Below are 72089 nucleotides of genomic sequence, written 5' to 3' on the forward strand. Positions count from 1 at the left end.
AACATTTTTATTAAAAGAGATACTCTGATTTTTTATAAAGCATAAACAAAATCGGTCTTTTCTGGCCGTGAAAATGGGGATGTCACAGGTAACCAAAGGATTTATGTGGGTAGCCGATGAAAATACACCTCTCACTTCGAGGTTCGAGCTTATCATCAGTCTCGCGTCTTACAAAAGCCTCGCAACCCCAGATCTTGATGTGGTCTAGACTGGGAACTTTTCCAGTCCACATCTCATGAGGTGTTTTGGTAACCTTTTTGGTAGGGACTAGATTAAGAATATGGGCGGCAATCTCTAAGGCATACCCCTAAAATGAGATTGGTAGTGAAGCTCGACTCATCATGGAACGAACCATATATCCAACAAGGTTCGATTGCGCCTCTCAGCCACACCATTAAGTTGTGGTGTCCTGGGAGGTGTCAATTGTGAGATAATCCCACATTCCTTAAGATAGTCAAGGAGCTATGTACTAAGATACTCACCACCTCGATCAGATCGAATCATCTTAGTGTTCCTGCCCAACTGATTCTCCACTTCTTGTTTAAACTCCTTGAATTTTTCAAAGGTTTCTGACTTATGCTTGTCATCAGTAAAAGTCACATAAAAACGGTTAGCATCTCCTGTGGAGGTTATGAAGGGTCCACACACATCAGTATGTATAAGGTCCAATAAACCCTCACCCCTAGCACAAGTACCAGTGAAGGGTGACTTTGTCATTTTCCCAAGCAAGCAAGTTTCACAACTATCATCTGAATTTAGGTCAAATGACTCCAAGACTCCATCCTTTTGGAGTTGGCCTATGCGTTTCTTGCTTACATGTTGAAGATGAAAATGCCATAGTGATGCTTTATCCAAGCTAGTGGAAGAATCGATACACAATACATTATTTCCTAGGTTATCGGTAATGCTTTAAAATAAAGAACATTATTAAAGAAAGCATTAATACCACCACATTCATTATCAAATGAAAAGGTAAAACCTTGTTTGTACAAACCATGAAAGGAAGTAATATTTCTTGCCATTTCAGACGAGTAACAACACTTATTCAAATCTAACACTAACCCACTACTTAGCAACAAAGAATAAACTCCAATCTTGGTGACAGGTGAAGCTTTCCTATTCCCCATGATCAAGTTTATCTTCCCATGCTCCACATTCTTACTTCTTCTTAGTTCCTGCAAATCAGAACATATGTGAATACCACATCCTGTATCAAGGACCCAAGCATTAGAAATGGGTGAGTTATTAGACAATATAGTGTAAATACCTACATGGTTGGGTTTTACTTTCCCATCCTTAACATCTTGCAGTTACTTTGGGCAGTTTCGCGTCCAGTGCGACTTTTCATGGCAATAAAAGAATTCAACCTCTTTAGGGTTGGCAGAAGGAGTGACGAAACCTTTATTGGTTCCACTTGAAGAGGAGCCATCAAGGGACTTTCCCTTGGTACCCTTCTAAGGGATCTTCCTCTTCTTTCCTTTGCCTTTCCCGATTGCCAAGACAGGGGCCGCGGTAGGAGTAGGAGTGGTAACAACCGATTTACCCTTAAGACCACTTTCGACGGTCTTCAAGAGTCCTTGAAGTTTGTTGAGTGTAACTTCCTCTTGAATTATTATATTTTTCGAATACGTCAACTTGATGTTGGTGAGTCCACAAGTTTTGAGGTAAAAGTATAATAAACTCTTTTGAAAACTTTCTAGAAATTTTATGATTCTTAAATTCTTAGTTTCCTGTGTTTTATTATATCACCTCTTGAATTGTTATATTTTTAGGAAATTCTACTAATCATATATTATTTACTTTTATTTGGTTGTATTAAATTAAGAATCTTTTTTCTTTTTGAAAAACTTTTATTAAAGTATTTTATCAGCGTTAGATTACTATCTTTTTGGAATATCTAACGATCCTATCTTATTATCTTTTTAGGATATTTTATTAATCCTAATTTACTATCTTTGTAGGACATCTAATGACCCTAACATATTTTATCTACCACTCTAAGGCGTCCCTAATGGTGATCGAATCTCCAAGGTGTATTTAATGTATTACCATGAGCCCATGTAATCGACATTGTTTGACTAAGGATCACCCTGCCACGACACTTCATCGGACGTCCAATGGTGATTAATAAGAAAGTTATCCCGCCGGGATTGTAGCTAGAAATCGCAGGTGGGGGTGTCAATCCCTATATAGATCTATACATATCTTCCTAGCTCTCGCAAGATTAACGATTATAGGTATCGGGGAAACCGAATTTAATCAAGGTTATTGGATGAATACTACCAACTCACTAACGTGTTAACATTAAATATTTATATTTTATATTAGTGATTTTCTATAATTACCATAATCTAAACCCATTTAATTTTATATTTGATAATTATATCTTTTAGATCTCATAATTATTTTGTATATATATGTATATATTTTATTTTCATATATATATATATATATATATATATATATATATATATATATATATACACCCTAGTTATGGTTATTTGTAAAACAAAGTATTTGGGTAGAGTAACGGTTAGGTACGGCTATCCTTATATTTGACCAACATTACTTTTAGCTACTAAGTTATCTTAGGGATTTGACCATCATAATCTCTAGGCATTATCTCTTTCTAGACTATCGGGCATTATAACTCGTAGGCATAATAACAAAGATTACAGTTAGGTATAGTATTTATAACTACATTATCCTAAGGTTTTAAGCTTTATAAAACGATTGATATTTATAGATATAAATATAATTTGATAAACATGTATTCCCTCCCGTAAAACATTTAAAATAGTGAAATAGGGGTTGTGAACTCACTTTAGTAGCGCAATCTGAAGCATCCAAGCTATTGCATCCGAAGCTCCGCGCCATGGAGAACACTTCCGAAGGAGCTTGAGAGGTATACATAAAGTGTTTGGGATGAGAAAATCAGGAAATGAGCACCTCTATTTATAATGGTTGTGCACACAACGCACTTCATGGGCGACGTGCACTCGCTTTCTGGCTCCATCCAAAGCTTGCCACGTGTCACACTTCCGATGGTCAACGTCTCCCTAATCTCGACGAATTTGGGTGTCAGACATGTGCGTCGAGCATGGCACGCAATTGGCGTGCATCGCTAAATCTTTTATAAAAATTCATATCTTCCTTATATGAATCTTGTTTCTTACCATATATATATATATATATATATATATATATATATATATATATATATATATATATATATATATATATATATATATATATATATATATATATATATATATATATATATAGCTAGGCATGGAAATTGCACTCGACCCGGTGAGGAACCTAGTTGACCCGCCCCAATTGGGGATGAGTATTCCCCGCAAAAACGGGTACCAGGTATGGGGCTGGGGGATCCCCATTATGCTAAAACTGAGGATGGGGATGGGGCCGGATATACCAATCCTTAACCCGCCCCGCCCCCGCATTGATGACACTATATATATATATATATATATATATATATATATATATATATATATATATATATATATATATATATTAATTAATTAATTATAACATAAGTCCACTAAGAATTAATTGATTTTTATTGGACCGAGAGTCCGTATACCAAATTATGTTCCTTATTTCAAGAGTTCTTAGATACTCACTTTGTTCGACGGTCCGTATACTAAATCGTCACTTCTTGTTTTGATGCTTGTTAGACTTTATGATTTATGTAACATAATCTGATTATGACCTCTGTTTTTTTTATCACTTTAATAAAATTGATTTTATACGTAAGTTTAGTTTATTTTTTTGATAGATCGGGGATGGGCCGAGGAAAAGCCCAAAATTTAAATAGGGGGAGGGGAGATTCGATTCCCCGCATCTGTCGGGGATGGGGATGAGGATGAGGACGAGGTTAGGTACTCGGGGATGGGGACAGGGATGGTCAATCCCACCCCATACCCTCCCCATTTCCATCCCTATGTGTAGCTCTCTACTAGTAATACAACTTTTCTTAAGGTTGCATTGCCAAATTTTAACTTTTATTTTTAGCCCGTATATTACGTTTATTTTCCTAAAAATTGTGTTTCATTCATACGAAATCTGTTTTTGACATTTTTCCTTTCAAACTCCTTATCTCCCATGGTACTATGGATTTCCTTTTAGTGACATTAGCCAAAACTCAACCGATTTCTTTATGTTATTTTGATGTTAAAAATGTTATTAACGCGGTTGATTTTTATATTTTATAAAATCATAACTCCTACATTCGGAGTCAGATTTTCACAATGCTTATACTCTTAGGGTCACTTTGTTGTGTATTTTCCAAATAAACTAACCATCATAAAAGTGATATTACTTTATGGTCACCCATTTTGACCATATTACCATCTAACTGATCATATTTTTTCATTCGATATGAAAATTTCTATCATTATCATTATTGATGTTAATCTCTAGTGACGATTGGTGACAGGAAATTTCGAATTATCACAAAACACAACTAAATATATGAATTAAAAAAATGTAATAATAAAGGCAATTAATAAGGAATGAAAAAATAAACAACTGTCTAGAACAACACCAAAGTTAGAAGGAGATACGTAACTCAAGAGCTTTTAAAGCAGCAAACTTTGATAACAACCCCTTAAATGACATCTAACTAGTATACTTTTGAAGGATCCGACTTGATATAAACATGAACCGACAACCAAACTTTACTTTGAAATTTGAATCATTGTAAAACCCATACCAAACTTAATTGAAACAATAACCAACTTTTCTGAAGCAACAACCTTTTTTTTCTGAAACAACATCCAACATTCCACATTCTTATGTAGATTTGAAGAGTAATCACCATCAATTATCCTATCAAAGTTGTATACTATGAATTAAAGCACAAAAAAACAATAAACTCACATTTAAAGGATAATCTTGGAAGAATTATTATAACTTTAATATAGTTTAGAGTGATATATATATATATATATATATATATATATATATATATATATATATATATATATATATATATATATATATATATAACACCTTGTAAGCGATTAAAATAGAAGATCATTTCTTGCTTCAAACCATTTCGCATATGAAGATTATAACTTCAATTTGAAACATAAACAAATTTTTTGCTTCAATCTCGTTCATACATGGAAGACTAGAAGTATATAGGAATCAAAAAGAGTGAAAAAAATCCAAAAAATATGAAAAAATAAAGAAAACCTGAGAGCCTGAGACCTTGAGTCGAGATGGAAATGGAAATAGAGTAGTGGGGTTCATCGGAGGTGGAGGCTCGAGGCCTGAGCGATCGCCGGAGGAAAGCGTCGGCGTCAATGGAAGAAGGAGACGTGATCGCCAAAGGAAAGCGTTGGTGTCGGCAACAGAGGAAGGAGATGACGATAGAAGCAGAATCGATGGAAGGCAAAAGAAGCGATGTGTTCCTTACACCTAGTTCTCGAGTCTAACAAAAGAAAGGAAAAAAAGAGAAAATAAAGTCAGGAGAGAAAATAAGAGAAAGGAATGGAAAACAAATTTTATTTTGTGTTCCCGATTCGGAGATAAGTAGAAGGAAAATTAATCATTTTGTCCATTCTTTCCAAATCCTTCCAAATCGGAAGGAAAATTAGGAGGAAAAATGACACTTTCATTTCCCCCACTTCATTCATTTAATGAAAGTCGGGAACACCATTTTATTTTAATTTATTCTCATTTTAATTTTCCTTTATTTTCTCTCGTTAAGTTGAATTTGGAAATGGACTATTAAGGTTAAAAGGGGGATAAAATTCCAAATTACTCGATCAACTTTTATTTTTGTTAGACTCGGTAAAAGGATCAATAATAGGCTAAATATTCTTATATCAAACACATTTACCACACCGAGTAAGAGATAACTTCTTACTGGACCCAATAAAAAATAAATCAAAGAGACCCTTAAATGAGTTCTTATTACAAACTACATAGTCTATAAACATAAAGTAGTTGAATTATATAAGCATCATTCTTATTAGAAAACACTAATAGGGATTTTAATTCCATAACATTCGTTAATCCTAATAGGGCACTGACACATACTTCTAAATTACATAGTTATAATAAGCATAACGGTAAAATAACTATTTTCTTTTGCAAATAGTTATTGAAACGACAAAAACCATGCGACCATGTATCTAATTTACTGTAATGAATAATTAAAGGAACATTAACTAAATTAAGCCTTGTAAGTTGAGCTTTTAAATAAAAATAGCCATTTTTTAATATTCTATGGTCGAGTACCTCCAAGACAATAAACAAACATGTAAATTATATGTAATTTCACAATATTGTAATTTTTTTTACTGAATTTAAATGAACAATTACTTCTTTCACTTGATTTAAATTCTTGATGATTCATATAAGGTTGTAATAAAATAAACTTTTGATAAATTAAAAAAATTCTTCAGCAAAACCTTAAAATTTTAAAATTTGTTGGAAATTTGGTTATATGTCAAGTTAGGCTTCTTTTTGTGTTGTCATGTTTGTTGATTTGGCTATGTAGGGTTCATTTGAAGTTCTATTTCTCTACAAGAATGTTAATGTTCACATCCAAGTGGAAACAATCACAACTGGTAAGCATTCTAAATGATTTTTTCACTTACATTAATCAAAACTGTTATTTTAAGTAGCGCGTTCTCATGGATGTCACACCGGTTGTCACTATATAGACCTTCTAGCGGTCTATAGAAGAATACTAGCGGCTTTATGAAGAATTTTTCAGCGTTCTTAACGAAGTATCACTTTGTCAACATTCTTCTCTATAGTTCTTTTTCTTATTTTCGATATGATGCGTGTCATAACAATAAGACAGAAATATGTGTTAGTGACCATTAAAGATGAAAAGGTAATATATAATTTAAGAATAATATATAAAGTGTAAATTGTAGATTTATGATATTTATTTCAATGAAAAATATGTTGTTTGACTGTTAGGTTACATATCTGTTTTTTTTATTTGATTTTGATAAGTTTGATCTAAATTTGATAATTAAAGCAGGTAGGAAAGATATGTGCTAACCATTTTGAATTTGTATTGCCCTATATAAACCAACCGTAGCCCCACATACCATTCCCTTATATCTCAGAAGGTCTTAATATTTTCCAGAATTCAACTACAAGAAATCATGGATGTACTTCTTGAATCAATCATCTAAAACGAATTTCATTTGTTAGTTAGATGTAGCGACCAAAATGCAAGACTTGTAAAAGTTCATTATTACTTATTAATGTTAACCTTTAGCGAATTATGAAACTAATATTATATTTTGTTTGTAAAATGTTTTTTTTGTAATAATTTATTTTATCGGAAGATATGTATATATGATTGGGTGTAACCTGAAAAATCATATTTTAATGTTTATAAGGAAAAAATACTTTGAAATCGACCAAATTACGATGTCTGAATTTAATGTTTATGGTTATGACAATTCACTTTATTTGTAATGTTTATCGAATTTCTTTGTAAAATTTAATATTGTTGGTACATGTAACAACTTATCGTTGCTTTTTGGTTTTAAAAAAAAAAAACTAAGTTTTTTTTTCAAAATTCTAATATAATTTATTGGATTTTAGATTGTTCTTTAAATTCCAAAGTTTTTTTTTTTTTTTTTCCTGGAAATTCCAAAAATTATATACAAAAATATTTTAGTTATGTACTCTTTTGTTTACTTTTAGTTCATTTCCCATAGTTAAACACAGGGAGATTACGAATATTACACAGCATATATCAATACTTTCATACTTTGGTTTGCTGTAGGATTCTTCTCTTCGTTTTCGTTCTTTATCGTCGATCGTCGGTCATCTACTGCTTCAGGTACTGCGAAACCCTAGTTCTATTGTGTTGATCAGCTTTTCTAAAATTTGTTTTATTACTGGTTTATTGATGTGATTCTTGTCGTATGGATAAATTATTGATTATGATTCTCACTTACTATCCGAGATCAAAGAGAGAGCTAGGAAGATGATCAATAATAATTCCTTTAACTTTAAATCATAGTTTTTCCCGATTGCAATTTGATATCGATTTTCTAGATCCAAATTCAGTTTTGTGGGTTTTCTGGAGATTGGATCGTGATTTTCATATTCGTAAAGTAAACTGTGACAAAATGAAGGAGATAATGTTTGTCAATTCACATTTTCTTCCACTTGAAAAGCAATTATAATAAGGTGATGTTAAATGTTGGTCTTTGTATAGATTTATGAATAACTTTTGGCTTTCCACAAGATTTGGTGTTGAATTTGGGAGCCTATGAACTGATAATTCGCCAAATGGCCACTTGCAATTCTTCCGATTCATTTTATGTAGTTGGCATCGAGCAGCGTGCATTACTGTTGTGGCTGGATTACAGTATAAACTGTGAATAGAACTTGCCAGAGTTGGCCAAAAAAATTCATCAAACTGGTTTAGGAATGTTCAATACATGTTGGCAAAGATTTATTCTCTCTCTTTTTTTTTTTGCAAAAGATTGCAGATTTAACCATCGAATGTCAGATAGGTAAGAACTTACTTTTAAGCTTCAAAACTGACATGAGAATTGAGAATGTTTTGAGTTTTGACATAACAAAACTGAATACATGTTTTTTCTGTTTACTTTGTAAGGTACAGAAATTGAATTTTAGAAACTAAAAGTGTACTATTTAGGAATTAGGACATGGGAAATAGTATCTAAAATCATTGCATGTTTGCCTACATGATCATGCCAGAAAAGACTTCAAGTTTCATCCCTTATACAGGCATAAAGTTTGATTGAACAACTATACATTTTAATGGGCTGTTCATTTAGGTTCCAAAAGCAGCTTTTTATTAGAAAAGGAAAAGAAATTATAAAAGATCTTGCATTTGAATATCAGCATTCAGTCAGATATTATAAAATAGACTCTACAATGAAAAGAAGAACATGGATAATTAAAATAACTGAAAGTAATACTGAACGTATTGCAAAAATTGGAATGTGAAGCAGTTAAGAACACAAGAATATAACAATGCAACAGCACTACTGAAAAACATTGCTGCTTTATGGAGGTGTAAATTTTGTTTACCTTATCTTGTCCCTGTTATGAGCCCATTATTTAGCTAACCCAATCTATCATATAATTTGATCTTTGTGTTTATAATATTCATTTGCAAGATAATCTGCCAGTGTTTGCTTGCCTATGACAATGTTTGATTGTACATATTTCTTGAGGGTTCTCAAGTAATTAGTTAAACAGTTGGAATGTCCCTAACTTTTACTCTTGACCGAGAAGGGTATCTTTGTCATATCCAAAAACTTGTTGAAAAGTACTGTACCTTATAAAAGAAAAATAGTGACTTGATTGTAGCGAACTTGAAAATCTTTCTATAAATAAAAAATTTCACATATCAAGTAGTTCTATATATCTGTGATGTTGAACTACTAAAAAGGGTATATATATTTTCTTGATGTTCCAAGAAAGAAGATACAATTGTAAAATAATGATTCTCTGGTTGATGATTAATGTATAATCTTTCTTCAGAGTTTGTAGATCCTTGAATTGAAATCTGATCAATCTTTTTTTTTTATCCCCCTAAAAAAAAAAAAAAGGAAGGAAAGTAGGTTGTTAATACAAGACAGAAAGAAGATGTTGCTGGCTGTGCTGATCGCCAACTCCGAGGGCAATATCCTCGTTGAACGGTACCTTCAAACCCTTTCTCTCCCAAACCACCATTTCCATTATTCATATGCTCTCTAGTCTAAGCTAGTAAGGGGCTTTTTGGTCATTACGAAAGGAAACTCCTTCCAATATAAATTACAAAACTATTTTGATCCATTTATATATGTTTATAGAAACTCCACATATGATTATGAATGCGATGCAGATTCAACGGTGTTCCGGGTGAAGAACGGTTGCATTGGCGATCTTTCTTGGTCAAACTTGGAGCAGACAACCTTAAAGGTGTCAAAAATGAAGAACTTCTAGTCGCATGCCACAAGTGAGTGAGTAGGGGATTCATTCATTCCTAATCCTATATGTAATATGTCAAATTATCAATTGAATTGTGCTCATTTTTATTATTGTATGTGCATACTTATTGCTCCAGACTTTCTCTATTAAGTTGGTTCTTTCTACATGCATCAAGTCATAAAGAAAAACACCTAAGCCTAAAAATAGTATGTATGTTTTGGCATTGGCTTTTCAGGTCTGTATATATTGTATACACCGTGCTTGGACACGTCAGCATCTATCTTGTCGGCAAGGATGAGTATGATGAACTCGCTTGTAAGCATACAGTTTAATTTCTTTTACATATTTAAAATATGGTAGTCAACATTTTACTCAAGTCTCTAATTACTTCTTAGATTTTGAAGCTGTTAATGTTGGATTTTTTTTTTTTTTTTGATTTGTGAAAGTGTCAGAAGCAATATTTGTTGTTACATCGGCCATAAAGGATGTATGTGGGAAGCCTCCAACAGAGCGGCTTTTCTTGGACAAGTATGGTAGGATTTGCTTATGCCTTGATGAAATTGTATGGAAGGTACCCTCCCATCCTTTACTCTATATATCATATTCTTTTATAAAAATCTAAAAATCTTTGTGTAAATTTTTTTTAACCAACCAACTTCATTTTTTGTGTGCCATAAAAAATTACATGGACATCTCTGTCGAATGTTTATTTATTATACTGATACTGATGTTATGGATTTGTTATAAAAGGGGTTGTTGGAGAACACGGACAAAGATAGAATCAAAAGGCTGATAAGGTTGAAGCCTCCGACTGAGTTTTGAGTTTTGATGGAACTTGTTGATGGGTGGGTGGCTGTTATTATGGAGTTTTGTTTGTTATGATGTTACATTTGGTAGTTGTTGTCATCTTCTTTTGCTTCTAAATTCTAATGTTGCTTGTTTACCATATATTCTTCTCATTTACGCATCAAATATATATATATATATATATATATATATATATATATATATATATATATATATATATATATATATATATATATATATATATATATATATATATATATATATATATGGGATTATTTTAGGTGTTTCTTCCTACTCGGAATTTAGTTTCATGAATTCAGCTCCCATCATTTTCTCCCTGGAAATACAAAATGATTTAGGGTAACTTCTTTTTGGTCCAATTATTTTTTATTTGGCCAAATTGTGGGGGGCAACAACATACTTTATTTCTGCTACTAACATAGTCTCTGTACATAATTTTCTACCCATAAATATAACAACTTAATTTACTCCCAAAGTTGTAAAATGCTTAGAAATATTATTTTACACCAAGGAATTGTGAGGAAAATGAAGTTTGAATACGACTAAAGGCAAATGTCACAGTATTGATTAGTTTTAACAATATTCATCAACTTTTTACACGAGAGAATTGTGAGGAAAAAGAAAGGTAAATTAGGTAAAATGTCATTATTGTTAATATATTATGTCATATTCTAGGGGGACAACAATACTCGGTTACATATATAGAATAACATCCAACATTTTTACAACTCGTATGCTGATGTTTGCTATAGAATTTTCAACAAATAATTATTCAAATCTATCATTATATAATAAATAAGCATCATATCATATCATATGGTTTCACAAGTCATACATTAGTGACAACCATACCATTAACATCACAAATTTATGCAGCAATTGTTGATTCTTCATGCGAAACTGTGACTACATCATCTTCCTTGTTAGAAACAATCTTTTCAACTCTATCAATAAATTTCAACATTTTCTCCAACCCTTCTTCATCTGAAATTATATGAGAGAGAGAAGAGATCAAACAAATATGTGTTTTAAAAATAATTATGTGATATTAAATTATATAATGAATAGTAAAAGATTTACCGAATCTTGGAATGGTATGGCCTTTAGGATGATGAATGACGATGGGATCTTCAACTGATTTTAAAAGTTCAAGTCCATATGGTTTTAAAAAATCCGCTTCCCCTGACAAAAGATATAATAATAATACTATAAAGATACTCCAAATCATATTCAAAATAAAAGGTTTCTCTAGCTGATGTGGATGTCCAATATTTTATAATGAGTGTTTTTTCTAGAAAATGCAATAATAACGAGGAGCTAGAAATGTGGAAAATATGCATCGTTATTTATTACGTCATTATTGGGTTTGGTAAGTTTTGTGGACAAGAAGAGTTGTCTACATGTTGAAATAGCGTCCATATATTTTAAAAGATTCCAAAGATTCTAATGCAACATTTAATGCAATTTTGAATCTTCAAATAAAACCTACAAACATCTTAGAGTTAATCATATTTCCCTACAACAAAAAAATATTATTTCCATTAATAACTTTACATGTTAAATTTAAAATATTATTCAAAATAAACGCTTTAACATTTGATGTTATACATCGGACGTTTTTTTTTTTTTTTTTTTAAAAAAAAAAAAAAACATAATTTGCATCTTCAATTCTATTAAAATGATCTACACATGGAAAGAGGCCAAAAAGAGTACCTAAAAAATGGAGAGAAGGACATTGTATGGGGAGCGAATATGCCTTGTCAGCCCATGTTTGATTTTTCAATTTTGCCCCTGAGACTATTATCACAAATCTAATCTTTGGTACCCTCGTCAATGCCAATCCCTAAAAAATATTTATTTAATTTAAAAACCACCAAATTGTCAGTAATATATAATTATAATAATTGATGTCTGAATTTGATTAAGTGAACTTTGCTGAAGAAATGATTAAGTTCTGTGACCTATGAAGGTTTTTGTTTGTGTATTTTCTTTCATTAATAACTTCAAATTATAAATTACATAGACAACATTACTTAATGTTAATTTCCAATAAGGAATGTTAGTTGTCATTATTGTTACAAACTTGATCCTACAACTTCATTAAATCTTTAATAACTAAATTAACAATTGCAAAAAACAATATGTGAATTAATGTTTGTCGTAATGCATTGATCATGGTTCTTAGCAAAAGTTTTGGTTATGGAGAGAAGAACATGCCTTAGCTTGCAGTCCTGGCAAGGCAGCTGACAAAATTGCACCCTAAATAAATAAATACACAGAACAGAATCAATTCGATTCACAATCATCAAATTGTATTTGAAAAAAATATGTAGTATATATCAAATCAACGTGAAAACCTGCGAGAATCCCATCAAACCATCGATCTCATGCTTAATCATTAAATCTTCGATATGTTCAAGACACTTATCGAAATTCTCATACTCGGTAAAATCCTGTAGTTGTTCCAAAATAAAAAATCAAAATCCCTAAAATTGGTTCGAAATAGAACTATTGCGAGTAGATATGAGATAATCCAACCTTATTGAATTGGAACCATTCGTAATAAGGCGGGTCAAAAATCCCTTCGACCTCAGATTTACCATTACATGGAAACGGCGCATCAGGGAAGAAGAACTGGACCTTCTCATGAACCGATTCCGGCCATTTCTTCAGCTGTGTTTTGAAGATTTCTCCGCTTGTTCGGAATCCATGGAGGCAAAGGATCCTTGGTTTTCGCTTCACAAACAGATCAGAACCTTCACTTCCCATGGTTTTCTCGAGCACAGCTCGATTGCTTCTGAGGTTGTGAATGGTTCCTGTGAGATTGGAGCATATATAAGGAGGATTCTGGCGGTTATAAATGGAGCTTAAAGTGGCGTGTTGAATTTTGACTCGAGATTTGTTAATCACGAGGAGGGTCACGTTAGAAATTGGGGGCACTATCAGGTGCATTGTTGCATTGAGTTTGTGATTTGACTTTGGTCAAATGATAATTATATGTTGCTACAACATAACCTTTTTTTTCTTTATTCATCAACTTTTTTTTTTTCAAAATAATCTTTTTTTTTTCTTTATTCATCAACTTTTTTTTTTTCATTTCGTTTTCAAATTGTACATAACATGCTTAAATGTATCGTTCTATTCCTTCATGCCAATCTAAATACGTTAATGGCTTAGTCCATTACCTTTTATTGTTCATTTCATTTTAAGAATATGAACTTTTAAGGTAATTAACTTTTCGGTTTTTTCATATTTAGGTAACTATAATGGTCATATGTAAACACTTTCTATAAATTACTTACATAGTGTATAAAAAATAGTTACTTAAATATAAACACAACAAAAAAAATAAGAGTAAATTACAGGAATGATCCATGTGGTTTGGGAGGATTTATGTGTGTGGCTCCTAATTTTTTTTTTTTTTAATTTAGATGATCCCTACTGTTTATTTCTATTGTACGTTTGGTCCTTGTTTTATCTAAAAATACTATTGTGCCCTTATTAATTTATTTTTTTATTAATGTATTTATTCTTTATATATTTAAAAAAAATGATAGACCCTATATATTTGTATATCCTCACCACCTCATCTCTCGTCTTCCTTAACTTCTATTTATTTTCCATCTTTAGTGATATCGACGTCTTCACAATCCCTTCTTTTTTTGGTCCTTCAACTCTGTCGAATCAACAACACAACCCACTAAAGATGAAGAGCAGTGGGTTTCTGGTGTTGGTTCGTCAGAGTTGAAGGACTAAAAAAAGAAGGATAGTGAAGACGTCGATGTCATTAAAGATGGAAATGAAATAGAAGTTGAGGAGGATGAGAGATGAGATGGTGATCGTGAGACCTAGATTAAATTTCTCAAATGTGGTTTCAGGTTTACGGTGAAGAGATACATATATGTGGGGTCTATTAATTTTTTTAAATATATAAAAAAAAATACATAAATAAGAAAATTAATTAACAAAAAAATTAATAAGGACACAATAGTCTTTTTAGATAATAAATGGACCAAACTCGCAACAACAATAAACAATAGGGACCATCCGAGTTAAAAAAATAAGTTACGGACCAAAAGCACAAATTCCACCGAACCACAGGGACCATTCGTCTAATTTACTCTTACTTTTCGTTTTGTTTTGTTCATATTTGGGTAAATATTTTTTTATACACATCTAGATAACAACTTGTTGAAATTGTTCACATATGACCATTATGATCTGTTGTAGCAGGATGTAGTCTGCTACAGCATGTCATAATGGCCATATGTGAACACTTCCAACAAGTTTTTGTTACCTAGATGTGTAGAAAAAAAATAGTTATCCAGATATAAACAAACCGGAAAATTAATTACCTTAATAAATCATATTCCCTTTCATTTTCCATTTCTTTTTAATTTTATTTCATCGTATCAAACAATCCATTTTATATTCTTATGTGTATTTGAAAGAATATTTACAAATAGAGTCCATTTTTTTAAACAACCATATATAAAAAAAACAAGACTCAAGCAAAGAACTAGAGCACAAAACCAACTACACATTGTTTAGGGACAAATAGAGTCTTTGTGTTGCTGCTAAAATGCATGCTCAGTTTTATTTTTAAAAATTAACTTGGACCATCTTTTATTTCATAAAAGGTGCACACTTCGTCCCTACAAACATGAAATGACGATATTACATTTTTTTTATTTCTTTTTCATTTGATTTTAAGTTATTCTTGGTTCTTTTATTCTTTTAAATGTAATATATCGCCCAAAGAGTACTCCAACAACTCTTTCTCTCATTTATTTATCCTTCAAAAACTTTATGACGACCTTGGACATCTCATATAATCGCCACCGAAGACCATTAGAGATGCACAAACCCAAGATCCGATCCGATCCGATCCGGTCAACAATCCGATCCGGTAAAATCCGATCCGAATATGTCAAAATCCGATCCGAATCTGGTCAACAATCCGAATTCGATTTGAAACCGGTTTGATCCGGATTTTTTAAGTTTTACCAGATTTTTCAACGGTTTAAGAACCGGTTTATGTAGAATCCGGTTTGTGATCCGGGGGTAAATCCGATTTTGAGTCCGAAAAGTCAAACCGGTTTGAATCCGGTCACCGGTTTAATCCGATCCGGTTTGGTCAAAACCGGTTTTGACCGAAACCGGTTTTCGGATCGGATCGGTTTCATTTGGTGGATCCAGTTTCTATGTGCACCTCTAAAGACCATCGTCCACTGCTGCTAACTGCTACTACCCACTGTCGACTACCACCGCTTCTCTCTCCCCTCTCTCTCTCTCTCTCTCTATATATATATATATATATATATATATATATATATATATATATATATTTGTCACCTCTTTCTTCCATATCTTATTTCTTAACCTCGACACCACCACATATCACTGCCAACACTTCTTGAAACTTGTAGTCAACATGTAGTACAGCTTGATCTGAAACCTCATACGGCGGTTCGAAACCCTAGACATCGACAATTTTAGATCCGAGGCGACGGTGGCTTTCATGATCAAGAAAATGGAGTATTTCCCGACAGTGGCTTTCACAATTCATGACCCTTTGACAATGTGGTTGACGATTTTAAATTGTTGGTTTAAGGAAGGTGTTGTCGTCGCTGATGGAATCATCCTCGGTGGTTTAAAACCCTACTCGACGGTTTGTAACCATCCTCAACAAAGATCTTAGATCTAAGACGAAGGAGTATTATCACCAATTTTAATCACATAAAATCCCTAGATCTTTTAATATTTTCATTGAAACGTCGATGCCATGTTTAATCTCGGATTATGCTTTTACCAATTGTGATTGGGATGCCGATTAACACAATTAAGATGTGAATAACCATGAAAACTCACGCAAACACCCCTGATCGATTAGTAATCTCTCATTGATGTGTCAGTTAATCACACACACACACACCATCAACAATTATAAACATGAGTTGTTTCATCATTTCATATGTATAGTACCATATTAGTGTATCGGTTAACCACACACCCTCCACTAACGACTCATAAAGTAATGATGTGTGTTTTTATAGATTAGCGTACAATTTCATATTTTTTTTCCCTAAAGTAACTAAAGTGAGATTTTAAAATAATGTTCTAGTGCTTTATAGATTCTACTTTTAATCAGGATCGTTCCAAACATATTTTGGGCCTATGACGAAAGAGGAAAAAAAAAAACCTGAAAATACAAAAAATTCATCAACTGTTTTTATATTAACTTAATAATTGAAAAAAAAAACTTACTTATACTAGCTTCTAAGTATATTTAAAAAATACTTCTTCTAGCTTTTTGAGATGCAAAATCACTAATAATATCTTCAAAATCGATCATGTCTAACATTATATTAATAAAGTCTATAAAAATTTTGGACCCATTCAGAAAATGGGCCCTATATGGTCACCTCTACCGCTCATCCTCTAGGACGGGCCTGTTTTTAATCGTTTATGTCCTATCAAATTCATTCGACTAACGACCATCCACCCTACAAAGGAACGGTGGGTGAAAAGGACACACATTCAACGATTATTTTATAGATCGTTTCCTTATACCCCTCGTAGAGCATGGCTTCGTGAATGAGGGCTATTATTGAATCGACTGAAATTTCTTATACATATATGTAACATCGTGATTTTTCACCCAAATAAAAAAAAACAAAATTTAACACCTTTTTAACAGATTACATTTGCGGAAGAGTTATTAAGAATATTTCAAATGATGGGTTTTATACAAAAGAACAATCATTTGTGCTCATGCAAAGCCCTAAAGCTTGGATCTAGGTTTCTATATAGTACATGCAATTCATCCAAGACTTGAATACCCTAATTTATCATACTACAAAACTTGAGATCTATATAAATAACCAAGTAAGAATATTACCTCTTGATTGTAGTATGAAACTTGAATATTCAAAGCTTACGATAACCAAGCACCTCAAATGTGATGCCTCTAATGGCTTACAAACACCAAAGAAAAAGGATGATGTTTAGGAGAGAGGATGAGAGGATAGAATTCGGCTCCAAACTTCCAAGGGATCAAGTGGCTGAATTCTGATGCTTTAGGGGTCCTTTTATACTTGAGTTGCTAGGGTTTCAGTCAAAACCCTAACTGGATAGCTTAGGCCTTAAGTAGTCCACAGAACCTTCCAGAATAAGGCCCCCTTGGACGAATTCAAGATGGACTCCACCTTAATTTCGTCCGTGCCTTCATCCATAAGAATTCTCAACCCAAAATCAATTATCTTATAATTGCAGTTCCAGCCCCCTTTATTTAATTAATATCTTTTAGTCATAATAATTAATTCTTAATTAATTATTTAACTAATATTAATTAAACAAATATGATTTATCTTTTAATATATTATTCCTATAATATATTAATAAACCACAGTATCCTCTTTCTTTAATAAATCATCCTGTCAAGCTGCTTTGTTGAAGGCAACCCAAAAGGACCATCATGCATGAGGGAGAACTAAGCATCAATAACTCATTTTTATGACTAAAGACCCCTCATTGGGTATGAAAAGACGACTTATTTGGTTAAGAGCTTGCCATGCTCAAGAATCACAAAGGTTGGGACCAAAAATACCCTAAATGAAGAAATAACTAAATCCATAAGAAAAGATGATCAAGCTAGGAGATTTTTACCTCCAGAATGTTGCTAGCAAGTTGAGAATCTCAGATCCAAGCTTCTTCCAAGCTCTAATGTCCTTCTACCACATTCTCCTTCTTCGAGAACACCACCAAAACACACAAATGAGTTCAAAGATGCACTATTAACACTTAGGGTTCGCTAGGGAACAATTTTTAGGTGGAGGATGATGAGGGTGAATGTCTTGGGGCCATAAAGAGATTATATATGGTGCAAACCCTCAAAACTAGGGTTTTGGTCTGAACATCGTACAATCGACGTACATGCTGAGTACGCCTGACGCACGTGTGCGAGTCCCACTTTCTCATGCATGAGTACGCCATGTGTACACTCCGAGTACGCATGACGTACGACCCAAAAAGGAAACTTAACATATTTAGGGTTAAAAATGAACCTTCTTGGGAAGTGTGTTGCATTTCCACCTCTTTCTTCATTCATGACCACTGATAATTGGCTTTCAAGTCTCAGTACATCTTTGTTGCAACCGAATGTATTGAATTCTTCGATTTATGTGTATCTCACAACTATGTGTCACGAACACCGCCCACCTTAGGGACCCATACTCGCCCTCGAAAGGTCCTAAGTCCCCGATCATCCTTTCAGGGGCGGAACATAAGCAATATATATAAGGGGGCCGACCAAAACAAAGAGATATCCATAATTTTTTACTTCAAATGAGGGAAAACTCTAAAAAATATATATACAATAAATATTTCACTGTTATATATATATATATATATATATATATATATATATATATATATATATATATATATATATATATATATATATATATATATATATATATAGGGTAAAGTGAATATACCTAACAACCTTATATAAGCTTAGGTACCTAACTCCATAATACAACATCGGTTTGTATCATATTTACATTGTAATTGCCTAAGGTTCTTAAACTTCAACCCCATAACTTGATTACTTTCAAAATCTTTGGACTTTCGTCAATATCTTTCTTTTACATCACGTCTTTCTATCGAATATCACCCGATGGGCTTCATATCCTACCGCTACAAATGAAAGAATGTAGGAGAAATATAATGATGAATTTCCAAATTTTTTTTTGAAGTAAATCAAGTTTAGGAATGAAGTTTAAGAACCTTGGATGATTGCAATGAAAATTTAATGCAAAATGACGTAGTTTGATGAGGTTAGGTACCTAAGCTTATATAAGGTTGTTAGGTATATTCACTTTACCCATATATATATATATATATATATATATATATATATATATATATATATATATATATATATATATATATATATATATATATATATAACATAATAGTTGTTCTTATGCTAATATGTTTGTTTCGAAATTGATATTCGTATAACAAACTTATACATGTCTTGTTTATATATAATTTCATATCCTAATCAAATGGAGTAGAAAAACAGCAAGTATGCTAATAGAAATATAGAAACGAACATTAGACATTAGGTTATAGTTAAATAAAACATTGTATACTTGATAGAAGTTTTTATTGAAAAGTAATTAGAATAACACAAAAAATAACAGTTAACACGCAACACTCGACATACAATTAACAATACTTTAGAAAAGAAAAGGGCAATAATAAACACACGAGTCATGGAGAAAAAAAATAACTAAAAAACACTTTAGGCACTATAATATAGGCTAGCAACACATTTGACTAAAGCAATCCTCAAATTCTATTAAATAACAAATTAAAGCTATAGGCTATATCCTAAGAGTAATTAATTGAAAACAAATGAGAGGATAAAAAAGAGCCACCAAAACTTGAATTAAAAAAAGCAGTATCTTGATTACGGGTATCCTCATAACTGATAGAAACATAGCTGCAAAAAAAGAACCACCTGGAGATGGTAACTGGCGAGGCTACAAGTGCATAAGCAGTGGCACGCAAGATCCATGAAGGATGAATGATATAGTGAGAACAAAGATAGGAAGACATGTGATCGTAGAGATTTTATTTGAAGCTACTAGCATAGCGAGTTTTCAGGAATTGTCATGGATGCATTATCTTTTTTTTTTCTCCTGTTTGATTTATTTCCTTTTATTTTCTCATAATAACGGATCAAATTGTTCAAACCTATACCGTTATCTATTTCAAAATTTCAGGAAGGCCGATATAGTGATTATTTTAAATAAGAGACTAATTTATAATTGTTTTCATATTAAGAGGATAAAAACCTGGAGGGCCATGGCCCCTTAAAGGATTCGCCACTGCATACTTTATCAATAAGTCTTGTTGTCTAACCATGACCTCACTCTTCACATGATCCTTCTTCAAACCCTCATGGTAGCCTGGAACTACTACCAACCTCGTAGATTTCAGCTGGTATGCCTCTCTCAGTTATTAACGACTCAACATCAACTCTTACATTTGATTTTCCCGGGTAACTAATTTTTGATGTTATTATTTTAACAGGTGTTTGTAGATTATTATTTCACAATTTTCTTTTTATCTATTTTATATATTTGATCACGAAGATAGGAGATTTGTGGACGTAAACTTGACAATGCAAGCACTTGATTTTATCAAATATCTTAATACTTAAAAATCAAATATTAAAAAGTGATCTAACCAAATTATTCAAATCAAACTTTTATTTAGTCAAATTATTTAGATTATTATTAAAAAAAAACAAAATTATTTTGGATTCTTTCACATTGAATGGATCGAACCCGACCCATCCAAAAGAACATCCCACGAAGGCACGAAGGCGAGAGCTCAATCATACCCGTTTTCCAGGAAAGGACTAGTTGTATTTGAAACGGCTTACAATTTTTAGAATTGGGACAAGTTGTAATTGAAAACAAGGATTACAAACAGTGAGATTCGATTAATCGAATCGGAAGTTTCAGTTTTCTCTCGAAATTGTAGAACCAGATCTCCGATTTTGACCTTGTTCTTCTCCGATCTTTGCGGCTGATACGGATCACGATTTCAATCGGTAAGAGTTTAAAGTTTAATTTCCCGTTCAATTTTATGGATCTGAATGTCTATTTGGATAAATTTTTTGAAAAAGTCGTTTATTTATGCATGAAATTTCTACATAACTTGAACCCTAGGAAAATGGGCTTATGAAAATTTTATTTTACAAGTTGATCCTCATATTCCAGATCATGAATACATGGTATTCGTGTGGATTTGCGATCAGTGATTACAACGTTGCTCCTGACACAACCTGTTTGGTTTTACAATTACTTTTACGCCCTTTTCATCTTATATCGTATGGTGTTCGTGCGTGTCTGTGTCTGTCCGATTGCGTAATTAGGCTGTGTGTGCTCTTTGTTATGATGTCGGAACTTACTGTTTGAGATTGAGAACGGCTAAAAGCTGTTAAAACATCATTAGTCAATATAAATCAGTGGGAAACAATGGTGGATTAGGGCAAACAACCTCACCCAAATGGTAAAAAGCATCAGTACATGAGGTGCAAGGCTTCTGTACATGAAGAGTTATATTTTAGAATCTTAATGTCTTACTAGTGAAAAAGAATCGGGTTTATGATTCTCCCTGATTTTCCATGTTATACATAATATGCTTTCAGCGCAGTGATCTTATTCACTTCTTTGTTCAGGGTTCCTTTGTTTTTCTTCTTGTTGAATGGCGTCCAGTTCTAACAGAGGTGGTGGCTACTATGGTGCTGATCCATATAGATCCAGGTGCTTATCTTCTTGATTTTTTTTTTCTCAGTGATATAATAGGCTTAATAGCCATACAAAGCTTAATTGCCTATAAGAAGAAAACAAGTGAAGAACATTATAAATGTATGTCAACATGGCTATTTGAGCCCGAACTTGATGTTATTAGTACTCTTTTAAATATGTTGACAGAGAAGGACTTAGCACCAGACAAGGGGCCGGCTCTGATGAAATTCAACTGCGTATTGATCCAATGCATGCGGATCTGGATGATGAGATCAGTGGCCTCCGAAAGCAAGTTAGACAGTTAAAAAATGTAAGCAACTTTTATATCAGTTTCTTATGTTACATGACCTCACATTATATTTTTCTGATATATTGATATACTGTATTTGGTGGATGTTTACCAAGTACTATACCATATCACTGTTTATGTGTATAACAAAATAAATGGTAAACAAATCACAAATGTTAAAATGAAATATTATTGTTGCATTACAGGTGGCATCAGAGATTGAGTCAGAGGCCAAGTTTCAGAATGACTTTATTAATCAGCTGGTATGTTTCTTGATCTGGACATCTGGTATATATATATATATATATATATATATATATATATATATATATTAACAATAAGATCTAAATTGCTGTCTGATTTTCTTAATTATTTACATTTTCTACGAATAAACGGAAGTAGATTGTTATTTGATGCTAAAATTGGAAGGTAGAATAATAATAATAGTATATATCTGAGTTGATGATGTTGTGAATTTAATTATAATTTGAATGTTGTTGCAGCAAATGACACTTATAAAAGCACAAGCAGGAGTGAAGAACAACATGAGGAAATTAAACAAAAGCATTGTTCAATCTGGTTCAACCCATGTTCTGCATGTTGTTCTCTTTGCTCTTTTTTGTCTAATGCTCGTTTATTTCTGGTCTAAATTTTCAAGAAGATGAGCTCACCTTTTATTATTATATTCCTTTCATGAAAAAAGACAGAATAGCAAATACTACCTAAAAAGCAACCGTGTTTTGTTTCATATTATAACTTACTTCTGCATAACTCTATAAAACCATAAAGTCAGTAAAGTTTTCCTCTCTTTTTTTTATCTATATTTATGCTTGTATTGTGATGTTGTTGATATGAATATGCTGTATTATTTGTTGAGAATACCTATGGATCTGTTGGCAAAAAAAAAAAAAAAAAAAAAAATCTGTTGATAAAATAAAGATGTGCTCTTGGCATGAATTCGTTTCGTTTTGATACAAGTTGTCATTTGTCACATCAATACAATGTTGAAACAAAAGATACTTGCTAGAGCTATTAATGAGAGAAATGTGGTTTATTTGCTTACATTAATACGTAGAATTCCTTTATTTATCTAGATACACAAGACAATGTCGATTTAATAACATGAGGGTTAAACGACGTCCAAAGTGTATTTAACTTTTTCAAGTCCCAAATCACTTTATTAAAAAGAATAAACCATCACTTCGAGGATAATAAAAAAAAATGCCAACATGAGGAAAGTATCATTGTCCACCTTCTAGAATGTATTACAAAATAACCCCTCATTACTTTAAAATGAACTTTTGCTTTTTCTAAAAGGTTAATGTTACTTAAACTATGCATTTTTCACATTTGATTCGAAAGGTCTTTTATTTGTTTTTTTGGCACCCTAAAGTGTATGTTGACTTGCTAAAAAAAAAAAAAAAAAACTTTTTTCCACCTAATTTCACAGGTAAAAACTGATGTGGCTATGTATCTGACAACCCTGTGCTTAGGGGTTGTACATCTCAACTTTTGTTTCAGCAGCCTAGATATCTGCGCCTTGTACGCTTGCTTTTGGTTTTCATGTTTATGATGGAAAACATCATCATGAACGTTATTATTTGGTTTCTTTTCTTCCATATGTTGGATAAGGGATTGTTGGGAAACTGTTAACCAATCATCTATTGGAGAGAATCCAATGGTTTAGGATCGTATGAGGCTTCTTGTATAATATTCAGGTCCTTTTGATGCATCTTGTTCGGGTATTGAAATACCAAAAACTTGTATTACTTCAGTTTGAGATTCTAACTCTCCACTGGTGACCAGATTATTATTAGTTGAATTCATCTATTCCAGGATTGCCAAACAAGGATTGTTCGCTGGATATATGAGATTCAGTTGATAACACAACAAACCTTCATTCGTGGAGGTATAACGAATCAAATTGCACAATTTTCATCAAAAGTTAAACTATTCTTCGTCTTTTGCACCCTCTCCCTTCCATTATAACATTACAATTTGGATAAATTGATCTCGCAACATCATCATAAATTTAATGATGAAAAAAAAACAGATATTGCAATTTATCGTCTGTTAAATAAGACTTTTAGTAACAGCTCACACATACTTTTACGCTTAAAAGATAAAGAAAATCGATATGATAAAAACCCATTTGAACAATTTATTACTATTATTCATATTTCATTCAGAGTCTGTGATTGCTTGCTACAGTTTCCAGATTTAGAAAGACAAGAGAATATAAGAAAAGAGCAAGCAAACATATATCATCATAATAATAGCAGGCCCTCCAAACCAATCTACACAAATCATCATCATCATTACTAGCTTATATTTACATTCACTATATATACCAACTTGTTCATTCTTCATTAAGCTTTCAGTAGTAAGTCAAAGTTAGAGAGAGAGAGAGAGAGAGTCAAGTCAACATGCTTTGCAGAGGTGGTTATTAGTTGTAGAAGAGCACTGTTCTCTAATGGGACTTGTGGGTACACACAATCGGCTCCTCTTGGGTTCTGATATTCTGACATGAGAGATTGCAACTGTAAGTGCATCAACCAAACCACTATCATCATCCTCATCCTCTGAAACTGAGCTTCTAGATGTTGTTACTAATATTAATGGAGATGATGACTTCTTCATTCCATCATCCATCATCTTCTTCTTTCTACTTGATTCCAACTCCACTACAGTTGATGCAGATGCTGTGGCTGTTATCACATGCTGCTTTGACTTTGACTTGAATGATAGAGACCTTAAATTGCGCTCCGTGTAGAATATAATCCATGGATGACCTGAAACAAAAACCACCATCTATTAAGTTAAAGGAAACGGAATTCTGTTATATTATATTGTACTTTGGCTTTTTTTTTTTTTTTTTAATTTAGTAAAAAAAAACATTAAGAAACTTACTTAGTACTTCCTCGGCTGATATTCTGGAATCAGCATTCCGGGTGAGAATGCGCTCGAGCAAATCACGGGCGGGTTTGGAAACGGAATCCCAGATTCCGGTGTGGAAATTGAGTTCCCGAGTTTTGATAGCCTCAAAAACATCTTCCAAAGAGTCTCCTTGAAAAGGCAAAACACCAACTAAAAGGGCATGCAAAAGAATACCAGCACTCCATACATCTACTTTCTCTGAATAGTTCCCTGTTATCACTTCTGGTGCAACATATGCTGGACTTCCAGCCAATCCAGCTAAGCTCTGACCTGTTATTATTATTATTATTACAAAATATAACTAACTTTTAGCACCAAAAAGATAACACAAAGAAATGAAAGTAGTAATATGCTACTATGCTATAATAAACATATGAATGAAAGTATGCTGCTAAGTTTTTTCCTAAAATGCTTCTTTACATGACCTTTTACAACCTAACTCCAAAAATCCACGGTAACATGTATCAGATTTTCAGCAGCCTGTGGACACTGAAGTTGAGAGATTGAGTTAGCATATGTTAGTGATACTCATGATGACATGAGAAAAATACAGCTTTTTTATTACTAATGAAATCCCAAATTCCCAAATAATGTAAGTCAACAACTTAATTATCAATGTGCATACAATAAAGGAGGTGTTTACAGTAATAATTCCAGTACATGTGCACTTTGATGGGTAAGTATGGACGCATGAATGATAGTAACAGTGATACATAAAAAAGGTGACCACAATGCATGAGAGCTCCATAAATTTGCAAGGGTTGGGAAGTCTTTGTGTCAAGACATATTATTAACATTTCTCGTGGTTTCTCAAAAGGCAAATAAAAATTTCATTGCGACTTTATGCAAGATAAACAATGAAAAAACACATAAATTTAGATCCAGATGGCAGAAAAGACTAGTGTACCATTTGTGATCCTCATTGCCAAGCCAAAATCTGCAAGCTTAATTTTCCCTGAAGCTGTTAAAAGAATATTCTCTGGCTTCACATCCCGATGGACCACACCCATATCATGACAGTATTTAATCACCATCATCAACTCCTTGAATATATTAGCAGCTCTTTGCTCAGAATACCGACCTTCCTTTGTCATCTGATCAATCAACCTACCTCCTGAACATAACTCCATAACTAGATGAAATGATTCTGAATCCTCATACACTGCTTTCAATGTCACAACTCCTGGATGCCCTGACAAATGCTGCATTATCTCAACCTCCCTATGAACTGTCTCCTCACCTTTCACCAATGTTTTGCATGCAAACTCCACACCACTAACCCTGCACCTACATAACCAAACAGACCCAAATTTCCCTTTCCCAATCGTTGCACCCTTAATATAATCCTCTGCGATCTTGTTCTTCCTACCCATTTGAGTGGCTACATCGATACACCCAATTTTCCTCTTAATCCCTCTACCTGATAAAACCAGAGACGAGGTTGCACAGGGAGGAGCAGTGGCAGCAATACCAGCAAGCCTATTCTTGCATGATCCATTAGAATCACCGCCACCACAGATCACATCTTCCTTACAACACCTTTTTTTCAATCTAACATAATCTTCTAAAGAGTAATGACACTTGAGATTTGATATCAAAGACTCTGAATCACCGGTTGATTCCACGATTTCCTTTCTATTATCACTCCATAATAGGTCACTGCCTTTTCTCTTCTTCCTCATCAAAACCCTTAAACTAAATATCTATATAAACCTAATTTCACTTGCGATTCCAAGAACACCCTGATTCGCTCCTACACGCCATAAAAAAACACAAAGATTAATAGCAGATAACCCAAAAAAAAAAGTAAATTGCATGTGGATCGATTTGGGTGTATGATGGAATGGTATTAAATAATATTATATCAAAGTAAAATTAAAACGAAAATTAGGGCAAAGAGATGAACCTCGAAGAAGCGGCTGTGTCGGGGAATGCAGATTCAATGAGTTAGGCAGAGATGTAGGGGAAAATAAACAAGTGTTTGATGGAATTGAAGGTAGAAAGAAACCCTAAAACACTCGGGTGCCATTGATGGATGGATCGGTTGATTGATGAAGATCTGGGTACGCGTAGATTTGGAGGGGGTTTAGCGAAATGCCTTTTTATAGATGGAATCGACGTGTCTCTAATGCCAACGACCCGGATGCGTTTTCTATTCTTTTCTTTTCTACCCCGTATTTCTTTATTAAATATTAATAAATTAATGTATATAATAATAATAATAATAATAATAATAATAATAATAATAATAGTGCATTTTACGTTTTTGGAAAATGTGTTTATGCATAAAATAATAATATACTCTCGTCTATTTTTTCTTAGCTACATAAAATAATTTTGGTAAGGGAAATTTATAATATGCTGCTATGTGACATTGAGATAATAAAAGTGCACATGAAAGCAACATATTTTTTGTTATTACGGGTCTTTGACTATTTTACCACATTTATGTTCATTTACCATCGCGTATCTCTTCAAAATAATGAATAGTATAATTAGCGTATCCAAATTAGGATGCGTTTAGATTTTAGTAATCGAAAATAGAATTGAATGGTATGAAAAAAAAAATCGTGTTTAATAATCTTCTTAAATTTTTCAAAACTTCAATTAATATATTTTTATATTTTCTAAATAAATATATTTTATATTATAATTATATTCTAAATTTTATTAGATATAACTTTTTATTTTATAATTTTTTTAAATAGATAACTTTCTTAATTATTGTAAAGCATATAAGATATACTTTAAACCAAATAAATTATGTTTATATGCACTTTTATTTAACGATATTAATTTCTTTAATTAACATTTATTATTATGAAACATTTTTTTCTTTTTTTTTATTTATCAATTTTACAAAAAATAGGTTTATATGTATTCATAAAAAACATGCTTGAATGACTCATTTTATTCTTTCAAACCAAACATGATAATGAAATATAATGCTATAGTTTATTGATTTGTTTATTCTATTACATTGTCCTATCCATTTTTTAGCCGTTTCATTCCATCTTATTTCCATTTTTTGGCCATTTCATTCCATCTTAGTAAACATATGCTTAAACTTCATTTTGGACTTATTTTATGTCGGAATTTTCATATTTTGAGTTGATAATTATAGAAATTTATTGAATATATCTAATTTTCTAATATTTTTTTCCAGATTTTTTGTAGCGAAATGATACAATTTTTTTGAATAAAAATATGGTTTCAAATTTTCAAGGTATCTAAACTCAAATCTGAAAAATTGGGTTATACAAAGCGGATATTTTAGAATTCAATATAAAATAAATATTTTTTGCATGTCATCTGCGAAATATAAGATACATTTAAGAGAATTTTGTTTTGTGAGATAGTTTTGACATTTTCATAGATGACATATAAAGAAAATGTTATAGATATGTGAGAAAACAACATTTGCATGGATAAAGAAACATAACCCAATATTAAAACGACGACAAAACTTATTGTAACATGTAGATTATATCGTCTTCTAATTTCTATAGAGAATTTGTGAGAATATGCAAAATTAATATGTAAAAGTTGAGTTGTTGAAAATTTTACATCGGAGAGTGTAGATAGGGTGGCTATCAATGCCCATTTATCGTAAATAGTTAGAGATTTTTGTAGAAGATATTATTTGCGAAAATCCTTAAAACAATCGTGCTGATCTAAAAATTTCCATAAATAATTTCTGTTGTGTCATATGCAAGGTTCTAAAAAGCTCGCCATGGCTCCAAGGCTTGCACCTGCCGCCAAAGTTTGCCAAAACGCCGCCTTAACTCATATATATGCATACAAATGAATAATAGTTGAAAATACATATAAAAATATTAATTATATAAAAAATTGCCGTTTTAAGTTACGCCTTACAAACGCTGTGACTCGTCAAGGCTCGGAAAAATTTGAAGCTTAACATTGTCGCCAAGTCACGCGTTACATTATTTAGAACGTTCGTCGTATGCGAAAATAATGATTAATACGGTCCAAATGTTTACTTAAAACTTGAAAAGATAAATAGGGTTAAGATTTTTTTTCTTATCTTAATTTACCTTAATTTTAATTGAATTCCAATACATGTTTTTTTTTTCAAAGTGTTATATCTAAAATTTGGTTATGAACTTATAATTAACAATCTCCAAACCCTAGCTCCCCGTTTTTAATCGAATTTGAGCATTGATTCTCGGTTAAGATTCCTACCCGTCACCATCTCTCTCGGTCTCTCTTACAAAGTGTTGTGTGAAGTCACAAATTCGAGAAGGCAGGAGACTAACCGTCTCGTCAAGTTGAAGAAGGATGGCGTGTATCCCAGGCTTAAACCCTCCCAAAACCCTAGCCATCATCTCCTCATCGTCATCGTATTCAATCAATAACAATTTGCCTTTATCGTCATCATCGAAATCTCATTTAAAGATCGCTCAACTTTCGAAGAGATTGCCGAAGATTTCCATTGTAATGGCAACCAAGCAGCAAGAAGACGGGCTGAGTTTGAATGCATTAACAAGCAGTGACCGTAGAGATGAAGTTATGATTGCTGCAAAAAGTTCACTTTCGAATTGCCTTTCCGAGACAAATCTTCATCTTACCATCCCTTCTCTCAAATCTAAAACAAGAGGCAAGGTAAAAAGCTGTGTATTTCTTTGTTCCCCGTCTTTATTTGTCCAAAAGAATCGATCCCCGGTGACAATAGCAGCCATCTGATCAAATTGTTCGGCTATTTTGGAAGTAAAATCAAAAGAAATCATGAAGTGGTGTGAAGTTTTTAGCAAGATGCGAACATTAATTGGATTTTGGGACATGCATGTGTCATCGATATTCTGCAATACTTTCCCCTAATTTCTGTAACCATGGTGGCGTTTATAAATTGCATTCATGGATCTGAAATTGGTTAACTTTTTGACATTTTATAGGTTAGAGATATTTATGACGGGGGAGATTATCTTGTTCTAGTCACAACTGATCGACAAAGCGCATTTGATAGGGTTCTTGCTTCGATTCCATTCAAAGGCCAGGTAATTCTTCTCCCTCTTATGTTCGTTCATCTCATTTAGTTGAAAATTTTACAAGGTTGGTTGAAAATTTTAATATTTTGCAGGTTCTTAATGACACAAGTTTATGGTGGTTCAACCAAACTCAGCACATTGCTCCAAATGCAATAATAGCAGTTCCGGATAAAAACGTTACTATTGCAAAGAAATGCTCTGTTTTCCCTGTAGAATTTGTTGGTATGTGCTCCGACATTAACATTAAGGATTTTTTTCCCCCTCATGGTTTATCATCTATTCCTTTTGTAAATTGAAATGTCTCAACTTTTTAGTCAGAGGCTATGTGACTGGAAGCACGGATACATCATTATGGACTGTATACAAGAATGGGGTGCGAAATTACTGTGGCAATGCTCTTCCTGAAGGTTTGTAGTAAAATAATCTGAAAAACTTTTTTATTTTTTTTATTTTGGGATTTAACATACCAACATATGTGACATCAGGAATGGTGAAAAACGAGAGGCTACCTGCAAATATAATCACACCAACCACTAAAGCTGCAGATCATGATGTTCCTATTACTCCAGATGAGGTTTGTCTATTGTCCTCTCTTCTTCTTCTCTATTTTGTATAATGAAGTTGTTTAACCAAATGTCCAAAATACCCTCGAGTAAAATATCTATCTTGCAGATTGTCCAACAAGGGCTGATGAGTCAAGCTGATTATGATGAAGCAAGTAGGAAAGCATTGAGTTTGTTCGAGTATGGCCAGGTGATTTATCTGAATTCTTTATTGGCAGAAAGATTTTTCAAATAACAAAAAGGATTTAAAATAAACAAAAAAATGGAAGTACATTGCTATTTTGAATGATTCTTCTGTTTTGGGTTTTGCAGCGTGTGGCATTAGAACATGGTGTGATATTAGTGGATACAAAATATGAATTTGGAAAGGGTCCTGATGGTTCTGTGCTATTGATTGATGAGGTCCATACACCTGACTCAAGCAGATACTGGTTGGCCCATTCTTATGAGGCCCGCTTTAACAATGGGCTTGAGCCCGAAAATGTCGATAAGGTCCAAGTCCAACCCTTCTCTTTCATTACTCACCAAATTTCTTTATGGAAGCCTTACTTACAATCACTTGATATATGAAATGTTTTTAGGAGTTTTTGAGGTTGTGGTTCAAAGATCACTGCAATCCCTATGAGGACAAGGTAAATATTAACATTTATCTGTTTGAATGTTGATTGGTTAAATGTGATTCATATTAATAATTTTTTTTTTATTTTTTTTAAAATCATTTAGGTTCTTCCCAATGCTCCTGAAGAGCTTGTTACTGAACTGGCTTGGAGGTATGCCTTGATTGATTGATTTGAACCATTGTACTTGTCTTTTAGTTGCAATTTTAACCACTGTTGTTGTAAAAATGCATAAATATTAATGTTTTTGAATGGCAGATACATTTTCTTGTATGAGACGATAACAAAATCAAGATTTCAGATACCCGAGACAACAACGGTAAAAGGAAACTCTCCTCTAATGTTAATTGTTAAGTAAATATTGAGTGAAGTGAAGAGGCTAAGTTGTGTTGTTATTTGTTGTGTGTGCAGGAGCCTATACATGATAGGATAAGTCGCAATGTTTCACATGCATTGTCATTGCTGCTACCCAATTAGTTATAACCATGTGAATCAAAGCAGTTATTTAAACAATGTTTAGTGTCCTTTGTTTTCTTGTTACGCAACTTAGGTTCCCAAAATGTTTCAACTCAAAATCAGGTTGTCTGAATGTAGATCTTGTTTTCGTAACCGATTTGTATCGGTAAAATTTAAGTTATATTTTGTTGGCATTCTCAACCGTATTTTGTGATCAGGTTATAATCCTCAAGGTTGTGTTTGGCAGAAGTCAACTGAAAAAGTAGTAGTGTTTGGTAAAAAAGTAGCTGCCATTCTCTACTTATTTGTATCTCTCAACCGTATTTTGTGATTGGTTACAATCTTTAGGTTGTGTTTTTGGCAAACTAGCTTTTGTAGTATATAACCTAGCTGATAATATAATAGTGTTTGGTAAAAAACTAGCTAATAAGATAAATAACAAAGGTAAAACAAACATCAAATGACAATGGCACATATAAGGGTATATTTGAACAACTTGTGAATAAACTTCAAAAATAAAAATAAACTAGTTATCGATGTTTATATTATTCCGCTTGTCTACTATATTTAATTTAATTATTAGCCTTGTTTCAATGAGTCGATTTGAGTTCTGTTTTAGTTGTTTAATAGACAAAATTGAAAAATATAGTTAATAGACTGAAAGTCGTACAAAGTGTCTTCCAGTAAAAATCATTTTACTTCAAAAAGTAGATTATTCAATAGTCATTATAGTTATAATAATCATACTTAAATTGAAAAAATAGAAAATACTTTCAGGTCTATCGGTATCTCTAGAAATAAAAACCTTGAGCAACTATGCTTGAGCCTTAAGTCCTTAACTCATATAGGCTTAGGTTTACCGTTTACATATGGGAGAGATCGTTCAGCATCCGCTATGAAAATATTGGGAGACCACATTTAGGATCGAGGTGGAAGCATTAGAAGCTGGTAAACGACTAAATGCCTTTTAAACTTTACTTTTTATATTAATTATAAATATAAATTATAAATTACTAATTTTGTTTTTTTGTCTTGGATTTTGTACAACTGTTTGCTGGAATTGGAGACATAGAGTAACATTGTTGGCTCAAGTCATCTGGTATTGTGAAAACTGTCGAGTCTTAATTAATTTCTTATTTCCAGTCATTTTGATGTTTATTATAATTGGAAATAAAAATCAATAACTAAAGTGAATGACTTGCTTTTTTACATGTAGATTAGAATTTAGATACAATCAAGTAGGATTTAAGAATTAGTAACTATATAAGCACGTGTTTGCTGTATACCTTGTACAAAGTAAACCGCTTTACAAAAAAAAAAAAAAAAAATTACAGCATCTCTGATAATGCATCATTTTGTGAAGCTAGAGCAATGGTCATAGTTTCATCATCCATATCTATCTTATCATCCTCCATCATTTCAAGAATGTCACTACACGCTTTCTTTTTTGCTACATGCATCCTAATCAAAGATCGATATACACACAAACTAGCAAGATTGAAACCCCTAATAACATTTAAAAACTCCTTAGCATCTTCCAACTTTCCACTCTTTTCAAAATACTCAAAAATAGACTCAACAATCGTACCCGAAGGCCTCCAATCACAATCCTTCAACATCTTAAACCCATTCTTCATTGCATCAACAACTTTCTCCATGTTTCCATTTTTAAGATATCCCTCCATAAGTATCTCCCATGTCTTATAATTTGGACACCCACCTCTCTCCAATGTTCTTACATGTAACCCCTCCGCTTTTTCCATTAATCCACCCCTAACATAAGCACCAAGAAGAATATTAGACACCCTGATGTCATACTTCCAACACTGTGACTCCCATTCCATAAAAATCTTTTCTGCTTCTTCAACATCATCAAGCTTCACTAAACTTAGCAACATACACATGTAGTTTGCACACGTGAGTTTTGCATCTACCCTTTTGCAAGCTTTCCAAACGCGAATAACCCCCTCTTTGTTTTTCAAAGAAACGTAGTTTGTAATGAGGAAAAAGTAACCAAAATGGTTTTTGAAAGATAGCTTCTTTTCTGCGTTTTCAAGTGTCAAAGTTGCTTTCTCAAAAAGTCCTGATTTCATGTAGATATTAGCCAAAGTACAAAGAGTGCTCCATCCGATTATAACATCCTTGTCGTTCAACATTTCTTTGTAAACAATATCGACATTTTGGACCCCGTAAACCTCATGGGTTGCACTCATCCAAAGATTATAAGAAAGCACGTTTCTTGGGATTTTGTTTTGCTTCATCTGGTATATGACAGATAATACTAGGTCAAACTGAGATGTGGCTATGTAAAGCTTCATCATTGCGTTAAATGGATGTGGAGTCACATTAGCACCCAAAGAAGTCATTTTGATCATAAGCGACTCGGCTTTTTCTGTGGCTTCTTCTCTAACGTATGAATTGAGAAGATGGAGATATGAAGCTTTTTGTGAAGCTGTGTTAGGTAGTTTGGCAAAGTAATCTTCGGCTTCTTCCAAAGTACTTACTTTGATGGTTAATTCTAACCTGAGAGCATGATCAGATTCGGAAAACTGGAAACGTTCTTGATCCTCCATCCACTTCAATACCTGTCAACAAATGTACATCACAAACTTCTCATTTTGAAAGGAAAACCATCAATGCAGTTTCATGATTATATATGAGCTACAGTGTAAAAGGAACAAACCTCAAGAGCGTGTTTGTAACGCCCACGTCTCACAAGTTGATTCGAAATATCTCGAAGATCGTAAATGGAGACTTTTCGGCCTTCGCTGATCCAGTTCTGGAGCACACTCGTCGCGCTTCGTCGGGGATACCTGAGGAAAAGTAACTTGCTTTTAAGGTCGATGTCGTTATTTTGTTTAGAAGGCGGCAAGTCATGGTATGCAGATGCCGATAAGTTGTTCGACGAAATGCGCCTTAGAAAATTGAATCCTTTTGCATTTCCACCGTAGCGTATTTTACGGAAACTGCAATAAAATCTTTGTGGGTATTGTGTGTTTCATAAAGAAATACAGATTTGGGTCAACGAAGCTTACCTTAGTGGCTGAAGACGGGTGAGAAGTGAGCGAATCGCCATGGCTTATTACAATGAATTCAGCAGAGTTCAGTCCGGGTAGGGTCACTCACGCTGGCAAATGCGGGAATCTGAATTTAGTTTTTCGGTGTATATTTCCTTTTGGGCCCTATAAAGTCTATCTAGTAGTACTTTTTGACTCTCCAAAATTTCACTATGTACACATAAGACCAACTCCTAGCACTATAAATCATACTATTTTTATGCAAAAAAGTATAAAAATCATTTTCAAATCCAACCACGTACTAAAATTTAACATTAAACATATAATTTAATATTATAATTATAAAAGTAAAGCTTTCTTATTATTAAATAAGGGTTTTATATATATATATATATATATATATATATATATATATATATATATATATATATATATATATATAGTGGTGATGAATAGTTTCACACAAGTTTGTTGATTTGCTGTATCACCACACAAAATTACCGGCAAATTTACAGATCCATTGGAACAAATTAGGCTTGCAAAACATAAGTTTGCAGGTTCATTGGAGTTGCTCTAACTCCCTACTCTAACACATAAAATAAAAGGACAATATGTCAAAAAGGTAATAAATATCATATAAATTTGTCAAATGACCAAAATATGGGTTTGAAAATAACGACCCAATAAAAATTGGTTTTCAAAAAATGACTAAGGTTTCCACATAACCGTCTCTGCAGAACGAGTTTATGCCCTGTGGAAGCCAAATTGTTCTAAGGAAGTGGACACATGTGCAAAAAAAGACAAAATTATGACGTCTGACGCTATGGATCTTCAGAGCAGGTCTCTGCGAAATGTGTACGGACTATGCGGAAATGGTTTTCACTCTGTGGAACTGAACACGTATGCAAAAACATATTTTTTGAATTAAAAAAAAACACATTTCTAGAGAGGTCATGTAGATCCTCAAAGCAGCGGATCTGTTCTTCAAGTAGCATGCCTCTAAGGAATTGATCTTCACAAAACCAAAGATTCCCAGGATTTTGTTAAATGTTTTGTTGTTAATTTAACGAGGTTTCACATATTAAGCGCATATCATTGATTTAATATACAAATTTTAACTAAAAACCTAAGTTTATAAGAGTTTAGAAGCTAGGTAAAAGCTTATAACAATAAGTTAATATATCTTAGTTATCATCGTACAATGAATGAGAATGTAAAAGGGCAACAAATTGCGATGTTAAGCCTTTTTGTATGGTAAAACCAATTTTTTTGAAGACTACATCCATAGATTTAGGAGATATAACATTGCTATGCATGATCCATTGTATTCTACTAAGAAGCTCCATCGCAAGGAAACCAAACGTATCAAATGAAAATGATATGAACACGTGTTGATTTTCCATGCACGGTTTCTCATGTTTGGTGACCTTGCATGTAGCAGCTTTTAACGCAGTCTGTCCCCGCCGTGAAACCCTGACCCTCAAGCCTACGTGAAAAGATACCCTTGTAAGGTCCACACATGTGTGTTTCCCTCTAACCCATCCAAAAATCAAAACGTCAACCGGTCTAAGGGTTGACCTTCCTTCTGTCGGGTCAGTGAGGAAATTCACAGGAGCCTCTTTCTTGGAAGAAACCCTGACATGCTTAAATATGTCGACCAAAACATCCCTTACTATATCATGCCTATATTTAAACCTCGTGAATTCTTTGCAATGAACTGCATGCTCTCTAAAAGAGTCCAAACATGCCTTGCGGCACATCGGACATATCTTGTCGGTTGAGAATATTGGAATCATGAGTTAGTATTTGAGGATGATACGATAATCCACAAGAGACATATATTGGCCAAACCTATATATAGGGATAACTAGAAGAAAATCTTGAGCATGCGGTGCGCGTAAACACTAGAAAATTGCTTTCTGCTGCGTCGTCATGTTGAAATGCACTTCCATATCTTGGACAATTTTACTAAAAATGGCACTCTCCAGTGTATTTTGGGATTTAGGGGGGCGGTGTCTTTAGTAGTAAAACTGAATCCATACCATAAATGTCGCTATCCCGTAAGATGTGGTCTTGCAATACCCAAGATTGGGCCATTGAGGCAACAAAAACATATGAGGTAGCCTCTACTGCCGAGTAGAAACCCAAACCACCAAACCGAATGGGTAGGGAAGCAAGTCGCCACTGTATGTCGCCAAAGAAAGGGCCACCACAAACCACAATGTCCCCAATCGTCCTGCGCAACTCATTATTAAAGAACAACGTCGCCTCCTCCATGTGAAAGAGTTGGCATGTCCTCAGCCCAAAGAAAATTTTAGCAATACCCATACAAGAACGAAGTAGAACGAGCTCACTCTGCAGGTCAAACAATTATGGAAGAAAGTACATCAAATTTACAGCGTTTTCAACTCTCTTTATGGCTAAGCCGCAAATGAAACTAGCATCTCTCCCAAGAAGTTTCACCCCCAATGGCGACCTCCCGATGCTAACCAGGAATAACCCCTCACGCAGCTTCCTACCATTACACGAGGGGCAAAAGAGCTCAGTTTTCTTCATATTCAACTAAAGGCCTAATTTTACACCTATAACCTTAATGATGTCTAACACTTTGGCCACCTCCTCAGATTCTCCAATAAGTGTGCCATCATCAAGGTACCATGCATGAAGAAGAAGCTTGTAATTGTCTCTAATATAATTCTAATCAACAAGTCATACTTTATAAATATAATTAGGCAAATACCCGCACGTTGAGTAGAATACAACAATATATTTGAAATCATTACAAATATATGTTTTTTAAATCTATCCATGACGTTGTTGTTAAATCTTATATAATAAATCTTATAATAAGTTGGTTTAAATATTGTCTGTTTTGAATTATATGATAATGTTGACATCTTTTAAAATTTTATAATTTCAATTGTCTTAATGACCTCTACCTATTGGTTACTCATGAATAAAATTAATTATAATATACGGTTTTATGATATTTATAGTTGGTGTTATGATTAATTAATTTTAAAAAGTTTATTTGCTTAAGATTATAATTTCCATCATTGTAATTATTTAAAACATCAAACATTGTTTTGTTTTTAATGGTAACAATATAATGTTTGTATATAACGTTACTTTTAAGTATTATTGCTGTAAGTTGTTTAAAGTAACGTGTTTATAACTCTTAATTATTTTAATTTGGTTTTAAAATTTTAACTTTTTTAAAAATTTATTTGATGAATATTGTTAGTTTCTTTGATTGTAATTATTTAAAACAATAAACATTGTTTTTGGTTCTAAAGATAACATTATAATTTTTTATATAATATTACTTTTAGCTATTTTTATTGTAAGTTAATTTTAAGTTACTTATTTGAAAATTCTTAATGATTATAAAAAATAGTTTCATGTTTTTTTTTTTTTTTTTTTTTTTTTTTTTTTTTTTGTTAATTTAGGATTACAATTTAGGTTTAACACTATAATTTATAACTTTTAACTATTTATAAAATAGTTTTTCGATTTTTTTCTCAAGTTTACCTGAAAATTTGATTTAAATTAACCGTTTAATATTATATTAGAATTAATAGTTTAACTATTTTACATAAAATCATAAATTATACAAAAGTTATGATTTTAAAATGACAATTGCTCAAATCCATGAACATATCTAACTTAATAGGTTAACTATAATATGTTAAAAAGTTAAAGTCATAATTTTATAAATAGAAACGAAATATGATATTTTAATATTATAGTTTAGTTAATTTATGATTAAAATTTAGTCTTTGCATTCATTTAACATTATTAACCAATTTATATTAATTATTAGAAAAAAATTAAAAAGTCATAGAAGTTTAAAATTCATGTGGTGCAAATAAAAATGTCTTTTGTAAGAGTATATATATATATATATATATATATATATATATATATATATATATATATATATATATATATATAATATTTGTTTTCAGTTGACAGAGTTATTTTCATGACCAACTATGTGGCGGATTTATGACAAAATTCCAAAGGTAGCACACATGATTTTAGAGGTAGCAGCGTCCAAAAATTTACATTATATAAAAAAATTCTTAAAATATTATTGTGGTAAAATTTTTAAAGGGCAGCAACGGGCTACCTCGGGTGCCCGTAGGTCGACGCCGAACCAACTCATATAAACTTGTTATAGTTCTCGTCATATACGTTTACATGTTTATATGTCTTTTCACACTAATTTCTTGTAGTGTTTCGTTTTTAACTAAAAAAACCAATGCGTCTTATAAATGTGCTATGTTGTCTTTTTCTTTTGTCCATTGTCTTTAAAACCGACTTATCAGCTTTACTATGTCATAATCAAAGTCTTAATTATGTCTGAATTGAAAAAAAAAAAAAATAAGTGTACTAGAAAGGGATTTTACAATTTGAATGTTTTCAAATACAACTAATGAGGGTCCTCTAACATGCTGTCAATTAGGGAAAAAGAAAACAAAACAATGGTCATACAAACCGGCACTGCATTCATATCATCATATGCGATATGTGTACATTATTCTATCGATAATGATAAATAATATATTTGATATTATCTATGGGATAACCTTTAAGCCACTGTATTTTTTATTTTTATTATATAAAAAGTAAATATTTTAATTTTCTTTAAGTAAGAGTTATCATTAAATGTCAAATATTAATTTTTTTTATAATTAATAACTAAATATTATATATATTTTCAATAAACAACCTAATTTAAAATAAATATTTGTGATTTAAAAACTATCGTTATTACTTCATATAATTGTTATTAATAATAATTACTAGATTGCCTTTGTTTTTAATATCGGTATTTTTTGTTTTTTTAAAGGTTACTAGATTGTCTTTGTTTTTAGTATCAATATTTTTTGTTTTTTTAAACGTTTATATTTTCCATGTTATATTTTTTATTGTTTTTTAAAGATGTCTTATTTTTAAGTTTTCAATTATGTATTTTGGTGTTCTTTTTAAATGATTTGTTTTACCAAGGGCGTGTTTGACACGGAGCTTTTGAAAGCGTTTGGGAGCTTCTAGCTTTTAGCTTTTGACAAAACGCTCTAGTTTAAAAAAACTTTGTTTGGCAGTACGAGCGTTTAGCTTTTAGTTTTAACAAAACGTTCCGATTCTAAAAGGTACTTCATGTAGCTTTTAACAAAACGCTTCGGAGCTTTTGAAATCAATTTCCATAATTACCGTTAAAAATATAATTATATATATTTTTTTATTTTTAATCAATTGTCCTAATATGTAATTTTATATGTTTCAAAAGCTTCTCGCTACTTTTGCCAAACATTCATATTACAAATAAAAGCTACAGCTTCCCGCTACCAGCTACCAGCTACACGCTATCAGCTACCCGCTACCAGCTAACCGCTACCCGTTTCTAGATAACAACTACTTTTGCCAAACACGAAGTCTTTTCGATGTTTACTTGGAAACTTTTGAATTAAATTGGAAATATTTTGAGAATCCACATGTGCATTTACATAGGATGGAATAATTTCAAAGTCATTCATGACATTCATACCAAATTTGACTTTTTGGAAGTGATTATCTTTTTGTAGATAATCATCGATATACACAATGAAGGCCAGCTACCCATCGGTGGTGCTTTTGGGATGGTTCATCATTTATCTCGTCTGGACAAGTTTTCAATGTATTGAGTAGATATGTTTAACATGCATGAGCCCATTTTAACCATCGTTGTGAACTTAGACCTCTTAAGGGAGGAGGGGGTCATTTACAATAATAATCATTTATAAACATCATTATAATATAACAAATTACATGCAATGCTTTATGCTTCTAACCCCTTTCCAAGTGATCCCACGTCCAAATCCTCTTTAGTCTTTTGTCACTCGTTATTTATATTTGATTGCTCATTGGATACTAAGCAATGGCTAGCATAAAACCCACTAAAAGTTTACTCCACAAGTGTGCTATCATCACAAATATCACACATGAGGTGTACAGTCTAGAATTCCATCACTAGGACATTTGGTTTTTCATCATTAGTTTCTTCATTTTCAATGGACTTAAAGAGACATTCAAGTCATTTCAATAGCCATAAAGAGACATTCAAGTCAACACCCATCATAAGTGTAAAGATAAATTTCATGAGAAAATCATTTAGACAAAAATACAAAAATGGTTCGTATGGTTAGTCGAAAATTATAACTTTGGTCCAAAAAATTTTGGACTAGCACCACCAATCAAAAACTTTGATTTTGTTACCAGTATGTTCCATTTAAAAAAAATCCTTAAATTGATGAATTTACTCCTTGTTTTGTGTTTCCCTTTTTCTTTTATTACAAACAATTAAAAAAAAGGCAAAAAAATAAAAATAAAATACTACTCTCTCTCTCTCTCTCATGATTTTCAATAAGGTATGAACAAACACCACCACTTGCTGGAAAGATTTGAACAAACACCACCACTCACAGGAAAGATTTGAACAACCGCCACCACTCGCCGAAAAGTCGTCGTCTTTGTCGGAATACACCCTCTTCCTTTTGATTTTCACAAAAAGCAAATTCCACCACTACCGGAAGGTCGTTGCCGGATCTACAAACCATAACACCTCTGCAAAACTGCTGGAAATATATGACCAACCACCACTACTAAAAAAATGATGGTTGAGGGAAAAGGAGAAAGAACGAACATATCTGAATCCGTACATAACGAACAGATCCACTTAAACTCGAACTTGTACCACATCAATCTTATACATGACAAACCCCAAACGTCGTTGAAAAATCGAGGGAGAATGAGATCATCTGAGCCGAGAAGAAGGAGATCATCTGAGCCGAAGAAGAAGGAGATCGGCTGAGCCGAAGAAGAAGGAAATCGTTGTCGTTCTCGCTTCACCCCTTTACAAATGCAGATTATCCTCATTCTCGAATAAGGGCAGCGACCTAGGGTTTCGACGTCAGGAACCACAAACGCTGGTGGTGTTCGTTATAAGTTTCTAGAGATGTTTTCGGCAACTGAGGATATGGAGATAAGGGGATGTAAGGAGAGAGGAAGAGAGAGAGAGAGAGGTGTTGATCTGGTTAGGGTCTGAAAGATTTTAAGATCGGGGAGAGGGGATAGAGGGAGAGAGTGTGTTCAGATCAAAGGTTTGCAGGAGGTGGTGGTGGTGTTGACTTATCGTGGTGGGAGTTTACAAATATAATACTTGGGTTTGAACTACATATCTGTAAAATTTTGTTTGAGTTTATCTGGTGGTGGTGGTAACTGGAAGTAGTGCTAGTGCCTATGGTGGCAACGTTGACCGGTGGCGTTGATGTTTACCGAAGGGCAAGAAGGTGAAGAATGGGGAAGACTAGTCTAGTAGTAGGAAATAGAATAAGGGGTGGGATGGAATTTATTTTTCTTTTTGATTTTATTTTTTAATTGTTGTACTAAAAGAAAAATAAAAAACAAAATAATAAGGGCAATTCCGTCAATTTAAATATTTTTAAAATAATTGGACCAAAATTGTAACATCCATAAAATTCTTTAAAAATTTAAACTTTTAAAACCAACCTAAAAACATAAATCATTTACAACATAATTTTCAAAACATGTTCCATATCAGAGTTTTCCCAAAATCATAAGTCCAAAACATGAGGATGTGTATTGTGTTAGAAATCTTGGGTATAGAAAGGCTTGAAAATTCTGGGAATTATGTTAAACACTTTCATATTAAAGTATTTGGGTGGTACTCTCAATCTCTAATCGGATAAGACTCAGAAAGTTGAGAAAACAGAAGAGAAAATGTTCAAGATGTTATGAAGTATCAACCACACATTTCGAATATAATCATATAACCAGAAAAACTTCCCGTCTTCAAACTGCCACATGACAGTTTTATGTCCTAAAACTGTCAAAATGTCATAAACCAACTTAAATTCGGGTCTTGAAGATGGATCACAAAACCGGGTACATTTACCAAAATCTGGATTTCTGATGCATTTCAAATTGCCATATGATCATATAACCAGAAAAACTTCCTATCTTCAAGCTGCTGCCCCTTGGACCCCGCTCCCAGGGGCGCTGCCCCCGTACCCCCTGTCGATTCAGGGGCTTTTCCCCTAAATAGCAATGTACTTTCAACAAAGACAATATTAAAAAAATGTGCACTCCGCACCATACTGATTTGTTCAATAATTGTCAAAGTGACATTGATAAACAAATTAACCCCCATTCCACTTAAATAACATTAATGATATAAAATCACCAACATATGGTTATGCCTTCGCCTTCCCGCGATCCTCTAAAGTACCTGAAACAAAACCCAAAATTGTAAACCAACGCTTAGTGATCTTTCCCCCAAAGTACCAACACATAATACATATAGCAATAACAAATATCATGCATATAGAGCCTTCAGCATGACTGGACCGCCTTACATGCCTTCAACCTATCTAGACCGCTCACAAGACCTTCAACATGACTGGACCGCCGCACCAGGCCTTCAACCTATCTGGATTGTCCTCTGGGCCTTCGGCCTGACTGGTCCACCTTGCAAGCCATCATTCTATCTAGACCTCCCTGGGTCTCTTGGCCTTCTGTGCACAGCAAGACCACCTCAACCCAATACACCATCACATATCAACATGTAACATAATCAACCAAAGCTAGCATATACCGGTAAACATACAGATCTAACAAATCACTACAACATAGCAACATCCTATCTATCAGGATACAAATCTAACATATCACTACAACATAGAAACATCCTATCTACCAGGATACATATCTAACAGAACACTACAACATAACAGTCATACGATAAACTAGGATAACATCCAAATGGCCGGCCTTGGTGCCTTCGATCTAGAAGTACAGAGAGGAAAACTCACCCCAATTCGCTGATAAACAATTTAATGAATCTCTGGCAGCTGGTCTAGAAAATCTTTGCGCTATCAGTATCAAATAACATCCAATTAATATTTGAATTCTGACCAATAACCAAGAGTCTAAGCTACATACCCCAAAACCGGGGTAAAAGACCATTCTACCCTTTAACTCGTTAGGCCCAAAGCCAAGGCCCAACTCAGCTACTTTCAAGGCCCAATTCCTAAATGATGCTCTAAATCCCAATATGGCCAAATCTTCCAAATTGGGCCCCCAAAACCCATCATGGGCCTAAATCCTAAGGAGCCGAAAAGAGACAAACCAAAAGCCCAACATAGAAGTCTAATGGCCTAACCAAGAAAACCTAACAATGATCCATCCTCAATAAGCCCAAAACGACACACTGGGGAGTACACCTCGTGTACCAGAATGGTACGCCCCGCGTACTCGCCCCTGCAGCATATTGTACAAGTCCATAATGCACAAACTCAACATTACGTTGAGCGTACTCTTAAGTACGCCTATCATACTCCTCCAGCCACTCCGATAAGCCCTTAATCAGTTAAGATAAAGTGCCAAACTCTCGGATCTGGTTCTATAAGACTACTTATCATGTAAAGTTGGCAGCTTTACTTGCTCGCATAACAAAAAGGGACTCAAAAGCTCAACATGGACTTAATAAAGGTCTTAATGCTTGCATGGACCACAATAAATCACAAATCTTGCATTTTTATGAACCTTGCAACTGAATGGAGCTAAGATCTAGCATCCATTGCTTCCGGAGTAGATCAAAAACACATCTTTATCACAAAAGACTCCAAAAAGCACAAAATACTCCATGAACTAGATCTAACATATAAGATCATCAAGATAGAAACTTTATACCTCTAAAATATAGATCAAGATGCAACCATCCTGGATCCAAAAGCTTCAAGCCATCCCACACTTCTCTAAGAAATTCCTTCTTCTTCTACGAACACTAAAAAGCTTAAAATACCACCAATAGCTCAAAAACCAATCAAATGGGGGCTAAGGTTCGATTATATGGTTTAGAGGGATGGAGGTTGAAGACATTAGGGTTGGGTGATGAGATAAGGAGCTTAAATAGGGTCCAAGACCCTAAAATAGGGTTTGGGTCTGATTGGTGTACGCCCAATGTACTTTTGGTACGACCTGTTGGGTTTTATGTACTACAACATACTATGGTGCACATACAACCCTAAATGCTTTGGATCTAAGTTTTCTCTAGTTATACATGCAATAAAATATCCAAAGCATGAAGCCTACAACTAGCATACAATTTGATACTTGAATCATAAAAATATATTAGATGATTACCTCTTTGTTGTAGCTTGATGTATTTGGCCTTTAAGAACTTAGCACCCCAAGTGTGATGCCTCTTCACAACACACCATGAACAAATGAGAACTTGATAGAGAGGTTACTAAGCTCAAAAATCGGCTATATGAAATCCAAGAACACTAGTCTCTAATTTTAGGCTAAAGGGTGTCATATATATAGTGTAGGAATCCAAAAGTCATGGGTAAACCATAATCCATACATTTAGGTTATGATCCATATCTCATGTGGGTTAACTCTTCATGAATACTTACATAAACTTAGCCCATCATGGATCAATAGCCCAAACAATATATATATCATTGATTTACATAATCAGTCCCCGTTGATTTAATTAGTCTATTTTGATCACTAAATTAATTCCAAATTAATTCTTGATCAATACTAATTAAATAATATGATTTCATATTAATATATTATACTTGTAATATATTAGTAAATCATAATAACCTCTTACTCAAATATCCATCCTATCAAATTGTCCTGGTGATATGCAACCTGAAATGCACCATGCTACTCTCGGGCCAAGTACATACCAATTATAGTTATGGGCTTAGACACCTAATCCAACAGTCTCCCACTTGGATAAGTCTAATAACTATTATTGCAAGTATGACTCCAAAATCCCGACTAGCAATCGTAGCTCTTAAAAGCCGCTGTTGAACTCTAACTCAGTCAATGACACGTCCATTAAATAAGGGATCATATATTCCTCCATTCTACAAGATATCATATGGACTGAGACATGGATTATAATCATTCTCTTGGTCCATCTGTTGTTTCTCGATTTATGATAACAAATCAAATCAGTCCAGGCTTGGCCAAGCACTCCGGGTGTCATCACTAAATCATCGAGGGGCCCGCATATATCTCTTTTATCCCTCTAAGGGTAAAAGGAATAGATAAACTTCGATTCATATGCTTGCTATATTTACTCATCAAATCACACACAATGATACGTTTTATAACACTAAGTTACTGGTGTGTTTACATATCATCAATGTGCAACCGACTTGTAAAGTGAAACTATATGTCTCTGTTTCAAGAATATAAGATATTATCATCTCACAATCACTCGTGATGAAATCCATGAAGTGATTCAGATGAGCATGGGTTTAATCTTATACTCGAATCTTATTCCAGGAGTACTCATGAACACTGCAACAAAGTTGTGCTATGTCTAAAACACCTAAACAATTTACAGTCAGATTCATGACAGTCTTGCCTCAATACCTACTTCCAAAGTATGATCGACTGTGGATTGTTTGAATAATCTTATTATTCTGGAATTCAAAACATGCAAAGTGAAATACAAGAATAATCGAATCCAATATGGTCTCAAAACTTATGAATATAATTAAAACACCTTTTATTTAATCACCATATTGATTACATATTATTCATTGTATAATGTTTTGATTAATCAACTTAATACTTGAATTAGAACAATAGTTATCCCATGCTCGAAGCATGCACACTATGTTTACCTGTGGTCCTTACTTTATGAAATAGATCAATTATAACCATTTCCAATGATACTCATTTCTCAATCCAAATCCTTATAGTAAGTGTAAGAATACCAAATTCTTGCCATTTACTATAATATGTTAGATTTGAAACTTAAATGCAATAGTCCTTTTGTAATGTCAATGCACGAAGATCACAAAGACTATGCCAATGATATTACAAAGTATTCCCTTTGGACATTGGTTACTGGACCAATTCCATGGAAGTGAAGTCTCATATTCAAAGTACATTCCTTTGAACATCCTTCTTGCATTAAGGTTTCAAATCTTACACATATTTTATGATTAACTTCCACTTATGGAACATTTCCATAATTCCATATGACTAGCACTTCTGAACAAGAGTTACCTCTTCTCCGAAGTTGTCAATATTACCTCTTCTCATAAGTTGTCAATTTGGACCTTCCAAAACTTATACTATACTTCCATCTGTCCATAAGCAACCAATCTTTGGTAAACCTCAGATTGTCCTCGACAATTGCTTAACCATTTTAGGCATATCTCGTTCTAGTCCCTTTTCCCTCTTAATGCCCTAGGTATTTGGAAAATTAGAACATATTAATATTATAGCATATGTAATCAATCCTATATCAGAAACATATGGAATACGATTCATAATGTCTCACATAAAGACATGATACATTACCAGTCTTTCGCTATAAAATTTCCACATACAAAATTTCCTTATGTTGAATCATTTCAACATAACATTCACATATGTCCATGACTAAATTCGATTAAAATCTCAATCTAAGCTTTTAGATTCGAAATGAAGTATGAATTCCTCTCCCTTAATTATAGCAAAACAACTTTTCAAATCCTGCAACTTTGCGAATTGAAACTTTTGTTTTCTATAATTAACATTGTTAACTCGCAACACTTACCATAATAATTATGCTCCCAGTAGCATAATAATAATTATTAGCTTTGACATATACCCACAAATTAGTTGGACTTCTAGAAATCAATACTTGTTGACTTTCTTACCAAAGTTCAGATTTGTGATACAAGATGCTTTGATAAGACTTTATCTAGGCTCCTCAAACTCACAAACCTTTCCTTAGATAGTTCACATGTGTGTCTAAACAATTTTAGAACTTACAGTAATATGTCCCGAATGTTTAGACCTTTTGCCATTTCTCACAATCCGAACTATGAAAAAGGGATGTCGTAATCATAATCGAATTTGAGAATGCAAATATCACAAATGCTATCTCCTCAAAATCTACTTAGTGAAAAGCGTTTGCTGTTGGGTTATGCGCATAACATCATTCCTATGGTGTACATGCAACCCTAATTGCTTTGATCTAGGTTTTTCTAGTTTGAACATACAACATTGAATACCAAAGCAATAAACCCTAATCTTGCATGCTTATTTCGAATTTAACATAATAAACAAGTTAGAATGATTACCTCTCTTTTTATGTAGCAATAACAAGTTTGATCCTTCTTGATCTTGACTTTTGAAAGCCTAGTGCCCCAAATGATGCACCTCTAATGGAGTCACAAACACTCAATGCAAACAGAATGACTTGAGAGGGAAGAAGAAATCGGCAAGGGTTTCCCAAAAACTCATCGGGGCGAATTCCACTAGCAAAGGGGTCTATATATAGTTGTGTGGGCTGCTAGGGTTTTTCAGGTGGAAACCCTAATACCTCACTTAGGCAACAAGTAGCCCATGAACTCCTTCCTTAGAGCCCATGGACGAAATCTTATAGACTTCACCATAAATTTCGTCCACTCCACTCTATGGAATCCATCAACCCAATTATGCAACTATCAACGATTTGCATAACAGTCCCCTGATTATTTAATTAGTCTCTTTTGATCACCAAATTAATTCCAAATTAATTTCTAATCCATACTAATTAAATAATATGATTTCTAAATAATATATTAATCTTGTAATATATTAATAAAACCATTTTGAGTATGAAGTTATTATTCATATAATAAATTATTATTCACATAATAAATTCTACTCTCTCTCCTCTTGTCTTCCTATCAAGTTGCATGAGTGAAGGCAACCCAAAAGGACCATGCTCATAATCGAATCAAGTATATACCAAAAATAGTTATGGGCTTAGACACATAATCCAACAGTCTCCCACTTGGATAAGTCTAATAACTATTATTGCATACGACTTCACAATTTGATTAGCAATCGTAGCTTTCAAAAGCCGTTGTCGAATGCTGATCTTATCAGCAATGTGTACTTTAGATAATGGATCATATATTCCTCCATTCTAGATATCCTATGAACTGAGACATAGATTTTAATCATTCTCTCTGTTCATGTGTTGTTTCCCGATTTCCGATTTAAGATGGCTGACTAATTGAACAAATCAAATCAGTCCTGGCTTGGCCAAACGCTTAGGGTTCTCATCACTAAATCATCGAGGGGCCCACATATATCGCTTTTATCCCACTTTGGTTAAAAGGAACGGATAAACGTCAAATCATATGCTTGTACTATTTACTCATCGAATCACATACAACAATACGTTTTATAACATCAAATTACTGATGCGTTTACGTATTATCAATGAGCACCCGATTCGCAAACAATAACTCATAGCTTTCCGTTTCAAGAATAAGATATTATCGTCTCACAATCACTCGTGATAAAATCCATGAAGTGATTCACGTGAGCGTGGGTTTAATCCAATACTTAAATATTATTTCAGGAGCACTAATGAACACTACAGCAGACTTTTGCTATGTCTAAACACTTTAGACAATCTACAGTCGGATTCATGACAGTCTTACCTCATTAGCTAATTCCAAAGTATGATTGACTGTGGATGTTTGAATAACCTGGTTATTCAGGAAGTCAAAACATGCGAAATGAAACACAAGAATAATCGAATCAAATATGGTCTCAACACTTTTAAGTATAAATAAAACACCTTTTATTTAATCACAATATCGATTACACATTATTCGTTGTATAATGTTTCGGATAATCAACTTAATACTTGAATTGAAACAATAGTCATCCCATGCTCCAAGCATGTACACTACGTTTACCTATAGTCCATACTCTGTGAAATAGATCAATTGAACACATTTCCAATGATGCTTACTTCACAATTCCCAATCCTTATCACAAGTGTAATAATACCAAATTCTTGCTACTGTTAGAATATATTAGATTTTAATATTTTACGTAATGATCCTTTTGTAATGTCATAGTACCAAATTCACCAAGACTTTGCCAATGAAATTACAAAGTGCTCTATTGGAGATTGTTACATAACAATTCCATGAAAGCGAATTCTCAAATTCAAAGTACATTCCTTTGAACATCCTTCTTGCATAAAAGTTTTTAATCTACATAGATTCTTAATATCCAACTCCCATTATGGAAACATTTCCATATTTTCCATATGAAAACTTATCTTAATAGGATTCGATCTATTCATAATAATGTCAATATGGTCCATCCATTATCATACTTCTAACTGCTCACAAGTGACTAATCCTTGGCGAACCTTAGATTGTATTTGACAGTTGTTTAATTTACTTTAGTCATATACGATTATTGTCTCTTTCCCTCTTAATGCCATAGGCATTTGGATTAGACAGAATGGTCGAATATTACAACATATGTAATCGATCCTATACCCGAAGCATATGGGATATCATACATAACGTCTTACATAAAGACATGATGCTTTACTAGTCTCTTGCTATAATATTACTACATATAGAATTCCCTTATGTTGAATATTTTCAACATAACATTTATATATGTCATTTGACTAAATTTGATTAAAATTTATCGGTCTAAACTTTTAGATTTGGAATGAAGTTTAAATTTCTCTCCCTTAATTATAGCAAAACAACTTTTCAACCTCTGCAACTTTGCAAAATGAAACTTTTGTTTTCTATAATTAATATTGCTAACTCACAACATAATAATATATGGAACGAACTTGTCCAATCTTGACTTCTTGCCACCTGGCAGCACAAGGGTCTACCTTGTCTTCAAAGTAGTTGTGCAACTCACCCATACAGATTAATGAACTTTCTTTGATTAAGGTGCTTTGCCTTTATGCATTCTAATGAAAACTCATAGAACTCACATGCATAGTCAACTTTAACTGGAATGGGCACAGAAACAAGAATATGTCAACACGATAGGTTACAAACCTCAAGTCGTGTGCTAGTGTTTAACAATAGGTTTACTCTTGATTAGTTCTTGAAATCTTTTTCAAGATCTTTACTGACCTCTATATAAGATTCTCTTGTCAAGAAACATTCCTTGACAAACAAATATTCAAGAGATAGTGTGGGTTCCTATCAAGACAAACACTTTACACATTTGGTCTTAGTTGGTCTTTGTTTTATCCAATACATCACAACTTACCAATTCCAATTGTGTAAGAGTAAGAAAAACATTTTTCTACTCCACATTTGATGAGTGTTATAAACCTACTAAAGATGTGTCACTCAATGCACAATCTTGGAGTACGACTCTAAGACTTGTTTTTGGAACGATGTATGATTCACTTTTTGATTTAACCATTTCAACAATTTCCGATTCCTCCTCTTAGCCATACTAGTGCACTAAGGTGTCCTAAGAGCATCAATTGTGATATGGTTTCATAATCACTAAGTTAATCATAACTTATGATACATAAGTACTCTCCCTTCCTTTCAGATTGGGACTTTTTATCTTTCTGCCTAATTGATTCTTCTTATTCGTTCTGCCATACATTGAAACTTTTCAATGATTCAGAATTACACTTAATCTTGTAAGCATAACCATATTTACTAAACTTTTAGCAAATCATGACGAACATTCTTATCGTTCTTTGTGGTGGACTTGACCTAGTGCACAACAATGCGTACTAGACCCTTTAGTCTTTCACTTGACTTACATACTTATGTGGACAAGGAATTAGTCTTAATTTCCCAAATATGAAGGTTCTTATTCATCATACAATACCAGTTGCGTGATTCCAAGTTTATGTCCAATTGAAACTTGGGTGATGAGAATCATTCCTTATTTGGTAAATTTCTGACACTATCACAAATAACATAACTAAGAATCACATCCTTTTCAATATTGCTATTAATAGAAACATATAAACATCAATTTTCACAAATGCTATGATGGGTTTTGAGCATTCTAACACTTCCTATGTGTACATGCAACCCTAATAAACCTTGGATCTATGTTTGTCTAAGATTCATGCAAATAATTATTTTTCCAAGGTTCATATCCTAACTAGCATGGCATGGGGAACATGAATCAAATAAAGCTAGTAGAAATACTTACCTTGTAGTTGTAGTTGATTGCTTGGAGTTTTAGAGCCTAGCACCAATAGTGTGGATGCCTCAAATGGAAATCACAAATCACCACAAACTTGGAACTTTGAGAGAATAGTCACTACTATCTTGAAATCGGCCCTCTTGCTTTACTCACCTCAACTAGTGTGATTTCAAGAACCAAAGCCTCCTTTATATAGTGTGGTGGATTAGGGTTACATCCATGTAAACCCTAATATCCATGTCTCTTCATTTCCATGAGATCCATGGGTTAAAGCTCCATGGAGTATCCATGGACTTTCCATGCAAACCTAGCCCATTCCAAATAAGCATTAGCCCACACTATATAAATATAGAAGCCCATATTTAATTAGTAATACTTTTGATCTCTAAATTAATCCTAGATTAATTATAGATCAATACTAATTAAATAATATGATCTTATATTAATATATTAGAACTTATAATATATTAATGAATCATAACTTTTACTATTCTCAAAGATTATCCATAAATTGTTCAGGTGAAGTGCAACCTAAATGGACCATGCCGGGTCGGGTCAAGCACATACCAAATATAGTTATGGACTTAGACACTATATCCAACAGTCTCCCACTTGGATAAGTCTAATAACTATAGTTGCAAGTATGACTTCAGGAACCGATCAACAATCGTAGCTCTTTAAACTCTGTTGAACTAGAACGCGCCATTTTAGATAAGTGATCATATAATCCTCTGTTCTAGATATCAGCCGGACAAATACATGGAACATGGTCTTACTTATTGTACAACATTTGTTTTCCGATTTCCGATTTGTTTGACATAGAACTTAACTGAACACATCAATTTAGTTCTAACCGGGCCCGGTACATAGGTCAAAACAAAATCATCGAGGGGCCCAGATATCGCTTCTAATCCTAGAAGGAACAGATAAACTTCGACTCATATGTTTGTTCTACCACTCATTGAATTATACACAAAAGCACGTTTTATAATATCGAGTTACCAATGCGTTTTCGTACAATCAATGCATAACCAACTTGTAAATAACAAATCATATCTCTAGGTTTGAAGACTTATATGATATTACCGTCTCACGATCACTCGAGATAAATTCCATGAAGTGATTCCAGTGAGCATGGGTTGAGTCCAATGGTCAGAACTTATGAGCACTCATGATTGTTGTAGCCTATATCCAACACCTTAGACCTCTGCAACCAATCATGACAGACTTGATTCATACCTACTTCCGACGTATGACTGACTGTGGAGATTCGAATAATATGATATACAAAACATAATTATTCAGGAAGTCAAAATACGCAAAAGAAATATAGTAAACAATTGACAAGTGATAGTAACACTTTACTCATAAATAACATCTTTTATTTATCATCAAATGTCAATTACATTTTACAAATTTCAAGATTATCTAACTACTAAAACTAATATCATCCTTCAGCCCTATGCTGCGAGCATGCTGGAGATGCTTAGCCCAAGTCATTCCCTTCGTGAGGGGATCTTGTGGGTTCTCATCCGATGATACCCTCTTTGCCACGAGGATTCCTTCTTCTATTCGATGTTTGATGAAGTGATATATTCTGTCAATGTGTCTGGATCTCCCATGATCTCTTGGTTCCTTGGCTAAGGCAACCGCACTATTGCTGTCACAGAAAATCTCCATTGGCTCCTTTATAGCTGGTACAATTGCGAGGTCTCCGATGAAGTTCTTTAGCCATATAGCCTCTTTTGCTGCCTCGCTTGCTGCTATATACTCTGATTCACCAGTGGAATCAGCCACTGTCTCCTGCTTGGAACTTTTCCAAGTAATTGCCCCTCCATTTAGGGTAAAGACCCAGCCCGACTGAGAGCGGAAATTGTCCCTGTCAGTCTGAAAGCTAGCATCACTGTACCCTACAACTCTCAAGCTATCACTCCCACTAAGGGTAAGGACCCAGTCCTTAGTCCTTCGCAGGTACTTGAGGACATTCTTTATCGCAGTTCAGTGTGCCTTGCCAGGGTTCCCCTGATATCTGCTAACCATGCTCAAAGCAAAAGCTACATCAGGTCGAGTACACGTCATAGCATACATGATCGATCCTACAGCTGAAGCATAAGGTAGTCGACTCATTTCTGCTATCTTAGCCTCAGTACTAGGGCTTTGTGTCTTACTCAATCTGGCGTTACTCTGAATGGGTAACTCACCTTTCTTGGAGTTATGCATGTTGAATCTTTTCAACACTTTGTCCACATAGGTGCTTTGACTAAGTCCAATTAGTCTTTTACTCCTGTTTCTCAAAATCCTTATCCCTAGGATATAGGCAGCTTGACCAAGGTCCTTCATAGCGAAACACTTCCCAAGCCAGGACTTTACTTCCTGTAGGGTTGGGATGTCATTTCCTATGAGTAGTATGTCATCCACATACAGTACCAAAAAACTGACTATGCTTCCATTAGCCTTGATATAGACACAAGATTCATCTTCACTCCTTGAAAAGCCAAATTCCTTGACTTTCTCATCAAAGCAAAGATTCCATCTGCGAGGTGCCTGTTTCAATCCATAAATGGATTTCTTGAGTTTACACACTCTATTGGGGTACTCTGTACTGACAAAACCCTCTGGCTGAACCATGTAAACATCTTCAACCAACTTTCCATTAAGGAAAGCGGTTTTGACATCCATTTGCCATATTTCATAGTCATGAAATGCATCAATGGCTAACAGAACCCTAATAGATTTTATCTTGGCCACTGGTGAAAAGGTCTCATCATAATCAACTCCCAGAGTTTGAGAATAACCCTTTGCAACCAGTCGTGCCTTATAAGTGTGTACATTACCATCCATGTCGGTCTTCTTCTTGAAGATCCATTTGCACCCAACGACCTTACGATCAGATACATGGTCAACCAAGTTCCAAACTTGACTGTCATACATGGACTGTATCTCGCTATCCATAGCCTCTTTCCATTTTGCAGCCTCAGGGCCTGCCGTGGCTTCCGTGTAGCTGTTAGGCTCATCCAGATTTACCAGTGTGTTAAAACTGATAAGTGTCTCACCTTCTGCAGTAATATGGAAACCATAATAATGCTCAGGTGCATTCCTAACTCTCGTGGAACGCCTCAGAGGTATAGACTCGTCAATTGTCTCAACAAGAGTTTCCTCCTCAAGTTGAGGGCTAGGGTTTGAAGTTCCTTCACCACTTGACTCTTGAAGTTCTTCATGGTCAATTTGCCTCCCACTGTCTCCTTGGCTTATAAACTCTCTCTCTCTCTCGAAAGACTCCTCTTCTTGCTACAAAGACCACATTATCACTGGGTCTGTAAAAGAGGTAACCAAAGGATCTTTGTGGGTACCCGATGAAAATACACCTCTCGCTTCGGGGTTCTAACTTATCATGAGTTTCACATCTCACGAAAGCTTCACAACCCCAGATTTTGATGTGGTCTAGTTTGGTTACTTTACCAGTCCACATCTCGTGAGGAGTTTTGGCAACTTTCTTTGTAGGGACTAGATTAAGGATATAGGCGACAATCTCTAAGGCATACCCCCAAAATGAGATTGGTAGCGAAGCTCGACTCATCATGGAATGAACCATATCCAACAAGGTTCGATTATGCCTCTCAGCTACACCATTCAACTGTGGTATCCTGGGAGGTGTCAATTGTGAGACAATCCCACATTCCCTAAAATAGTCGAGGAACTCTGAACTAAGATACTTACCACCTCGATCGGATCGATGCATCTTAATGTTCCTGCCCAATTGATTCTTGACTTCCTGTTTAAATTCCTTAAACCTTTCGAAAGTCTCTGACTTATGCTTGATTAAGTAGACATATCCATATCTACTGTAATCATCAGTAAAAGTCAAATAATAACGATTAGCATCCCTTGTGGCATGTTTGAAGGGTCCACACACATCCGTGTGTACAAGATCCAACAAACCTTCACCCCTTTCACAAGAACCAGTGAAGGGTGACTTTGTCATTTTTCCAAGTAAGCATGATTTACAACTCTCATCTGACTTTAGGTCAAATGACTCCAAGACTCCATCCTTTTGGAGTTGGCCTATGCGTTTCTTGCTTATATGTCGAAGACGACAATGCCATAATGATGCTTTATCCAACTTATTATTAGTAACAGAATCAATACACAAAACATTATTTCCTAAGTTATCAACCACATATACAGTTTCATACACACCATCACAAGGTAATGTTTTAAAATAAAGAACATTATTAAAGAAAGCATCAATAGAACCAACTTCATTATTAAATGAAAAGGTAAAACCTTGTTTATACAATGCATGAAAGGAAATAATATTTCTTGCCATTTCTGGCGAATAACAACATTTATTCAAATCTAAACTAAACCCACTACTTAGCGATAAATTATAAACTCCAATCTTGGTGACAGGTGAAGCTTTCCTGTTTCCCATGATCAAGTTTATTCTTCCTTGCTCCACATTCTCACTTCTTCTTAGTCCCTGCAAATCAGAAGAGATATGAATACCATAACCAGTATCAAGGACCCATGAGTTAGAATGGGGTGAGTTATTAGATAAGATAGTGTAAATACCTACATGGTTGGGTTTAACTTTCCCATCCTTCACATCTTGCTGGTACTTTGGGCAGTTCCGCTTCCAATGTGCCTTTTCATGACAATAGAAGCATTCAACCTATTTTGGGTCAGATGAAGGAGTGACGAAACCTTTCTTGGTTCCAGAAGAGGAGCCTTCAAGGGTCTTAGCCTTGGTACCCTTCGAGGGGCTCTTCCTCTTCTTACCCTTCTCTTTCCCGATTGCCAAGACAGGGGTGAAGTTGGTAGGAGTAGAAGTAACAATCGCCTTACCCTTAAGATCACTTTCCGCGGTCTTTAAGAGTCCTTGAAGTTTGATGAGTGTGAGCTCTTCCTTGTTCATGTGGTATGTCATGCGGAATTGATCATAACCTGAAGGTAAGGAGTGCAAAATGATATCTATTGCAAGCTCCTTGGGGAAGTTCACATTAAGCTTCAGCAAACGGTCCACAAATCTTTGCATTTTCTGCATGTGGCCCGTGATGGGTTCACCATCCTTCATGCGATTTGTTATCATGGAGGAGATGATTTCATACCTCTCTTGACGAGCACTTTGATGGTATCTTTCCATCAAGTCTTGGTGCATCTCATAGGGGTAGAAATCTTCATAGGATTTTTGGAGATCGGCTATCATAGTGGCCATCATGATGCATGCCACCTTGGTGGCATCTCTTTCATGTGCCCTACGGTCAATGGTCTCTTGAGGAGTAGCAACTGTCTCATCAATCTCCTTAAGCTCCTTATCGAGGACATATTCCTTGTCCTCGTAGCGAGTAATCATTCTGATGTTTCTGATCCATTCATTAAATTTGGATCCATTAAAAGTTACTTTCCCACACAAGTTCATAAGGGTAAAGGAGCCATTAGGATTAGAGCCAGAAGCAGCAGTGTTTGCAGACATCTGAGAAGAGAAGAAAGAAAGGATTAGTTTAGATATAGAGATAGTCCTTAATAAAACACCCAAATGTAATATTAAGGCTAGGACCTAATCACAATATATTATACTTAGAAGAGGTATGCCGTAATCTAAGTAATAACATATTTGAAAGGTAGGTGAATGACGATTCACCAATTTCCACCAAAAACGAAATATTAAATATTAAGTTTTAATTTGGTACTTAGAAATTCCTAGATTCTTTTTGAGATTCAATGAACTTTTCAAAGGCATGTTTCAATCTCGAGTGTGCCCTCCAAGTTTTGTGACTGGGATGCCGAGGATCACAAAACGAGGTGTGAAGTAACCATGCAAATTACTTGGTACCCTTAATGTATTACCCCTCAATCGATGTGCCGGTTAACCACACACACTCCATCGATACTATGATAAACATTAAGTCACCCTTTACCTCCCTTGTTAAGTTCAGGTTAGTGTGCCGGTTAACCACACACGCTCCACTAACGACTTAGACAAAGTGTAAAGTGTAATTTCATGTATTAGCACCTTATTCACATTTTCCTAAAGCAACTAAGATTGGGAATTTAATAAAACATTTAGTTACTTTATATTATTCATCATACTTTTAATGGGAATTTATAAGTCCTTGTCCTACCCGTTCGGCTAACGACCCTCCACCAGTCAAGCAAGCGGTGGGTGAGAGTGGACACCCATTAAGTTGCCATTTTATAGGCAACAACCTTATACCCACCTTATAGACCGGCTTCGTGAATGAGGCGTACTAGTGGTAAGACGACTTTAATCTTATACATATCTTTACTATATTATTAAGCATATTGGGTATTTCTTGAAATTTAAGAGGTACAATTTCTATTAAACGATGTACAATCCTATTATGCTTGTAAATAAATATACATATTTATGGATGTTTTACGGATGTAACCCCCAAATAGAATTAAAAATGCTCTCTAAACTCACATTTCAAAACACCCCCAATTTACGGCACAAGTATTTCATACCCTCTGCAAAACCCTAGGTCATTTGCATTTATGCAGAATCTGACCGCTTCTTCCTCACCACCGTCATCAGTCTCATTGTCATTGAACACCACCATAGCCGCCATCTATCACTGTCTTCCTCTCTACTAACCCTAAGTCGCCACAACCATGACCTTTCTTAACAAATGCAGCCATTTGAAGCAAACGTTCACACGCCTATAAAACTTGTATTGTAGCTTTATTCAGATTCGCTATCAGCGGTTTTCGGTCTTCATCTCCGGTTACCACTTGCAACCGCTTCATTCTTTTCTTCTTCTCTCATTCTCTTTAAATCCATTCATGTTTCTTCCTTTATTTCGTCATCCATTTTGTTATTTAAACCATTTTCGTGTCAATTTTGCCCTAAAATCTTCGATTGCAGGTATGTTTCACCACAAAATCCATTTACCACGATACTTACAGTCATGTTCTGCAATTTATTGATCCCCAGGCACGACAATCTACCCTGGAAATGATTCTCTCTCCAATGCAACTATATCATTCAAAAACACCGCCTGGCCGTTGTTGTTGATCGAAGAAGGTTATTATTTTTGTCTACCTAAACTAATTCATATTTATTTTGATTAAAACATCTAAATTCAAGGTTTTTATTTTTGATTCTTTAGTTTTTGAAACTAAAAAGGCTACAGGTTACTTCAAGCAAGAACATGAATAGATGATTATGTAAGTTCTTATATCAACTCGTTTGAAATATGTTTTTTTAATGATTTAGTAATGTTTATTTTTCATGCTACAAATGGCTTTTCTGATTAATATTGGTTGTTCTTACATCAGGTTTGGAACCCATTGGCTACTGGAGTGGAAATGAAAGAAATCCTTTTTTTGGATTACCACCCATTGTGTAACATGATATTAATGACACAACTACATTCTTCCATACTTTCTTCTGCTTGGCAACTTGCATAATCAATGTGTCATACTTTTTAGTATATTCTTCCACTTGATTATGATCTGGGTACGATGTGACAGGGTTGAATATAGGTTAACAATGTGATATCTTGCAAAGGGCTGCTGAAGTTGGCTGTTTGATAGTAGGATAGTGGTAAGTATGCATTGATAAGAGCTTTTAAAGTTGTAAACCATTTATGTTTTAGATACTTTCTATATGCATTGATACTTGTGATAGTTTCTATGTGTCATGGATTATGTTTAAATGAATATGATGTTTTCTTAATCTTAAATATTTATAGGTTTTGTTGTCTGGTAGCATAAAGAGAAACAATTTTATTAGGGATGGAGATCACATTTAACAAATATGTGAGAACAAAAAGAGATCTCATGTATTTAACCTGATATGGGGTTTTGCATAGAATACATGTTAATCTTTAATTCAATGTGACTAGACAAGCATCCATTTTGACAATAAGGTATTGTCCGTCTACATGATAAGCATATAAGTTGATCAAGCGGAATTAAGTTGAGATGACATAATGAATGTGAGATAAGATTAGTGGCTTACTTAACATGAAGCATGAATATATTAATCAAATAATTTTATTGTTAGATTTGCAAGTTTCATTTTTTTGTTTGATTATTAATTCAGATTTTCTGCTAAGATGGATACATGCTTCAACTTTTCTTCTATATTTTATGGTAATATCTATACATGGTTCCATATGTCAACCTTTCTTTTTAATCTTTTTTTTTATTTATCAAAATGAGATCTAATGTTTTTATCCTTTATTTTCCTTTTTAATATTATTGGTTTTATTGATATCAGGTTCGTTTCAATGGATAGAGAATATTTGGAGGTATTACTTAGAATTAATAATTAAAGGTAGATCTTAGATTCTGCTTTCTAGGTAGTTTGAACAAATAAACTGGGTCACACGAGTCTATATGTGGCTCTCTTTTTCTCAGTGTTACCATTTATTTCTTTCTTCCCCACTTTCTCATTCATTTTATGAGGTTATATGTATTTCCCTTGATATTTCAGTGTATTTGCTTTCTTTTAATCTTTTCAGGTTTATATTATCAAAGTGCTGATGATCTTTAAAGGAAGTATTTTCCAGCATTGGGGATGTCATTTAAGGTAAAAATAGCTTGTAAATTGTGTGTATTTGTGTATATTTTTGTGAGTTTGTGTGTATTTAGTGTATATGTGGGCCTGAATGTCTATGTGTGGGTATCTTCTGTTCTACTCTTATTTCCAAACTAAAAATGTTTCTTTTTGTTTCTTAAAATTGTATGGAAGATTCTCATCCAACACAACCTACTGTCTCATTAGCTTTGTATGATTCCGGATTTTGCAGATCTCATCTACTAGAGATGCATAACAAATTGTTATTATCTATTACCTTTATAAAGCATACATAAATGTAGGACCCTAAAAAAATGAAGACAATTGTCTTTAACTCAAGGAAATGAAATCTATACCCTTGAATATTTTTTGGGCCGGAAGCATTCAAGAAATTGCCATCTCTACGTTTCAAAAGAAAGATACAAACTAAATTGATATATATGATTGGAATCGATTGTTATGGTTTGTGCTTCTATTTGGTTTCAAGCTTAATTAGTAACATCTTTGTTATATGTAACATATTTTTCTATGTTTTTGTTCAGGATGGTTGATATATTGGGTGTGAATATCCTTCTCTATGGCACTTATATGATCTTTATTGAGTGCACAGTGAAGTATTTAAAGATTGTCTGGTAAGTGGTTTTTGAGAGTATTCTGAGTGCAACGAGAGGCAAATCATAAAAAACTAATTATCCAATATATTTCATCCAAAAATCGGATAAATTGCAACTGCAAATCCTACAATAGTAATTCTGAACACAACATCTCACCTCTTCATTTTAAATCAGCCCAAATTGTTTAGATTTGAGCCAATTATGACAACCAAAACTGAGCTGTTGAGCAAGTATCTTGGAATGACCATGTTTCTGTTGCATTTATGAAGATAAGAGAGGTAAAAGCTTTAGCTATCTTTTCAAGTTTTTATGAACCACCAATGCTTTAACTAAAGTTTGTTTCTTGATCAGGTTCGTAATCTTGAAGAAACTACTACATATTCTTCAAATCATACAAGCACAAACCGCCCAAAGATAATTTTTAGTGTTTTAAATACTTTTAGTTTAAAGTTCTTTTTTAGTTAGGGATTGGAGTTCTTTGTTCTTAACAGTGGATGTACCTTTCCTAGATTCATGTTGGTGTTCATATATGTTTTTTATTCATATTTGGCAGTTCCAAAAAGAAAAAAGTTGTAAATATAATTTAAGAAGCAATTTTGTTGTGCTCTTATTTTATATCGCTTAGAGAAGATAAGAGAGATTGAAAGTTCTAAGAAGCAAAGTACTTAGGGTTTTTGCTAACTATTTTACCAAATATCAAATCGTTTCTTTTAAAAGGCATAGAGATACTATTGGTTGTTACCACTTTCATATTCCAATAGTTTCACCTGAAGAGCATTTGGTTTTTTATTTTTTATTTTTTTTCCACATACGAATATGAAGGACACAACTAAGAGACATACTTTCATATTTCAAGACAAAGTAACCAATAACAACATTGTAATTTTGTTTTTCAAAAATTAACCGGTTATAACTTTCACTTTCAATTTTTTTTGAAAAATAGCCAATAATAACATTGCACTATCTTTTAAAAAAACTAATCGGTTATAGCATTGGATTTTTAATTTTCCTGAAAAAACTACCCAGTAATCGCATTGCATTACTTTTAAAAAACGAACGTGTTATAACATATCACTTTCACTTTTTTCTCCAAAAAACAAACCAATAATAACATTTCATTTCCATTTATTTGTAAAACTAATTGGTTATAGTTTTGCACTTTCAACTATCTTAAAAAACTAAACAATAATGGCATTACACTTTTATTTTTTTGAAAAACTTATCGGTTATAACTTTGCACATTCAATTTTCTTGAAAAACTAGCAAATAATAGCATTGCACTTATATATTTTTAAAAAAAAACTAACTAGCTATACCATTGTGATTTTTTTTTGAAAGACTCAAATTATATCGTATTGCACTTTCAAGTTATTTATTTATTATTATCTTCATAAAAACTAACCATATATAGCATTGATGTTGAATATTTTTTTTAAGAACTAATCGGTTATAACATTGTACTTTTTTTAAACTAACAAATAATAGTGTTGCACTTTTTTGTTGAAAAACTAACCAGTTTTAGAATTGCACATTCAATATCCTCGAGAAACTACCCAATAAGAGCATTGCACTTTCATTTTTTTAAATTAACTGTGGTCAAACTTCAAAGTTATATATTACTTCAAAGACACCTAATTCAATTGGCTTAGCTCATCAAAGTTCGTTGGCTAATTCAGAAGCCTTGATCCACTGCCATGTTATTATTGGATTAGTTGTCTTTTTGCTGTTGTAATTAGATGTTTGTTTAGATGTGTCTTGACGCAAATTAGATTAAGAAGAATTTTGTTTTATTTAGTGAATAGAAACTATTTTCTGTCAAGAATCTATTAATCAAAAGGGAATTATTTGCCGCTTAGAAGTTGTTCGTCGCCGCTGCATCGCGCGGGTATCCTACTAGTATATATATATATATATATATATATATATATATATATATATATATTATTTACTTATAATATTATAAGTATAAGGGTTGAATTTTAATTTTTAAAATTCTAAGGGTTGGAACTAAAGTTTTAATATGACTTTACTTGTTCCAAAACTTTAGGGAAAGTTTTGTAAACTTTCAAAACTTTTCATTTCTTGTAACTTATGAGTTAATTAGAGTATTAAAAATGAAGACTCTTCATTTTTATAACCCATGTGTTCTTTTAATGGTTTTAAAACAAAGTGACTTTTGGTTTTCCATAACTTGAGGACAAGTTATGGACTCCATTAAAACACATAATGATCATGAATTAATCTACCACATAAGTTACAAATAATTCCTATGATCATCTAAACATCATAAGATCAAGAACATGAACATGAACAATTTCATGAATCAAAAATTACACTTAAAACTTTGTAATTTTGATAACTTGTTGTTGTAAATGGATTAGCATGAACATTACACCAACTAAAATAAGTTTTCAAGTACCAAAACAGTTTAGGGTAATGTTCCTAGTCCATTTCCAGCAACTAAAGTCGAAAAAACTGCATTCTGAGCCTCCTACTCGCCGAGTGCATGAACCTACTCGGCAAGTAGGTTGAAGATTCACATGAACTCGGCGAGTCCCCCCATGGACTTGGCGAGTTCATTAGTCAGATTGCACGAAATCGACTTTTTTCACTATTTAGCACAAATAACAAACAAACAAACCTGGCTCTGATACCACTGATGGGTTTTGAGCATTCTAACACTTCCTAAGTGTACATGCAACCCTAATAAACCTTGGATCTATGTTTGTCTAAGATTCATGCAAATAATTATTTTTCCAAGGTTCATATCCTAACTAGCATGGCATGGGGAACATGAATCAAATAAAGCTAGTAGAAATACTTACCTTGTAGTTGTAGTTGATTGCTTGGAGTTTTAGAGCCTAGCACCAATAGTGTGGATGCCTCAAATGGAAATCACAAATCACCACAAACTTGGAACTTTGAGAGAATAGTCACTACTATCTTGAAATCGACCCTCTTGCTTTACTCACCTCAACTAGTGTGATTTCAAGAACCAGAGCCTCCTTATATAGTGTGGTGGATTAGGGTTACATCCATGTAAACCCTAATACCGATGTCGCTTCATTTCTATGAGATCCATGGGTTAAAGCTCCATGGAGTATCCATGGACTTTCCATGCAAACCTAGCCCATTCCAAATAAGCATTAGCCCACACTATATAAATATAGAAGCCCATATTTAATTAGTAATACTTTTGATCTCTAAATTAATCCTAGATTAATTATAGATCAATACTAATTAAATAATATGATCTTATATTAATATATTAGAACTTATAATATATTAAGAAATCATAACTTCTACTATTCTCAAAGATTATCCATAAATTGTTCGGGTGAAGTGCAACCCAAATGGACCATGCCGGGTCGGGTCAAGCACATACCAAATATAGTTATGGACTTAGACACTATATCCAACATGCTATTGCAGGGATATATATAAATAAGACAAAACAAAATTTATTTTATTTATAAAAGTGCGGATAAACTTGTCCTTACAATGCAATTACAAATGAAAACTATATTACAAAATATTCCTAAGCAATCTATCATAACTCCTATGTAGCAGCTCAAAAATCCGATCATCGAACCATGCGATCGAAATCCATTTCTTCACGATCATTCTCCGCAAACTCTTCTTTTAAGCTTCCTTTCCTTTCTTCACTCCTACAAAACATCAAAATGCAATCTTATCACACTATCTATTAAGAATCTACTAACAAGAACTTAATAGAGTTAGATATTGGACTTACTTGAAACTCTAATTGCTTTGATTTTGGTTTTTCTAGTTTGAACATACAACATTGAATACCAAAGCAATAAACCCTAATATTGCATGCTTATTTCAAAATTAACATAATAAATAAGTTAGAATGATTACCTCTCTTGTTATGTAGCAATAACAAGTTTGATCCTTCTTTATATTGACTTTTGAAAGCCTAGTACCCCAAGTGTTGCACCTCTAATGGAGTCACAAACACTCAATGCAAACAGAATGAATTGAGAGGGAAGAAGAATTCGGCCAGGGTTTGCCAAAAACTCATCGGGGTGAATTCCACTAGCAAAAGGGTCTATATATAGTTGTGTAGGCTGCTAGGGTTTTCAAGTGGAAACCCTAATACCTAACTTAGGCAACAAGTAGCCCATGAACTCCTTCCTTAGAGCCCATGGACGAAATCTTATGGACTTCCCCATAGATTTCGTCCACTACTCTATGGAATCCATCAACCCAATTATGCAACTATCAACGATTTGCATAACAGGCCCCTAATTATTTAATCAGTCTCTTTTGATCACCAAATTAATTTCTAATCAATACTAATTAAATAATATGATTTCCAAATAATATGTTAATATTGTAATATGTTAATTAAACCATTATGAGTATGAATTTATTATTCATATAATAAATTCTACTCTCTCTCCTCTTGCCATCCTATCAAGTTGCATGAGTGAAGGCAACCCAAAAGGACCATGCTCATAATCAAATCAAGTACATACCAAAAATAGTTATGGGCTTAGACACTTAATCCAACATTTCCTCACAATCATTTTCTTGAATTGGAGAGAAACCTTATGACACTTAGATTTTATGGTGTATGTGTTCCCATCCATGTAAATTTGTCATAACCATAATCACAAGACAAGGTTAGTGACAAATCCAAACTCATATGGATTGAACTTGTTCAATCTTAATTTCTTGCCACCTGGCAGATCAAGGGCCTACCATTTCTTCCAAGTTGTTATTTAAATAATTGAGCACTCATAAAACTCACATGGATAGTCAACTTTAACTAGAATGGGCACAGAAACAAGAATATGTCAACACGATATGTTAAAAACCTCAAGTCGTGGGCTAGTGATTAACAATAGGGTTAGTCTTGATCAGTTCTTGAAACTTTTCAAGATCTTTAAGACTCCCGTTGAGCTCTTGACATATAAGAATCCCTTGTCAAGAATCATTCCTTGACAAACAAATATTGAAGAGTTAGTGTGATTTCTTATCGAGACAAACACTTCACACAATTGGTCTTAGTCTTATCCCAGACATCACAACTTACCAATTTCAAATGTAAAAGTGTAAGAAACATTTTACTCTACATTTGGTAAGTGTTGTAAAACTTTCTTATGATTATGTCACTCAAGTTACAATCTTGGAGTATGACTCTAAGACTTGATTTTGGAATGAAGTATGATTCACCTTTTGATTTAACCATTTCAACAATTCCCGATTCCTCTTCTTAGCCATACAAGTGCACTTAGAGGATCAATTTTGATATGGTTCCATAATCACTAAGATGATCATAAAACACGATAGTCAAGTACTCTCCCTTCTTTTCAGATTGGAGAAACTTTTCTCATTCTGCCTAATTTGATTCTTCTTATTCGTTCTGCAATACATTGAAACTTTTCCAATGATTCAGAATTATACTTAATCTTGTAAGTATAATCATATTCACTAAGCTTTTAGTAAATCATGACGAATAGTCTTATCGTTCTTTGTGGTGGACCTGAACAGTGCATAACCAAGTGTACTCGATCCCTTAGTCATTCACTTGATCCACATATACATATGAATAAGGAATTAATCTTAATTTCCCAAAGACGAAGGTTTTTATTCATCACACAATACAAGTTGCATGATTCCAAGTTTCTATCCAATTGAAACTTGGGTGATGAGAATCTTTCCTTATTTGGTAAATTTAGACACTACCGCAAACGAAAGAATCAAATCCATTTTCAACATTGCTAACAATACAAACATCAATTTTCACAAATGTCATTGCAAGGAAATATAAGATAAGATAAAATCAAAATTTTATTTATTTATAAAATGCGGAAAAACTTTTCCTTACAATGCAATTACAAATAAAAACTATGTTCCAAAATATTTTCTAAGCAATCTATTATAACTCTTAAGCAGCAGCTCAAAAATCTGATCATTGAACCATACAATCGAAATCCACGTCTTCGCGATCAGACTCAACATACTCGTCCTTTAAGCTTCCTTTGATTCTACAAAACATCAAAATGTAATTACATTACATCATGTATTAAGAATCTCCAAATAGGAACTTAATAGAGTTATATAGTGGACTTACCTGAAGCAGAGTCATACACTCTGACTTTATCATCCTTATGATCCTTCAGGCATATTTGGAAGTTTCGTAACCAATGCCTCTTCTCTTGGCAATAGAAACAAACAGACTCTTTCGAAATGGCACACGGGACAATCTCAGATTTAGCCTTTCTCTTTACCATTTGGTCAATTAACTTGACCATGGCCGATCCCTTTACATTGGGAAGAGAAAGATTTTCTAGACTTCCAATGTTGCCATTGTCAATGTCCATGGAAGTTTGGGAAGTAGATCTTCCAACCAAATTTTCATTACCAGTACACTAAATCATTGCTGATTCAGCAACAATTAGCAAATAGGTGAGATCAATAAGGGTCACGTTGCAGTCTGTAACATAGTAGTCTTTAACAAACTGACTATACGACTCGGGAAGTGACTTAAGAACCAAGTCAATAGCCAACTTCCTCGACACAATGACTCCTAACAATCCCAACCTGTCAATATGTGACTTCATCTCCAAGACATGTGCACACACAGACCTTCCATCTTAGTGTTTGCTAGCCAATAAGGTTTGAGTGACCTTGAACTTTTCAAGTGTTCGAACATGTGGGTTAGGGAGAATTATTGGAGAAGGTGGAGTAAGTGAAGTATGATTTCTGGAAAAATCATCTTCATGAGGAAAGCTTTTTCTAAAAGATTCGGGAAGGTCACAGTTGACTGAACTAGACATCTACAAGGGATAAATTTAAGTTTAGTTGATTTAAGTCTTTAATATGACACCCTAATGAAATATTAAGGCTAGGATCTAACACAATAATTTACAATTCAGAAGAGGGATTTCACAATCCAATTGTAAACTATTTGAAGGTAGGTAAATGACGATTTTTACCAATTTCCACCATGAAAAATGAAAATGAACTTTAGGTTTTAAATGAATTGAAATTCCTAGATCTTTTGAGATTCATTGAGCTTTTCAATGGCATGTTTAATCTCGATTATGGCCTTCAATTTTGTGACTGGGATACCGAGGATCACAAACAAGGTGTGAACAACCATGCAAATTAGCTTGGTACTCTCGAAGTCATTTATCACCTAATCAATGTGCCGGTTAACCACACACGCTTCATTGATCTATGACAAACTACGAGCTACCCTTTGCTACCCTTACTAGTCCAAGTTAGTGTGCCACTTAACCACACATGCTCCACTAATGACTTGGCAAGGTGCAAAGTGCAATTTCATGGGTTAGCATCAAATTACATTTTTCTTAAAGTAACTAAGCTTGGGAATTTATAAAATATTTAGTTACCTTATAGTTCATTATACTTTTAATGAGGGTTTAGTGTCCTATCCTACCCGTTCGGCTAACGACCATCCACCAGTCAAGGAAGCGGTGGGTGAGAATGGATACCCATTAAACCACCATTTTATAGGCAGTAACCTTATACCTCCCCTTATACACCGGCTTCGTGAATGAGGCCTACTAACGGTGAGACTGACCTTTTACTTATACATATATAATATATTAGACTTTTAATTTTATATAGTATAAGGGTCTATTTTATACTTTTAAAATACTTGGTGGTTTAATCTATTAATTAAACTATACTCTTAATTTAATTAAACTTGAACCATGTGATTATGGATTTATTAGTTCTCTTTTAATTAAACACTTTAATCAATTTAATAAAGTCCATAAGGTGTAATTGAACTATTCAAACAAACATCAAGGTTCTAAATATAAAAATTCAAAATTAAAAACTATTTAATCAATTTTTAGGTTATGAACCCAAGAGTTGCACCTTTTAATTACAAGAGTTTTAGAAATCAATGTTTCATAATTTGAGACTTTTCAAATACCAAAACTTGAGGGCAAGTTTTGTAACTCTTAAAAACTTTTCATTTCCATAACTTATGAGCTTAATGTCATTTTAATGGTGAGACTTTTCATGTTCCATAAGTTGAGGGCAAGTTATGGAAGTCTTTAAAAACATTTAGATCAAGTTTAACAAATAAAATTTTCATATAATCTAGGATTGATCTAACAAAACTCATAAAACAATATACTATCAAATCAACAATTTACAAGTAATTTTGTTTATCATAAAAACCAACAATTATCTTAAAATTTTTACAATTATCTTTTGATTGGATGAGTATAATCACTACCATATCAGAAAAAAAAAACAAATTTTAACAGTCTAAAACAATTTGTGGTAATGATTCTAATCCAAAACTTGGCCAAAAAACTGAAAAAATCGTCCACTGAACAGTCACCACGTCGTGGTAACTTTGACCATGTTGTGGTGATCATGCAGATTCCAAAAAAAACATTTCTTTCTTTGAACAATTAACCAAGCATCAATATAATAGAAAACAACCCATGGCTCTGATACTATTGTTGGGTTTTATGTACTACAACATCCTATGGTGCACATATAACACTAAATGCTTTGGATCTAAGTTTTCTCTAGTTATATATATAAAATATCCAAAGCATGAAGCCTACAACTAGCATACAATTTGATACTTGAATCATAAAAATAGATTAGATGATTACCTCTTTGTTGTAACTTGATGTATTTGGCTTTTAAGAACTTAGCACCCCAAGTGTGATGCCTCATACGGTTTACAACACACCATGAACAAAGGAGAACTTGAGAGAGAGGTTACTAAGCACAAAAATCGGCTATATTGTGACATCCCCATTTTCACGGCCAGAAAAGACCAATTTTGTTTATGCTTTGTTTGAAAATCAGAGTAACATTTTAAATAAAAGTGTTGCGGAATTTGTCCCAAAACAAATATGATAAAGATTTATTAAAAGCATTTCCAAGGAAATGTATTTCATTAAAAGACTTGGGATGTCATGTTCGATACAGATCAAAAGCATAAACAGTACAATATAAGCCTTATTACATTATTTTGTATCTACAGGCCTATATCCGTAATCCCTCATCCAAAACATCACATCTATGCTCATGCGCCACTACCTGTAATACAAGAAACTGGGTGGGTTAGGCTGGGGAGCCTGGTGAGCACATAGGGTTTTCAACCCATAATAAATAAGTTTATTAATTTCATCAATCAACAATAACCCAATTACACATTCCCGTTATCCTCACTTTACGTCCCTAAACACCTATCATAAGGGACCTAGCCTAAGGATCATCATCGGGATGGACACTACTGCTAAGGGGATTCCTCAGCAATAAATGTCCTACAGGAAACCATGTGGGGGATGGAGTACACCGGTGAACACATCGTTCACAAACACCTACAGGTTGCGAGCCTGCTAGTGTTCCACTGGACTGTCTAGAAGAGTCCGTGGTCGTCATCTATACTCCGCTAGATGACATAATAAACAACATCAACATCAATGCCTCTCATCATTTTATCACACATCACCTATTACATCTACCCATGTTTTACCCTAACATTTTCGTAGATATAAAATACATATACAGTTTAAATCATTGAAAACATGTATAACAATGTTCATCCAACATATATAGCAAATATTAAGATAATATGCACACATAGCACGTAATTTATATAAAATACTTCATATCTATGTGTAAGCTGAAAGTAACTATGCACTCACCTGAGTAGGTGGTGACTCAGCGCTTGGACAACAGTTCGTTACTCTTAACCCACTTTTCCTTTGACAAAACCTAGTATCATTGCCACTAGGGTTTAGTCTAATATTCACCGCGACTAATTAATAGTCTAGCTAATATTACTATTATATAAGCGTTAAACGATACTTATATAACCCATAATAATAGCCCAAGTACTTATTATAAGTTCCTAATAACGTTACTATATTAAAACATAAGCTATACTAAAGATAGGTTAGGCGTAGTTCACTTACAGCGGGTTTTCTTGAAAATCGGGCTTCGCTGGAGCAGCGTTCCCGAGCCTAAAGGCTCTTTTCTCGGGACTCCGGGAGCCTCGGGGCTTCCTTCGGGTGCTAGGGGGTTTACCTAGGCTTTAGGGGGGGGGGGGGGTTTGGAAGGCTTTAGAGAGAGAAACTAGAGAGAGAAAGTAAGGTTTGAAGGTGTGAAGAATGAGGGAACCCGACACCTCTATTTATAGGGGTGCTGACTTACCTACTTGCCGAGTAGGAGGACCTACTCGCCGATTTGGTGCATGTGGCAACCTTCTGGTGGTGCCACGTGTCCAATTCTGGTGGTGCCACGTCACCCCCTATCGCGTATCAGCCTTCAAACTTAGAAAAATCATAACTCTCGCATACGAGCTCCGTTTTCAACGTTCTTTATATCCATGCGTAGGTAAAATCAAGATCTACAACTTTCATTTAGACTCCGTCGGCTAATTCCCGATTGATCTCAAATTTAACAATAGGAGGCGTTTAGACTGTTAAATGACCGCGAAGAATTCGTAACTCCTTCATACGAATTCCGTTTTCGTCCATCTTTTTACCATTGAGTTCCTATTAATGAGATCTTCAACCCTCATTTAGGTCGCGTAAGCCAAGAACCGCTCGAACTAAAATTCGAGTTTCGGGCCGTGCACTGCTAGGCCGAATCTTAGAAAAATCATAACTTCTTCATATGAAGTCAGATTTGGGCGTTCTTTTTATGGATTTTCTCGGTTTAACATATTCTACGACTTTCATTTAGATCACTAAGGCTAAAAAGTCCTCCATTGTAAATTCACTATTTACGTCTCCCGGTGTCGTGCAGGTTTTGTCGTAAAACTTCGGCGGGTCATAACTTCTTTGTTATAACTCGGATTCCGACATTCTTTATATCCCCGGAATCCTTGTTTCGACCACTACAACTTTATAT

At 33.7% G+C, this 72089-nt stretch overlaps 6 protein-coding genes across 6 annotated transcripts; 3 read left to right on the forward strand and 3 right to left on the reverse strand.

Moving 5' to 3' along the window:
- The first annotated feature begins 7691 nt into the window (after positions 1-7691).
- LOC111894744 (uncharacterized) lies at positions 7692-10905 on the forward strand. The gene is made up of 6 exons (XM_023890846.2): positions 7692-7846; positions 9597-9686; positions 9872-9985; positions 10193-10272; positions 10404-10528; positions 10708-10905. The coding sequence occupies exons 2-6, from the start codon at positions 9634-9636 to the stop codon at positions 10777-10779; spliced, it is 444 nt and encodes a 147-aa protein (XP_023746614.1). The 5' UTR covers positions 7692-7846; positions 9597-9633; the 3' UTR covers positions 10780-10905.
- Positions 10906-11415: 510 nt separating this feature from the next.
- On the reverse strand, positions 11416-13742 carry LOC111894722 (uncharacterized). Its single transcript, XM_023890817.3, has 6 exons — positions 13324-13742; positions 13143-13238; positions 13003-13044; positions 12499-12628; positions 11866-11967; positions 11416-11769 (listed from the first exon to the last, which is right to left on the reverse strand). The coding sequence occupies exons 1-6, from the start codon at positions 13735-13737 to the stop codon at positions 11654-11656; spliced, it is 900 nt and encodes a 299-aa protein (XP_023746585.2). The 5' UTR covers positions 13738-13742; the 3' UTR covers positions 11416-11653.
- A 7420-nt stretch (positions 13743-21162) lies between these two features.
- On the forward strand, positions 21163-23215 carry LOC111894737 (bet1-like protein At4g14600). Its single transcript, XM_023890835.3, has 5 exons — positions 21163-21418; positions 22049-22133; positions 22305-22428; positions 22614-22670; positions 22911-23215. Exons 2-5 carry the CDS (start codon positions 22075-22077, stop codon positions 23070-23072), a joined length of 402 nt encoding a protein of 133 aa, XP_023746603.1. The 5' UTR covers positions 21163-21418; positions 22049-22074; the 3' UTR covers positions 23073-23215.
- A 1431-nt stretch (positions 23216-24646) lies between these two features.
- LOC111894695 (serine/threonine-protein kinase PEPKR2) lies at positions 24647-27469 on the reverse strand. The gene is made up of 4 exons (XM_023890782.3): positions 27251-27469; positions 26252-27097; positions 25318-25614; positions 24647-25199 (listed from the first exon to the last, which is right to left on the reverse strand). Exons 2-4 carry the CDS (start codon positions 27024-27026, stop codon positions 24829-24831), a joined length of 1443 nt encoding a protein of 480 aa, XP_023746550.1. The 5' UTR covers positions 27027-27097; positions 27251-27469; the 3' UTR covers positions 24647-24828.
- Positions 27470-29444: 1975 nt separating this feature from the next.
- LOC111894731 (phosphoribosylaminoimidazole-succinocarboxamide synthase, chloroplastic) lies at positions 29445-32187 on the forward strand. The gene is made up of 11 exons (XM_023890829.3): positions 29445-29967; positions 30258-30359; positions 30443-30572; positions 30665-30757; positions 30836-30924; positions 31023-31103; positions 31226-31405; positions 31495-31545; positions 31637-31683; positions 31789-31849; positions 31942-32187. Exons 1-11 carry the CDS (start codon positions 29644-29646, stop codon positions 32005-32007), a joined length of 1224 nt encoding a protein of 407 aa, XP_023746597.1. The 5' UTR covers positions 29445-29643; the 3' UTR covers positions 32008-32187.
- Positions 32188-33165: 978 nt separating this feature from the next.
- LOC111894746 (pentatricopeptide repeat-containing protein At5g27460) lies at positions 33166-35256 on the reverse strand. The gene is made up of 3 exons (XM_023890848.3): positions 35022-35256; positions 34670-34952; positions 33166-34571 (listed from the first exon to the last, which is right to left on the reverse strand). Exons 1-3 carry the CDS (start codon positions 35060-35062, stop codon positions 33315-33317), a joined length of 1581 nt encoding a protein of 526 aa, XP_023746616.1. The 5' UTR covers positions 35063-35256; the 3' UTR covers positions 33166-33314.
- Between the last annotated feature and the right edge of the window lie 36833 nt (positions 35257-72089).

This window comes from Lactuca sativa, chromosome 1 (assembly GCF_002870075.4).
Source record: "Lactuca sativa cultivar Salinas chromosome 1, Lsat_Salinas_v11, whole genome shotgun sequence".
In the NCBI taxonomy this organism is placed as follows: domain Eukaryota; kingdom Viridiplantae; phylum Streptophyta; class Magnoliopsida; order Asterales; family Asteraceae; genus Lactuca; species Lactuca sativa.

Excerpts from the sequence above, each read along its gene's own strand:
- LOC111894731 (XM_023890829.3), top strand. The coding sequence starts at position 29,644 with ATGGCGTGTATCCCAGGCTTAAACCCTCCCAAAACCCTAGCCATCATC. Across the intron at positions 30,758-30,835 it reads TGGCAATGCTCTTCCTGAAG|GAATGGTGAAAAACGAGAGG; the intron begins GTTTGTAGTAAA and ends ATGTGACATCAG. Across the intron at positions 31,406-31,494 it reads AGCCCGAAAATGTCGATAAG|GAGTTTTTGAGGTTGTGGTT; the intron begins GTCCAAGTCCAA and ends AAATGTTTTTAG.
- LOC111894746 (XM_023890848.3), bottom strand. The coding sequence starts at position 35,062 with ATGGCGATTCGCTCACTTCTCACCCGTCTTCAGCCACTAAG. Across the intron at positions 34,953-35,021 it reads ACCCGTCTTCAGCCACTAAG|TTTCCGTAAAATACGCTACG; the intron begins GTAAGCTTCGTT and ends ATTTTATTGCAG. Across the intron at positions 34,572-34,669 it reads GTTACAAACACGCTCTTGAG|GTATTGAAGTGGATGGAGGA; the intron begins GTTTGTTCCTTT and ends ATTTGTTGACAG.
- LOC111894695 (XM_023890782.3), bottom strand. The coding sequence starts at position 27,026 with ATGAGGAAGAAGAGAAAAGGCAGTGACCTATTATGGAGTGATAATAGA. Across the intron at positions 25,615-26,251 it reads GGCAATGAGGATCACAAATG|GTCAGAGCTTAGCTGGATTG; the intron begins GTACACTAGTCT and ends TAATAATAACAG. Across the intron at positions 25,200-25,317 it reads ATCAGCCGAGGAAGTACTAA|GTCATCCATGGATTATATTC; the intron begins GTAAGTTTCTTA and ends TTTTTGTTTCAG.
- LOC111894722 (XM_023890817.3), bottom strand. The coding sequence starts at position 13,737 with ATGCACCTGATAGTGCCCCCAATTTCTAACGTGACCCTCCTCGTGATT. Across the intron at positions 11,968-12,498 it reads TCCTTCTCTCCATTTTTTAG|GGGAAGCGGATTTTTTAAAA; the intron begins GTACTCTTTTTG and ends ATCTTTTGTCAG. Across the intron at positions 11,770-11,865 it reads CCATACCATTCCAAGATTCG|ATGAAGAAGGGTTGGAGAAA; the intron begins GTAAATCTTTTA and ends ATATAATTTCAG.
- LOC111894737 (XM_023890835.3), top strand. The coding sequence starts at position 22,075 with ATGGCGTCCAGTTCTAACAGAGGTGGTGGCTACTATGGTGCTGATCCA. Across the intron at positions 22,134-22,304 it reads GCTGATCCATATAGATCCAG|AGAAGGACTTAGCACCAGAC; the intron begins GTGCTTATCTTC and ends ATATGTTGACAG. Across the intron at positions 22,671-22,910 it reads ATGACTTTATTAATCAGCTG|CAAATGACACTTATAAAAGC; the intron begins GTATGTTTCTTG and ends ATGTTGTTGCAG.
- LOC111894744 (XM_023890846.2), top strand. The coding sequence starts at position 9,634 with ATGTTGCTGGCTGTGCTGATCGCCAACTCCGAGGGCAATATCCTCGTT. Across the intron at positions 9,986-10,192 it reads CTTCTAGTCGCATGCCACAA|GTCTGTATATATTGTATACA; the intron begins GTGAGTGAGTAG and ends TTGGCTTTTCAG. Across the intron at positions 10,529-10,707 it reads TTGATGAAATTGTATGGAAG|GGGTTGTTGGAGAACACGGA; the intron begins GTACCCTCCCAT and ends TTGTTATAAAAG.